This window comes from Erinaceus europaeus, chromosome 1 (assembly GCF_950295315.1).
Source record: "Erinaceus europaeus chromosome 1, mEriEur2.1, whole genome shotgun sequence".
Lineage (NCBI taxonomy): Eukaryota > Metazoa > Chordata > Mammalia > Eulipotyphla > Erinaceidae > Erinaceus > Erinaceus europaeus.
The window spans coordinates 172814126-172886214 of NC_080162.1; the positions used below are offsets into that span (position 1 = coordinate 172814126).

Below are 72089 nucleotides of genomic sequence, written 5' to 3' on the forward strand. Positions count from 1 at the left end.
ATTTTAAAAATAGTAACCTTCAGAAAGGTGTGAGGTGATATAACATTGTGGTTATGATTTGCATGTTTCTGATGGTTAGAGAAGAACATATTTTAACAAACTTATTCTGGTGATCGTTTCCTATCATATGCAAATATCAAATCATTAGTTTATACATCTAAAGTTAACATAATGTCATACATTAATTATATCTCAAATTTTTATTAGTGATTTAATAATGATTAACAAGATTGAAAGATAACAAGGGTACAATTCCACACAGTACCTACCACCAGAGTCCCATCCTCTTCATTGGAAACTGCCCTATTCTTTATCCCTCTTGGTGTATAGACCAAAATTCTTTATGGGGTGTAGAAGGTGGAAGGTCTGACTTCTGTAATTGCTTCTCTGCTGGACATTTGCATGAGAGGTTGATCTATATCCCCTCCAGCCTGTTTCTATCTTTGCCTTATTGAGGCAGAGATCTGGAGAGGTGAGACTTTGGGACACATTGTTGAGGTCATCTGCTGAGAGAAATCAGGATGGAATCATAGTAGCGTCTGCAACTTAGTGGTTTCAGCAGTAAGATATAAAGCAGGAGAAATTGTTTAGAAACCCAAATGTAGGAAAAGAGCAGATGAAATCAGGGGTCTTCGGGCGGAAAGAAGTTATGAAGTCTATTTTAGGTATGTTCCAAGGGGCCCATGAATTTAGTCACTTTTGCCTGAGCGCAATAACTAACATGCAGGTGGACTAAAAATATTGTCTGGGAAGTTGGTGTCAGAGTTTAGAATGGGACTAGAAAGCTGGATTACGGCAGAGGGTTTGCTCCCAAAATCTGAGCAAAGTATATAAATACCATTAACTGTTGAGCAGCAATGGTAGGAATTGCCCCACTCTCCAAAGTGAGGCTGGGTTAGCCTACTCTGTCACTGGAGGAAGACTGACCCTGAAATGAGTACAGCCTAGAATGTTCTTAGTTGTGACCATGGACTGAGAGCTTGGACTGAGAGCTCAGACTGTCAGGGACTCAAAGACTACCCAGGCTTCTGCGCTAAATGCGAATAAATTGGGCCCTAGGTCTGATCGATGGGGCTATTATAATTCAGTTTACAAAAAAGAAAGAAGGGTGAGAAGCAGCTTGATGATAGAATACATACATTGTGGGAGTCGGCAGAAGCACAGAGGGTTAAGCGCACGTAGTGCAAAGCGCAAGGACAGGCATAAGAATCCCATTTCGAGCCCCTGGCTACCCGCCTGCAGGGGAGTTGCTTCACAAGCTGTGAAGCAGGTCTACAGGTGTCTATCTTTCTCTCCCCCTCTCTGTCTTCCCCTCCTCTCTCCATTTCTTTCTATCCTATCCAACAACAACCACGACAACAAGAATAACTACAACAATAAAACAACAAGGGCAACAAAAGGGAATAAATAAATAAATATTAAAAATATTTAAAAAAGAATAGAACACACACATTGTATTGCAGCAAAGTAAAAAGACTCTGGGGTGGGTGGGGGAGAGAGTACAGGTTCTAGAAAAGGATGACAGAAGACCTAGTGGGGTTGTATTGTTACGTGGAAAACTGAGAAATGTTATGCATGTATAAACTATTATATTTACTGTTGACTATAAAACATTAATTCCCCAATAAAGAAAATTTTTAAAAAACAATACATACATTATGTACATGAGGCCCTAAGTTTTAGTGCTAGCACTGTATAAAATAGTAAATCCCTGTGGTCTTTCCTCTCTCTCTCAATTATTTATTTATTTATTTATCTTCAGATAGAAAGAATGAGACACAAGGGAGAGGGAATGAGAAAGGAAGATAGACCACAGAGCCAAAGCTTTCTTCATTGTGGTGGAAGCTGGGGTTGAAGGTGGATCAGGTATGAGGCAAAGCAGTACACTATGCTGTTGACCCCACCCCATCAATTTAAAACTAACCAGAAAGAGTAAAAGCGAAAAAAAGAATCACAAATCAAAAAGGAAAAAGACCTTCTTACATGTCCAGCTGCTACCACAATCCCTTTTTCATTTTCACCATAGACCTTCCCTTCTAGGGTCACCAACTGCTCAGTCTGCCTTAACTGCTCAGTGAGCACATGCTGGAACTGAGCTCCTGATCATGAGACCTCTTCCTGGAATTACACTTTGCCTCCTCCCCTCCCTCCCCCTCACCCCAAGTTTCCACTCAGTAAACTCTCCTTTGATCTTGCAGAAAATTACTTCTACCTCTCATTGGGCTTCCGCTATACTTTGAACGTTTGTCTATTATAACGAGTAAATAGTGCACTACAATTATATTCATTACAAGCTTCTTTCCCCCACTGGGCTTTATGAGTTTGGGCCATATTCCTCTTTGTGTTTATACTTATAGTTAAAAGAGAGTCTCAAGTACATTTAGGGGAAAGAAATGGCATGCAATTAAGATTTTTTTTTCTTTTAAAAACTTCAGTTGTACTTTTAAGTGCAGGGCTTCTTACTGCTTGAGTAATGAGATGTATAAATGTCCTTTCTCTCTTACAATTTTCTCGCTGAATGTGGTTCCCCAAAATATGTCCACACATTAATACTTGGAACTTGTAAATGTATTACAATTCGGGAGAAGGTTTCTTCTTCCTCTTCTTCTCCTTCTTCTTCTCCTCCTCCTCCTCCTCCTCATCTTCCTCCTCCTCCTCCTCCTTCTCCTTCTTCTTTCTTCTTCTTCTTCTTCTTCTTCTCCTTCTTTTTCTTCTTCTTCTTCTCCTCCTCCTCCTCCTCCTCCTGCTCCTCCTCCTTCTTCTTCTTCTTCTTCTTCTCCTCCTCCTCCTCCTCCTCCTGCTCCTCCTTCTTCTTCTTCTTCTTCTTCTTCTTCTTCTTCTTCTTCTTCTTCTTCTTCTTCTTCTTCTTCTTCTCCTTCTTCTCCTTCTTCTCCTTCTTCTTCTTCTTCTTCTTCTTCTTCTTCTTCTTCTTCTTCTTCTTCTTCTTCTTCTTCTTCTTCTTCTTCTTCTTCTTCTTCTTCTTCTTCTTCTTCTTCTTCTTCTTCTTCTTCCAGAAACAGTTAAGGATCTTGAGATGAGATCATCCTACATTTTTTTTCTCATGTAGGTCTTTATTTCCTTTGATTCAGATCTGTATAATCTACTTTCTATGCATGTTTAAAACTGCTTCTCCTACAGACACTGATTATTTAAATTGAATTAGCAGCCAATTTCCCACCTACAAAACTGGGGAAATCCCCTTCCTGTGTGTCCTATTTCTTTCTTCATGGTGCCAGTAGCAGAGAGTACTTGAGACCAATTTCTGGATTAACATATAATACTTTGTCAGTTTCATAAATTCTTTTTTTTTAAAAGAAACTTAAAAAAATTTTTTCTCTTTTGTTGCCCTTGTTGTTTATAGTCGTTGTTGTCATTATTGTTTATGTTATTGCTGTCGTTGTTGGATAGGACAGAGAGAAATCGAGAGAGGAGGGGAAGACAGAGAGGGGAGAGAAAGACACCTGCCTCACCACCTGTGAAGCGAACCCCCTGCAGGTGGGGAGCCTGAGGCTGGAGCCAGGATCCTCAAGCTGGTCCTTGCACTTGGCGCCATGTGTGCTTAACCCTCTGTGCCACCGCCGGGCTCCCTCAGTTTCATAAATGCTTATTGAGCATAATTGATTTTTGAAAATCTTAACTGGCATTAAAATATCTCAAAATATAAAAATGCCACCATAGCTATTTCTATGCACAAACAATATTCACACTATTGGGCAATAGATATTTAGAACTTAGTTATAACAGTGAGACCTTGTATTCCTCTCCTCCAGCACTGATATGTCCACCATCCTCTCCAGCCCTTGGTGTTTACCTTTCTACCTTCTGCCTTTTGTTTCCAAGATTTTTGACTGCTTTAGACACTTTATATCAGTGAGGTCACACTGCACTTGTTCTTTTATTTTAAAATAGAATTTATTCATTTAATTAAAGAAAAGTTTAGACATATTGAAATTATCGAGGAGGAAGAAAGAAAACATTAAATTTCCTATAGTCCTGTTACCTAAGATACTCATCGCTAACTTAATGCATTTAATTCTAGTTACTTTATTTCATATTTTTTGTATTTTCAATCAGTGTATATAATTCTGTGACCATAGATGAATGAGCAGTAGTTGTTGTTTTAAAAATGATTAAATTTGGGAGTTGGGCAGTAGCGCAGCAGATTAAGCCCAGCTGGCTCAAAATGCAAGGACCGGCGTAAGGATCCTGGTTCGAGCACCCAACTCCCCACCTGCAGGGGAGTCGCTTCACAAGCGGTGAAGCAGTTCTGCAGGTGTCTATCTTTCTCTCCCCCTCTCTGTCTTCCCCTCCTCTCTCCATTTCTCTCTGTCCTATCCAACAACGACAACAATAATAATAACTACAACAATACAAAACAACAAGGGTAACAAAAGGGAATAAATAAGTATTTAAAAAGTGATTAAACTTTGTTTTTATTTACTGGGTAGACCAAAGGGAAATTGAAATGGAGAGGGGAGCTAGAGAGGGAGAGAGACACCTGTAACACAACTTCACTGCTAATGAAGCCTCTGCCTATAGGTAGTGATTGAGGGCTTGACACTGGATCCTTGTGCATGGTAATGTGTTTGCCCAACGGGACATGCTACTTCCAGGCCTTAAAAGAATTAATAAAAGATATATTTATTTATTTTTTACTAACGAGAGAAAGCAAGAGAGTGAAAGAAGCAGAGCAACAGTCTAGCATACACGATGTCCTGGACTGAAGTAGAGCTCTCATATGCACTCAAAGCCTGGTGCTCAACTCACTATGTCATCACCTGGGTTGCCTTATTGCTTTTTCAAGTAGTTGGTACTTACTTAAAAAAATTTTTTTTTCTAAAATAATTCTTCATCTGTTTGGAGCAATCTCTTCTACAGGTTTTCCCCACTGCCAACAACCAAAATGCTCTCATTTGCTAAGATTTAGTAGGTGGTTATTACCATTGTTGTTATTATTATTCTGGTCTAGAAACACTAAATTTTTTTCCATATAGATTCACGGTAGTAGCACTTTAGGATCCTCTAAAGTAACCTACCAAATTATACTAAATAATGACTTTCTACTTTTTTGGATGGTGAAAAGTACCTGTATTAGCTTCAAACTAGTACTTGCTTTTCATCTTTGCTTTTCCTGAAAGAAGGCCCAAACACTAATGTTTTTAGGTTCCTTCCAGTAGAACCATCATCATTAAAATAGTGTGAGATGATGTATCCTCTTCAGACAGCTACTCCGCATTGCCCGAACCTGCTGAAGAATTATCATACGCAACTGTGTCTGGAATGTCATCATTCACTTTAGATTTTATGACTGATATTAAGATAAGATGAATACATTACTCACAAAGTGCCTAACTGAAGCTAATTTCATAATGAATATTTGTAAGTTCAAAGCCAAGTATATATGTTCTTTGCCATCGGTGACAGTTATTATTATTATTATTAGGTGCTTCATTGCAACTTTTAGACTCTTAAGATGTCAACATCTTGAACTAAATATCTTAGTTGGAGATGAAATTAGATGATGTCACAAGCTTTTTGATAAAATGGTGGGCTTTCACCCTCCAGTTGACAACCGAAGTCAGTCCTGTCCACCTTAAGATTCAGTGTGCCTGGCTGGGAGTATGGATCAAACAGTCAACGCCCATGTTCAGCGGGGAAGCAATTACAGAAGCCAGACCTTGCACCTTCTGCATCCCACAATGACCTTGGTCCAAACTCCCAGAGGGTTAAAGAATAGGAAAGCTATCAGGGGAGGGGGTTGGATATGGAGATCTGGTGGTGGAAATTGTGTGGAGCTGTACTCCTCTTATCCTATGGTTTTGTTAATGTCTCCTTTTTATAAAAAAAAAAAGATTCAGTGTCCCTTTTCCACCACAGTAAGGAGTCACTGTCCTCAGGTAACCCTGGCTCCCTTCCCCCCCCAGCTCTCCTGCTTCCTTGTTGCAAATTGTGCAAAGGTGTTAGTCACTAATGTTGTGAAAGATGATCTCTTGTCTGCTCTGATTAACATGTGGGAAAACTCTCTGTACACCATTCATCAGCATTAAGATTGCAGTTTCTTTTTTCAAAAGTGGAGCTTAGAAAAAATGACACATATACTTTAGGAACCTGTGTCCTTATAGAGTATGTTGACTAGAATGCAAATATTCATTTCCCTGTGACTTGAGCAAGTTCAACACACTCAGAGAGAATTTTATTTGTCTTTCCTCGACTGGCCAAACACCTATAGCCTTTGGTGGGAGGCTCCAGTCCTATCTGGAGCTCTTTCATGCCTCAGAGAGATGTAGAGTCCTGTGGACTTCTCTCCACTTCCCACCATCCAGGTTGCTTTGGGCTTACTACATGGTTACCTTGGCTGCTCCTAAATCATTTGAATGTCCCTAGTCCCTGAAAAACCCATGTCTGTGGTCCAATTTACACAATGCTTCCTGAAGATGATAGTTGGCCAACATGCAGTGAGGTGAGTGCCTAGTATTTCCCCATCAACAGGACCTTTACAGCAAGCAGTAAGACTCATTTTTCCAGGCATAATTTCTCCTGACTTCTAATCATCAGTAGTTACTTCATTCCATTCCCATCTCCTAAATAAAATCAGTGCTAACAGACCTGGGGAAAAATTCATGCTCACCTTTCTACCTGAGGTTTATAATACTTCACCAGAAAACTGCCTATAGAATCAGCACATTCTTCTCTCTTTGTTTTTATTATTATCTTTATTTATTGGATAGAGACAGCCAGAAATTGAGAGGGGAGGAGACAGAGAGGGAGATAGACAGAGAGACACCTGCAGCCCTGCTTCACCACTCGCAAAGCTTCCCACCTGTAGGAGGGGACTGGGGGCTCAAACCTGGGTCCTTGTGCAGTGTTAACATGTGCGCTCAACCAGGTACGCAGCCACTGGCCACCTTAGCACATTCTTATTTCTAAAATTTCATTACACAAGTGTTAAACAAACAAACAAACAAAAGTCTAGGCACAAGAAATTGCTGACTTTTCTAGTTTTATTCTCAGCCTTCCATTGGCTCTAAGCCATGATCTCTGATCGCAGTTCCCGTTGAATCATTGCTTTTTCTTTTTTCTCACTCTCTCTTTTGCAAATATCAGGATCTCTGAAAGTCCTTCCCTTTGTGTTGACATAAGCATTCTTTATACCACTCTATCTCTTGATATTTCCAGGCAGGGTTGAATCTGGAAAATAAATGACAACATCTGGGGCTCTAGTGACAATAGGTGGAAATCCCTGCAGTAATGAGCACAGGTGGTGCTTGGGACATGTGACAGAGGGCTTCCGGAAGGCAGCACTTAAAATATCAGACAAATTAGAATTAGAGATCATATGCAAGTGGTCAGTTTATTACTGTTATTATCATTATTAGCTTTTTGATTGCCACCAGGGTTAGTGCTGAAATTTGGTGCATGCATAAGGAATTTACCACTCTTGGTGACCTCTTATTTTCCTTTTGACAGAAGGAGACATTGGGGGAATGGGCAAGGGGTGTACCTGGTTAAGAGCACATGTTACTGAGCTCTAGGATTCAAGGTTCGAGCTCCTGAACTCCTGCTCCCCGCCTGCAGGGGGTCTACATCATGAGCAGTGAAGCAGGGTCTGCAGGTGTGTATCTTTCTCTCTCTCTACTTTCCTGTCCTCTCACAATTTCTCTCTGTCCTAAAAAAAAATTAAAAAGAAAAACAAAAGGAAAGGGGTGGGCACCAAAAAAAAAAAAAAAAAAGGAAAAAATGAATGCCAGGAGTGATAGATTTGTCATTCTGGCACCAAGCCCCCAGTTGTAACTCAGGTGGCAACAAAAAAAAAAAAGAGAGAGAGAGAGACAGACATTTAAAGGGAAGAGTTCCAAATGTAGCAGCCCTCCATTACTTGTGAAACTTACTCCCTGTAGGTGGGGCCTGGAGACTTGAACTTCATTCCTTGAACATAGTAATAAGTGTACTCTATAGGTTGTGCCACAGCCAGCCCTATTCAGTATTCAGTATTCAGTTTTTAGGGAGCAAAATGTGTTGTGACTACATAATAGAGTCTGGGCCCCATTGGAGTTGTTAACTCCTCTCACTGAAGTTAAGAAACTGAATTAGGTTGAAAACTGAGATGCTCAGTGTCAGAACTGGTATTGTGTTTCAGGATTGAGCTAAGTTCCATGGGTGCTAAATCCCAAGCTTATAGTAAAGAGCAAAGGTTCTCCAATTTTACTGCATATTCAATTATCACTTACAGAACTTTTCTAAAAAAAAATGTAGGGACTGATTCTAGCATGTGTGGTCTGAGTTTTAACAATCTGTATCAACACATTTTCAGGTACTGTAGCTGCTGCTTGTCTGTGAATGACATGGGTATACCTTTTGGTATTTGTTGACTTGTTTTCAATTTTTTAAATTTGCAATAAATTTATATTTACAGAGAAGTTTCAGATATAATACAGAGGTTTTCCAAATACTGTTCATGCCATTTTCTCTTTTTTTAAAAAAATTATATTTATTTATTTATTTTCCATTTTGTTGCCCTTTTTTAAATTGTTGTAGTAATTATTATTGTTGTTGTTATTGATGTTGTCTTTGTTAGATAGGACAGAGAGAAATGGAGAGAGGGGGGAAGACAGAGAGGAGTAGAGAAAGATAGACACCTGCAGACCTGCTTCACCGCTTGTGAAGCTATTCCCCTGTAGGTGGGGAGCCAGGGGCTCAAATTGGGATCCTTCCACAGGTCCTTGCTCTTTGTATCACCTTCGCTTAACCCACTGCATTACTGCCCGACTCCCCATACCATTTATTCATATGGTGCATTTTTTACATTATGGTGTACATTTGTCAAAACTAAGAATGAACTTTGCACAATACTGAACGTTAAACCATCAGTTTGATTCAGATTTCCCCACTTTTTCCATCCATGTCCTTTCTGTTCCAGAACCCTAATTAAGATCTTACATTGCATTATTCTGTCTCTTTAGTTTACTCTAGTCTCTGTAATAGTGCCTATTTTTCATGGACCAGAGATATTTGAATAATGTTTTGTAGAATGTCCTTCAATTTTGCCTTCTTATGGATAATGCCTTCTTTTGATTAGAGTTGAGTTTTGACTATTTCGAGAGAAGATTACGAAAGTGGAGTGCTTTTTCACTGTCATATCAGGGGACACATTGCATCTGTATGGCTTAACATGGAGAATGCTAGATAGGTTAGGGTGATGCCCATTGTGTGTCTACATATCCTGTTCCCCATTTTCCACCCTATTTGGTTGTTAGAAAAGTTGTGGTTTTTTTCTTTCTGTTTTCTATGCAAAAATGTGTTACTTTTTAAACAACCCACCATAGTCTTTGGAAGTAAATGGAGGTGTGAACAGTGAGTCTCAAACTTGAGCACGCATAAGAATCACCTGGAAGACTTGTTCTACTACAGATTACTAGAACATTTCAGGGGTTTGTGTTCCAGAAAGCCTGGGGTAGAGCTTAAGAATCTGTGGATGGTGTCCATCCTCTGAAGCGAAGATGGACAACATACTCTATGCTACGCCTGAGGAAGATGGGTTGATATTGGGGCAGCATGGAATGTTCCTACTCATGACCACAGAGTGTGAGCTCAGATCTAGAGGGATGCAGAGATCACATAGGCTCCTAAGTTGAATATGGGCCCCAGATCATATCAAATCGATGGGATTTACAGTCAACAATATTTATTCACCTTTCCCATATTAAGTAGCTACTCTCTTCCCTGATCCAGCTTTCTGGTCCTTTTTCCAGCCATGACATTATCTCCCCAGACAATAACTTGGATCCCCTGGCATATCAGATTTCAGGTTTGGGGGCAAAAAGAAAAAGAAAAAAAAATTAGAATAGCTACAGGCCCTTTGGAATTTAACTAAAATATGCCTACTAGCTATCTACAAAATGGAGGACCCTCCCAACTCTTCGTCTGCACTATTCCAGCCTTTAAGTCCATGACTGGTCAACAATTTGTTTGGCTTTGTATGTTAACTCTCTTTTCAACCACCAGGTTCCAGATGCTAGCATTATGCCAACCAGACTTCCCTGGACAGACAACCCCATCAATATGTCCTGGAGCTCCGCTTCCCCAGAGCCCTTCCCCACTAGGGAAAGAGAGAGACAGGATGGGAGTATCGATTGACCTGTCAACGCCCATGTTCAGTGGGGAAGCAATTACAGAAGCCAGACCTTCTACCTTCTGAATCCCACAATGACCTTGGGTCCACACTCCCAGAGGGCTAGAGAATGGGAAAGCTATCAGGGGAGGGGATGAAATACAAAGTTCTGGTGGTGGGAATTGTGCGAAGTTGTACACTTCTTAGCCTATGGTTTTGTCAATGTTTCCTTTTTCCTTTTTATAAATTAAAAATTACAAAAAAAAAAAAAAGAAGAATGCGGTTTCTCTATGGTGGCGATGATGATGAAGTTGCTTGGCCAGTGATCCCACTTTGAGAGCACACTAGTGTAGAACATTTGACCTTTATTATTATTGCTGAATCTTAGACATGAGCAGAATCAACTGGGGAAAATTTTAAAAAACCATGCTACTAGAGATAGCCTCTAGCAACTCCGACTAAGAAAATCTAGGGTGGTATAGACAATCAGCATTTTCACAAATGCAGGTCAAGCTTGCGAATCTCTGGCATTCATACTACTTTACAATGACCTGATGAGTGTGTAACTGGAGCCTCAGGACAATGCAAAGACTGCTAGCAGGTGGGGTTCAAACAGCTTCAGCTGTGGGAAGAGAAGGGCAGGAGAGCCTGGGAACCCAGCAGGGTCTGAATCACAGTCCTTTCTGCTGCCAGACTCCAGCCCTGCGGTCTTTATTCATCCTTCCAGGATGTCTCCCCTTTTGTTTTCGAATTATTGGAATTATGGGATTGTTCAGGAGCAGTTGGCATTCAGCCCATAGACAAATGTGATGTTAGCAGTCTGCTGAAATTCTGAAATGGAACAAAGCAGAATGTGATACTGCTTACCAGTATTGAACCTTTTATGTTATATTCTAAATGGTAAGTTCTTCAATATTCATTCCTTGAGTAAGCACCTCATAATGCCATTAAAAAACAAAACAAAATTGAAAACTGTGTTACTCCCCCCATTCCACCCTAAATAAAAAAGACACACATGGGAACTTACTTTAGAAAATACATACTAAGAGAAAGGACTATCTAGATATTTTGAGGGTTTGGGTTTTGAAATTTAGATTCAAGAGTTTCAAAGAACAGTGTTAGAGGCATACAAGGACTTGATAATAAAAAGAATCTTGGTCAGAGTCTGACTCTTCATGAGTCCAGTAAATCTGTGGACCCATTCAATGATCTCTCTCTTGCACTCTCAAATATACAATTGAGATTAATACACTTGGCTGTTGGGGGAGTGTAATTCCTACCTTAAATTGTTCTCACTTTATCAAATGAAAACTATCACAGTGGGCATGGTTAAGGGGAAACTTCTGCAACTTTGCTTCCATCCCCTCACTCAACATCACCATGTATTCTAAGATGATGAATCAAAAAAAATATTGCAATTGATGAGAGTGATGTGGAAGAATGACCAAAATTAAAGCTACTCTAAGATACATTAATGCAGAAGATGGTCCACATCATAGGTCCATTTACTTTAGTAGTCTTGTCATTGCAGAAAACCAGATGAATATTTGTAGAATGACTGGATTACTGATAATTCAATCACTAACTCTGGTTGCAGTATTGTACTAGGTATGTTATCTTTGCTAGTGCAGACTAATATAGGCTCAAGTATACAGTGTGCAGACATGTGATTTGAACTGCCCCTGTGGCTACAGACAATGACCCACATAGTCAACGACTGCCACCTCTCCAGATTCAAAGGAGGTCTTGAAACTTTACATCAGGCTCAACCTGACGCTGTTGACTGGCTACGGAAGAAGGGCAAATGCTAGAAGAAAGTATATATATATATATATATATATATATATATACACACATATGTATATACTTTGATTTTATTTGTGATTTAATATTGATTTACAAAATTGGGAGATAATGGGGGTATAATTTCACACTGTTCCCACTACTAGAGTTCTGTGTCCCCATACCCTTCATTGGAAACTACAGTAGTTCTCCCATGGTCACATGTGTGGGTTGGCTATTATATATATATTCCAGTTTCTTCTAGGTACTAATGGAGTTGGATACAGAGTCCTCTAGTCATCTTATCCTAACATTTCTCCCCCTCTGGTAGTATGGATCAAAATTCTTTATTGGGATGCTTAAGGTGGGAGTTCTGCCTTCTGTAATTGCTTCTCTATTGGACATGGGCATTGGCAGATCAATCCATACACCCAGCCTGTTTCTTTTTTTCCCTAGTGGGATAGAACTCTGGAGAGGTGAGATTTTAGCACCCATTAGTGAGTTCATCTGTCCAGGGAAGTCAGGATGGAATCATGATAGCATCTGCAACTTGGAGGCTAAAAGATAGTGAGATATAAAGCAGGAAAAATGATTAATAAACAGGATCCAAAAAGTAGGATTAGAGTAGATGATACTAGGGATCCTAGGGTGGAAAGAAACTAAAACGACTATTTTAGGTATGGTCCTAGGGGTCAATGACTTTAGTAAATTTTGCTTGAGCTTGGTAGCTAACATGCAGGTGAGCTAAAATGTTGTCTGGGATGATGGTGATTTAACATTCTTTTCAATCTCAATCAGGAAAGAGCAGAACCCATTCACATTTACATAGATAACAATATATGTTTACAGGTTCTGTGCTCTGTTATAGTGTAATCAGGTGAGATCTATGCTGAGTATCTGTATAACAACATGCATCACAGCACAGTGAACAAGAAGTGGTTAGCATGGTGGGAGCACTGGTAAGACACATGCAATATATAACAAGGTAGTCAAAGATGCTGATCACTGAGGAAACATCCGCTATTTATAAATTACTTAGGGATTCAGTTGGGTCATCTTTTCTAAAAGATAAATTGTTGTATCTTGCCTCTTCTACAAGATGTAAATAAATTTCCCGATAGGAACCTTTGACATAAGGTAATATTTTCCACATCTTGAAATATGCTCTAGATTGTCTACTGAGTGATATGTTCTCTATTTTGAATGGGACTTGGAATAAGAAGTCTTGGCTATAGAACATGTATTCTTGTTTTCTGGGTCATGTCATCTGGCCTAGTCTTAGTCATCAAAGGTGTTGCCATAGGGAAAGATGCAGTGTAATGTAAATCTGAAGTTTCAATGGGAGCATCACAAGACAGACCTCTGGGGTTGTAGAGTAAATATGTGCAATAGAGACTTATATATCTTTTGAAGAAGGCTTCCCAGTATGTTGTGGGTGTCTGGTAGAGAGGGAATTCTTGATAATAGAATACCAAGTAACCAGTCTTCTGGAATTCGCTGTTATGAGCTGGGTTCTGTTAGATCCATAGTGATAAACCCTGGAAAATCCAGCAGTAGTAAAAGATAAGAACATAACTGGAGAATATATGTATCCTTGTGAGTAGAGGGAAGAGTCTGGTATGTTGATCAGAGGAGTGTGGAAGGAAAAGAACTGAAAAACTGAAGATAAGGCAGGTTGGCATATAAGAATGGGCAAGATATATGATAAGTTGGGGCCTACATGTAAAGTGACACCAGAATGTATTATAGAAAAGACACTTAGCACCAAGCAGACATAAGTAGGCCAGTTGACTTGAACCAGTTTTGAGTTAACAGAATGGGAACATTAATGAAGAGGCCTTGGGAACAGTGGTAGAGGCAATGCATGACTTATATTTCACTGATATCTCTAAAAGTCTAACTTGCTAGTCTTAGAGACCAACACTGAACACCCAATATCATAGGGTCTACCTATATATCTATATCTGCACATATATACTTTTCTCATTTTTTTAGCAGTCCTGTCTTCACTTCTTTTCTAAGTCACCCCTACACATATTACTAGTTCCAGGTGCCTTTCTTTTTTTCCTCTTCTCTCTCAGATAAGCACAACTGTGTGTGAGTTCCTCTGGTGCTTTCCAGATTCACTTCTCTTTCACTGATAGTATAAAACAAAGATTCCTGGTGACAAACACTTCGGATCCTGGTGGAATGGTGTTGCAGAGCATTCCATTTTCTTTCCCCTATCACTTAACTCTCTGGGAGTATGGATCAAAATTCTTTATAGGGTGCAAAAGGTGGGACTTCTGTCTTCTGTAATTGGCTCTTTACTTGACATGGGCATTGGCAGGTATATTCATACCCCTAGCCTGTTTCTATCTTTCCCTAGTGGGGTAGGGTTCTGGAAAGGTGAGGTTTCAGGAAGCATTGGTGGGGTCATTTGCTCAGGGAAGCCTCACTAAACTTTTTAGTTCAAATAACAACATCAATGAACTATTTTATAGTTAATATTATCAAGTATGAGGGTATATAATAAGACCTCCAAACAGTCAATGAGTTGGTATTTTTTACACTGTCTTGGGTCAGAGAGACCTAGAGTACAGGGGCTGTATATCATAAACATAACTAGCTGCCTAGCTCCACTGCTTATATTTTGGGTTGTTGGAAAAGTCATGACACATTTTTTTCCTTTGAAAAAAGTAAAAAAAAAAAAGCATCATGACTTTTCTGAAAACCCAATAGATGAATGTGTCACTATGTTCCTAGGGAAGGAACTAACTTTTTTAATATCTAACTTTGGTCCTAAATTAGATATGAGAAAATTGTATTTACTTCTGCTAAAAGCTTTCCATATTTCTACTTTTATCCCAATTTATTTACATATGAGAGAGCTTTTCTTCTTTACATGGCACTAAGGGAGAACAACCAAGTTCCCCATTTCCTACCTCCACTATCTTTTATGCATCTGCTCCCAGAATTGTATAAAAAATAAGTCACAATTCTATTTTAGGGAACATGAGCATACTCATTAATATGACACTGTTTTTCTTAAGATCAACTCAAAATGATTGATCAGTTCCAGGGTACATGGAAATCCATTTCCTGTGAAAATTTTGAAGACTACATGAAAGAACTGGGTGAGTCATATTTACTTGCACATCAGTCAGTAAAGGGTAGAGCGTTGCTAATGTAGAACCAGCTCAGCATGAAATCAGATTCCTTTGGAAACCCTCAGTTTTTCATATAGAAACAACAAGTATTGATTCGGCACCTAGATTCAGTTCAGTGCAAAACTTGAATGGGATTTACATAACTCCAGCTCTCATGTAATTTGACCTGGGTTTACATTATAAAAGATGAGTTTACCATATGTTAAACAATGATTGATTTTAATAAATGATAGAAAATAAATGCCTACAATTATTTTCCAACACGGTCAGTTTTCAAACATTTGCTACCAATCTTAGAGCATGGTTAGGCTGTAGGTTTTGTTTCCTAGGCTTGAACTTAAGTCACTTGCGTAGCAAAATAGGTGCTCTCAGGTGAGCTATTTTGCCATTCCTCAATCATATATGTAAAAATATATTAAATTCTATGTATTTAAGCATGATGAAATGACATAGTAGAGAAAAAATACATATTGTATAAAATATGGATATGTATGGCTATAAGTGAATAAAGATCTGGAAAAATCCATGGCAACTATGTTATTCATATGTAAGTGAGAATGACTTTTAAAAATAGTGATGGTTATAGTACTAGTCAACAATTAAGTCTAAACCAACGAGATTAATAAGCACTGGACTAGAGAGACATGATCATCACTGTAAAAAAACTAAAGAATGGGGGCCAGGTGGTGGCACACTTGGTTGAGCGCATGTAATACAGTGCACAAGTATCCAGGTTCAAGCTCCCTGGAACCCACCTGCAGGGGGAAAGCTTTGTGAGTGGTGAAGCAGGACTGCAGGTGTCTCTCTGTCTCTCTCCCTATCACCCCCTTCCCTCTTGATTTCTGTCTGTCTCCATCCATTAAATAAAGATAGTAAAAAAATTAAAAAAAAAACTAAAGAACAATTCTTCACAACAAGTGGAATCTACTTTCACATGAAATGATAATTCTACCAGCCTCAAATCTTTGAATTCATGCAGCATTAAGTCTGTTTAATGCACAAACCTCCGAAATAGCAAACAATTATAGAGTTAATGTGAACTCTTAGAGCCAAAAACAGATTTAACCATTGTGTTCTTTTATCTGGTTTCCAGGAATAGGAAGAGCCAGCAGGAAACTTGGTTGTCTGGCCAAACCCTTTGTGACTATCAGTACTGTGGAAGATATAATGACAATAAAAACCAAAAGCATCTTTAAAAATAATGAGATCTCCTTTAAACTGGGAGAAGAGTTTGAGGAAATCACGTCAAGTGGCCATAAAACCAAAGTGAGGCCTTCAGCACACTCAGATGCATTTCATTAGAACATTAATTTGAAATCATCTTAAGTACAGAAAACATGTCTAAAATCAGTATTAGATAGACCTTTGGCTTAAATAAAAATCTGAGGCTTTCAAATTTGAATATCATACATTTCCTGGGATGCTTTTGAAAAATACCTGCTTCTATTACTCATTCCTGGAGGCTCTGATGTCTGAAAATTATCTTTGTAACTATGATTCTTTTAAAACGAGATTTACTTCAATGAGGGAGAGAGAGAGAGAGAAGGAAGGAAGGAAGGAAGGAAGGAAGGAAGGAAGGAAGGAAGGAAGGAAGGAAAGGGGGAGGGAGGGAGACACACACAAACACACATATACACACACACACACACACACAGAGAGAGAAATAGAAACTTCTCAACTCTAGCTTATGGTGGTGCTAAGCATCGAACCTGGGACCTATGCGGCCACCAACATAAAAATCTAGTTTGCTACCACCCTACTGTGTTACAGGCCTCTAGGCCCTGTAACAACACTTCTTTTGTTTCAGTCATTTCTGGGGATTCACTGCTCTGAACTGATTTTTTCTTTGGGGGAGGGCTGGTGGTGGCAGGGTTAAAGAAACCACAGTATTGAAACTCCTTTCATTGCGGTGGGGGTCAGACATGAACTTGGGCAGCACCCATGATAAAGCAGCATACACCAAAGAAGATTTTTTGCTGGGCCTGTAATAATTCTTACAGCCTACCAGCTCAAGAATAATTTTTCTATATTGGTCTCTCAAAAACAACAATTCTATCTTTTCCATTTATAAGAAGTTTCCACATGTAAAATTATAATTAAAGTTGTACTAACTGGTATAGGTTATACTACAGTAACAAATTAACTATAAACACAATGGGAATTTACATTAGTGATTTACCATTCCTGAATCAATGCTTCCATTCAGATAACAAAATATGGAGAGAGAGAAAGAAAGAAGGAGAAACATGATACTCCTGAAGCTTTCTCTGATACAATAGCGTCTCCCATGTGGTGTCAGGGTTCAAACTTAGACTATGTATTCCCTAACATGTCAACTTATCTCTTTGACCCAATACAACAGGGATGCATTTCCAACTCACAGTTAGTATTAGGATTGAGGTGAGAAAGTTTCTGTGAGTGTGGTTATGAAATGGGTATAGGTTGTCTCCTCCCCCTCCTTTTTCTTCTGTCATTACTGGGGCTTTGCTACTATGGATTGAATTTTTCAATGGAAAGAGAGGGAGAAGAAAGGACAGGCATGGCAGCACCAATATTTCCTTCAGTGCTATAGTTCTTCCTTGTGACACACGGACGGCTTAAACCTGGGTCAAGTACATGGTAAAACAGGCAAGCCACTCCCCACACCAGGTGAGTTGACTTGATGCTATACCTACCCATTTATGTTTCTCAGAATTATGTGATCAAAAGAGGCTTAAGGTAGTACCTTATAGTACTGAGTTACTTAGACTCTGTGGTGTCCTCAGTGAACAGGATAGGAAAAGAAACACTGAATAGTCTTCACATGTATTTTTAATGTTAACATTTACTTGTTACCTGTTTTGTAAAGAGAATAATTTGCCTATACAGTAAAATATAAAAATGCTTTGCTTACTCTTCACAATTAGACCGTTTTTAGTCTTCTATTCCTTTCCTCTCCTCAATGAATGAACCAACAATTTACTGTTGACAAAGTCATAAATGGAATTATGCCATTCTAAAACTACCTTAGTTTTTATAACATTTGAAAAGAATTTGACACAGATATAATTTTAAGGTTCAAACAATCTGAATTGCATTTTCTATTTTTCAGAGTATGATTACTTTAGATAATGACTGCTTGACTCAGATTCAAGACTGGAATGGCAAAGAGACCATCATAAAGAGAAAGTTGGTAGATGGGAAAATGGTGGTGGTAAGTGATCAGCTTCATTTTTTTTTTTTTCACCTACTGTCAATACACATTTTTAATCACTTAAATAATGTATTTTAGGAACCAAGCAGTGGCACATCTGGTTAAGTGCTCATATTACAGTGTACAAGGACCTGGGTTCAAGCCCCAGGCCTTCACCTGTAGGGGGAAAGCTTCACAAGTGGTGAAACAAGGTTGAAGGTGTCTTCTGTCTCTCTCCCTCTCTACTCCCACTCAATTTCTTGATCGTTATAAAATAATAAATACATAAAAGTATTTAAAAGAGGGTGTCGGGCGGTAGCACAGCGGGTTAATTGCAGGTGGTGCAAAGCGAAAGGACCAGTAAGGATCCTGGTTCAAGCCCCCAGATAGCTCCCCATCTGCAGGGGAGTCGCTTCACAAGCGGTGAAACAGGTCTGCAGGTGTTTATCTTTCTCCCCCTCTGTCTTTCCCTCCTCTCTCGATTTCTCTCTGTCCTATCCAACAATGACGTATCTAACAACAATGATATCAATAATAACTACAACAATAAAACAAGGGCAACAAAAGGGAATAAATATTAAAAAAATTAAAAGAAATATTTGTTCTAAAACAATGGATTTGAGCATAGTGTTTATTTTTTTCTTGCTCTACAAGAATGGGGTAAACATTGGTATGTGAACATATGATCAGAAATATTATAAAACTAAAACACCTATGAGAACTTAAAGGTTGTGCTACTTAATTATTTGACTTGTTCAGAGGAGGATGGTGACGCACCTGGTTATCTGCACATATCACCATGGCAGGGAATAGAGTTAGAGCCCGCCTCCCTACCTGCAGGGGGGACACTTCATGAATGGTGAAGCAGGTCTGCAAATATCTCTCTTGCTCTCTCCCTATCTCCCTTCTGTTCTCAATTTCTTTTTTCTTTCTGTCCTGTCAAATAAAATAGAAAGAAGGAAAAAAAAATGGAGAAATAGCTACTGGAAGCATTGGATTTGTAGTGCCAGTACCAAGCACAAAATTTGTATATATATTTGACTTATTTTTGTGCCTCCAGGATTATCTCTAGGGCTCGGTGCCAGCACTTCTTCTTCTAGAGTTTGCTGGTGCCAGCACTATGAATCCACAGCTCCTGGCCACCATTCTTTCCATTTTATTGGATAGAATAGAGAGAAATTGAGAGAGGAGGGAAAGACTGAGCCAGAGAGACATCTGCAGACCTTCAGGTCGTCCCTGCAGGTGGGGAGGAGAGTTGGGGTGGAGCTTGAACCCCCATCCTTGGTGCGGTGCTCTTAGCACTATGTGCACTTAACTGGGTGGGCTACCGCTTGGCCCCCTCCTTGTTCTTTAGACCAAGCACACGTGTTTTTGTAATAAAAATTTCAGTGTGGGGGGTGAGAGGGAAGTGCAAGAGATAGCTCATCCAGTAGACTGCACACTTCACCATGTGCAAAAAATCAGAGTTCGTCCCCTGATGGCTGTAAGAAAGTACCTCCAGGGGAGAATTCACAAATGGTGGAACAGCGCTATAGTGTCTCTTCATTTCTCTATGTCTCTCTCTTCCTATCTCTCTTCTTGTCTGTTTCTTAACTTCTAATGATAAACAAGCAAAAAAAGTCTTTACCACCATAATACTGGTGGCAAAGATGAAAAAAAAATAATCAAGAAAAATTCAGCAGGGATTGAGTATTGTGAATGATCCTCTGCTCTGTAGCAGGATTAATTTCTCCTAGCTTTCCATTTCAAGAGTAAACAAAAGTGCAGAATGGAAATTAAAACTAGAAATTCAAAGTTTCAATGGTATCTGTTTGGTGTGTGGATGAGTTTACACAGGAAAAAAAGACCCCTAAACTTACATGGCTACCATATAATAGTGATATTTTCATGTATGATATACCCAATACTCACAGTCACCCTGGGATGCGGGATTTGTTAGTCTACTCAACATATAGAAGGTGAGATTCAGTCATGGGTAGTCGACAGGAAGTAGGAGGTGCACTGGGATGAGAACCAGGGGAGGGGAAGGAATATGAAGCTCTGGTGGTGGGAATTGTACCCCTCTTATCCTATGGTCTTGTTAGTGTTTCCATTTTATAAATAAATTAATTAAAAAATTAAAATCTTAACTGACCCCATTGTGCTCTCTCTCCCAGGGTGTCTTTCCAAGTTATCTTTCTCATTTCTGCAGAGTGGAGGGAAATTTACCAGTGATTCTCTTGGTCTTCAATCCATACTTTCACCAAAAGTTAATAAAAATATATTTCTGACTACATTTCAAAATAAGCATAAAAAATGTTCAATAGCACCAGAGATAGAAAAAATTCTATCATTTTTAATATAAGGATTTAAAAATATCATTTAAAATTATTTATTTATTTATTAGAGAAATAAGAAGAGAGAGAGAGAGAGAGAGAGAGAGAGAGAGAGAGAGAGAGGAAGAGAATCAGCCATCATTCTGATAAATGCTTTGCACAGGATTGAACTCAGGACCTCATGCTTGAGAGCACCACCTCCAAGACCACACTTTAAAAAAATATTAGCGATTTAATAATGATAAACAAGATTGTAAAATAACAGGTACAGTTTCATACAGTTCTCATCACCAGAGTTCCCTATGTTATCCGTTCCATTGGAAGCTTTCCTATTCTTTATCCCTTTGGGAGTATGGACCAAAATTCTTTGTAGAGTGAAAATTCTTTGTAGAGTGAAGGTCTGGCTTCTGTAATTGCTTCTCTGCTGGACATGGACATTGGCAGGTTGATCTATACCTGTATATCTATACAGGAGAGGTGAGACTTCTGGACACATTGTGAAGATTGTCTGCTGGAGAGGTCAGGATGTCATCATGATAGTGTCTGCAACATGGTGACCAAAAGATAGTAAGATATAAATCAGGACAAATTGTTTAATAAACTGGAACCCAAAAGTAGGAAGAGAGCAGATGAAATTAGGGGTCTTAGGGTGGGAATAAGCTAGGAAATATACATATATATATTATAGCACGGGAGCCTGTGTGACCTCTGAGTACCTGTCAGTTTGAGCTGGCAGTCCATGATCACAGCTAGGAACATTCTAGGATGCACTCATTTCAGACCAGTTTTCCTCAAGTGGCAGAATAGTATGACCCAGTCTCCCTTCTTACTGTTGGGGCTCTACAGTGAGGGCAAGGTCCTGAAGAGTCCCACAAGAGGGTTTGTGATGATGTTCCTGATGGAAATGACCAGTGATGGTGGAGAGAGGGATCTATTAGATCTCTTAGAGATTGAGGCCCATCATTTCTATGTAGGAATCCAAGGATTCCCTGACTAGAGCCTCAAATGATGGGCCAAACCATTCTTTCACTATTATCATGTATTTGTTATCTATACAACTGTAAGATAATAGGATATAGCTCCACACCAATCCCATCATGAATATTCTGTGTAATATAGGATTTTTTTCCCATTCAGCAATATATAGTACACTTCTTTATAAATTAAGATACAGGGTGCTAGGGACAATTTAATTTATGCTCTTCATGACAATCACTAAACAGATGCATTTTATAGTTCATTATGAAGAACATGAGATTCAGAATCCAAAAATGTAGATTTCATTTCTTCAATCTAGTACTTATGTGTTTGTAAATAAGTTGAAGATTTACCCTCTTTGAGATGCTGTTTTCTTTAAAAAAAAAAAAAATGCAAGGGACCAAGTGGTGGCACACCTGGCTAAGCACTCGCACTACAGCGCACAAAGATGCAGGTTCAAACCCCTGGTCCCACTTGTAGGGGGAAAGCTTTGCAAGTGTGAAGCAGGGCTGCAGGTGTCTCTCTGTCTCTCTCCAACTCCATCTTCCCCACTCCTCTCAATTTCTCTCTGTCTCTATCCAATAATAAATAAATAAAAATATTAAAAAAGAAAACACAGTGTTGTCTCCTCCCTCCCTCCCTCCCTTCCTTCCTTCCTTCCTTCCTTCCTTCCTTCCTTCCTTCCTTCCTTCCTTCTTTCTTTCCTTCCTTTCTGCCTTGTTTTCATCTTATTCAAAAAGGTTTTACACATCTAGTGTTGTCTCAGGGGTACAATTTCACATGTAAGTTATATTAGCACACCCTAACCATGACCAAAATGCTATTCTCTCTCTACCACAGGACACAGGCACCCTGCTCCCTTGTAGTGTTTCCCCCTCTCCTTTCGGCAATTTCAGATCTGCAGACATAAAGCTGAGTTAATTTTTTACTCTGTTACCATGTTTTGCTTTTTAAATTCAAGTATGAATGAAATCGTCCAGTATTTCTTTCTCCTTCTGATTCACTCCACATGATGTCTTCCTATTTAATCTGATTCACTCCACATGATGTCTTCCTATTTCATCCATGTTGTAGCAAATAAAAGCAAGATTTTTTTTACCCCAAATTCCTGCATTTTATTATCCACAATCCCCAAAGAAAGTTTTTATAGGGATGGCAAGAGTTTTTTCGAAACTATGTAGTATTTTGAATATATATCAACTTCCTTAGACATTTGTCTGCCATTGGGCATTTAACTTGTTTTCAAATATTTGCTATTGGAAATACTATGCAACTACTTTTCAGATCAGTACTTTTGAGTTCTTTATATAGATACCTAGGGGATGACTTGGTGGGCCATATATGTGTCAGAAGTTGTTTCCTTACCTCTAAAATGTAGAAAATATTTGTAAATCATATGCTCTGAAAACCATGAAGACCACATCAGCATGAGTCACGTGAAAAACTGCGGTACATAAAATAATGAGAAATTTTTCAGCGTAGGCACTTATAGTATTTTTAATAAAAACAATACATCTTTTGTGTGTATGAATACAGTATACATATTATTTACAACATTTAATATACGATTTGCTATATATGTTCATGTATAGTATAGTCAACTCACAAATACTTGATATCTACAGGTATATAATAGATATATTTCAATTTTTTCCCTAAAGATGTATTTACTTTTATGAAAGAGAGAGGGGGAGAGAGAGTGATACTACAGTACTATTCATCCCTGGTGCTCGCTTCGGCAGCACATATACTAAAATTGGAACGATACTATTCATCCCTGACAAATGGTAAAGTCAGAGATTGAACCTGGGTCCTCAGGCATGTGAGTTCTGTTGTTTAATACATTCAATGTTAAACCATCTCTTAAGGCTTTGAGAGAACTATAGTGATTATCACTGGGAGGGTGGGGACACAGAACTTTGGCGGTGGGTATGGGATGAAACTATACCCTTTAAACTTATAATCTTATAAACCACTGTTAATTTGCTAATTATTAAAAAAATAGTTTAAGTGGTGTATACGCCAAATACATATCTCTAGTTCTACAGTGATACTCATTTGAAGAGTGCTTATATAGATAGTACTTAGTTTGCACTTTTATAAGTTTTGCCAACAATTCTGAGATATTTCATTCTTCATTTTTCCTCTAGGAAAGTACTGTGAACGATGTTACCTGTATCCGGACATATGAAAAAGTAGAAACTAATTCAGTCTCAAAATCTTAACTACTCCCAAATCAGTTTGTGATCCAAACTGCCCAAGCTGTTTATATAGATGGCCAAAGTAAAACATTTGGGTTGTTAATATGAGATAGTTTTTGCATAAGCACCATAACATATGTCAGAGCTTTCTCAGTCTGAACTTTCTCAGTCTCAATCGTACACAACACAAACAAATGTATTCTTAAAATTATCTAAATAACCTGAAATGCTCAAGGATTTAATGACTATGCATAAAAGAGATAAATAAACAATAAGAACTTCTGAAAATAAAAGCACAATAGCTGAAATTAACTTTTTTTTTTTTTGCTTCCAGGGTTATTGCTGGGGCTCGGTGCCTACACCACTGCTCCTAGAGGCTATTTTTTGCTATTTTGTTGCCCTTGTTGTCATTATCATTAGTGTTGCCATGGATGTTGTTGTTGTTGGACAGGAGAGAGAGAAATCGAGAGAGGAGGGGGGACTGAGAGAGGGAGAGAAAGATAGACATCTGCAGCCTTACTTCACCACTTGTGAGGCAACCCTTCCTCCTGCAGGTGGGGAGCCGGGGGCTCAAACCGGGATCCTTATGCCGGTCCTGTGTTTTGAGCCACTTGAGCTTAACTTCTCATGCTACTGTCCAACCCTCATGACATAGACTTTTGATGGATAGAATTAGGAACAGGTTAATATTAGTTAATTTGAAGACTTGGTAGTAGACTGTATCCAGGAAGAATTATATAGAGAAAACTAGGAACTTGTTTTAGCTAAGAACTTCCTCATTTAAGTTTTAAGCCTTGTGCAGAAAGGAGGTGCAACCATGACTCAGTAACTGACAAAAAGGGTGTAATGAAAAAAAAAAGGGTGTAATGATTCCAGCATTGTAGCAATAAGACTAATTTTCCTATATCTGGGTGGAATAGAGTTTGGGGGAGCATTCCTCGGTTTTGAGAGGACAGAAGGGACAGTGCCCATCAGCACCCACTATACTATTTAAAAAAAAGAAATCCCGTTCAGTGGGGAAGCAATTACAGATGCCAGACCTTCCACCTTCTGCATCCCATAATGATCCTGGGTCCATACTCCCAGAGGGATAAAGAATAGAAAAGCTATCAGGGAAGGGGATGAGATGCAGAGTTCTGATGGTGGGAATTGTGTGGAGTTGTACCCCTTTTATCCTATAGTTTTGTCAATGTTTCCTTTTTATAAATAAAAAATAAATAAATAAATAAAAATGGGGAGTCAGGTGGTAGCACAGCAGGTTAAGCGCACATGGCTTCAAGCACAAGAATCGGCATAAGGATCCCAGTTCGAGCCCCCGGCTCCCCACCTGCAGGGGAGTCGCTTCACAAGTGGTGAAGCAGGTCTGCAGATGTCTATCTTTCTCTCCCCCTCTTTATCTTCCCCTCCTCTCTCCATTTCTCTCTGTCCTATCTTAACAATGACGACATCAATAACAACAGCAATAATAACTACAACAATAAAATAAGGGCAACAAAAGGGAATAAATAAATAAATATTTAAAAAAATAAAATAGAAATGAACGGAATAAGTAATCATGCTCCTTATCATGATCTCTAGGTTTGCATGTCAAATGTTTATAAATACATACATACATACATACATTTCTTTTTGGAGAACAACATCAAAAATAATAAATCTTAGCATTGATTATGCAGCGTTATAGAAAGACATTGGCTTATGCAAATGGCTTATTTGTAAACCCACTTAAAGAGTAAAAATTGTAATGACCCTTTATATGAATATTAGATAGAAAGACTGCATCTACTACTATACACCATATTTTCAAGGTTTATAAAAAATTTACATATGGGCATACATTATTAAAATATGCTTTTCTTGATAAATAATCTCTAAGGGGGGGAAGTGTTTTGTAGGTGATTTTATTTTTATTTTGTATTACAAATACCTAGAAGAGTGCTCAGTGTATTTGTAAGTGCTAAGTAAAAGCTGAATAAATGCATCAGTGAATGAATTTATCAGCTGAAGGAATGCATCAGTGAACTCTTCTTACACATGGAAGAGAATTAATTTCCTATTGTTTTCCTCAAGGTGGTGCTGTGTACAGCACAAAGGGTCACTTATGCAATATCTTTTTTTTTTTTTCTAATATAGTCTTGGTATCTGATCATTTTCCTTTTATGGTGTCTCTCTCACTCTCTTTTGCTTTGTTTATTAGTGATGTAGTAATTGCTTACAAGATTTAAAAACTCACTGGGAATAGTCCACATACCACAGCTAAATTTTGGTGTTATGTTTTTTTTTTTTTTTTTTTTTTTGCTAAACATCCCTATTTTTCTGACTTCTCCACCTTTCAGATTTATGCTATTGAAAGAATTCAAAAGATTGACTGGGTGTTTGACCTTCTTACCTCTATTTCACACAGTTCATCTCCTCAGAGTAATCCTTAAACATTATTACATAAGTAATCCTTGAACACTTTTATGAGATATTACATACTCTGCTCCACTTTTGCATATTGTTATTTAATTATTTATTAATTATTATTTTTTAACCTTATGACATTTAATCACATTTACCCATTTGGGACAGAGCCCTGGTGAGGCCAAGATGTCCTGGGTCTATGGGGCAGGCTGGGAAGATGCCCTGAGAGCAGGGGTGCATAGTGACCCCATACTGATCCCGGGTTCCTGGTGCCCCTGGTCCTTGGGCTGCAGGGAGCATTGGAGGTACCAATCCAGCTCTTGCTGTGCCACCAGGGTGCACATGTTGTCTATGTGGGCCTGCATCTGATCCATGACCTCCTCCTGCCTTTTCCAAAGGTTGCTGTGGAAAAGTACCAGGAAGGGCCCTGAGGACACCGAAACAGAAGGTGCAGGGTCTTGTTCCTCTGAAGACCTTGGTCTGAGCAGAGCTGGGTGACTCGTATTTTTATTTATTATGAAAGAATTTCTCTGGCTTACTCTGGCCCATTTAATGGTTAGTTTTCTACTTCTGTTTCTTTTTTTTTTTCATATATTTATTTTGTCCAATCTTTTCCCTGTTTCAGAATTTAATTTTTTATATTTATTTTCCCTTTTGTTGCCCTTGTTTTTTATTGTTGTAGTTATTATTGTTGTTGTTACTGATGTCGTTGTTGTTGGATAGAACAGAGAGAAATGGAGAGCGGAGGGGAAGACAGAGACGGGGAGAGAAAGATAAGACACCTACAGACCTGTTTCACCTTGTGAAGCGACTCCCCTGCAGGTGGGGAGCCGGGGGCTCGAACCGGGATCCTTACGCCTGTCCTTGCGCTTCAGGCCACATGCGCTTAACCTGCTTTGCTATCGCCAGACTCCTCCGGGTTTCAGAATTTAAGCAAACTACTGTTTCCCTTTAATAATAATTTTATTGAGATATGATAGACATAGAATAAACTTTATACATTTGAATTACTCAGTTTGATCAATTTTGCCTTAAGCATCTGTAAAACTATCTCCAAAATTAAGATAAAGAACATATGCATCTCTCTCCGTAGTTTCTTCAGTCCTTATGGAAATTTCTCTCCACTCCATCTTTGTCTCCATCTTCTTCCTCCTAGGCAACTTTCACTCATCTTTTTCCTATCACTATAGATTAATGAAGATTACTCTTCTAGAGTTGGGCGGTAGCGTAGCAGGTTAAGCACATGCCACACGAAGCACAAGGACTGGTGTAAGGGTCCTGATTTGGGCCCTGGCTCCCCACCTGCAGGGGAGTTGCTTCACAGGCGGTAAAACAGGTCTGCAGTTGTCTTTCTCTCCCCCTCTCTGTTTTCCCCTCCCCTCTCCATTTCTCTCTGTCCTATTCAACAATGACAACATCAATAACAACAACAATAGTATCTACAACAAAAACAAGGGCAACAAACGGGAAAATAAATATTAAAAGAATTTTTAAAAAGATTACTTTTCTAGAGTTTTGGAAACTGTGACATTATACTGTTTGCTCCTTTTGTTATACATATATATGTAAATATATAATTTATTCCCTTTTTGCTACTGCATAGTCTTTATTATGTGGAAACACTGCTATTTGCTTATCTGCTCACTTCTTGTAATACTCAAGGCTTCTTTTAAAAATATTTATTTATTTATTTATTTATTTATTTGATAGGACAGAGAGAAATTGAAAGCAGAAGGGAAAATAGGGTGGGAGAGAGAAAGAGAAAAACTTGCAGCACTGTTTCACCACTAATGAAGATTCCTCCCTGCAGATGTGGATCAGAGGCTTGAACCGGACTCCTTGTTCATGGCAGGTAATGTGTCTACTCAACCAAGTGAACCCATCTCCTGGACCTAATTTGGAATTTTTTGGTTATTACAAATAAAATTACTTGTAAGTACTTGTGCACAAACTTTTACATGAATGCTAACTTAAAAAAAATTTTTTTTTTTTTTTATGAGAAAGGTCGTGTCTGGGCCTTTTTTTTTTAAAAAAAATTATTTATTCCCTTTTGTTGCCCTTGTAGTTATTGTTGATGTCGTCATTGTTGGATAGGACAGAGAGAAATGGAGAGAGGAGGGGAAGATAGAGACGGGAAAGAAAGACACCTGCAGACCTGCTTCACTGCTTGTGAATACCTTGCAGGTGAGAAGCTGGGGCTCCAACCAGCATCCTTCCCGTCAGTCCTTGCTTAGCACCACGTGCGCTTAACCCGCTGTGCTACCACCTGACTCCCATGAATGCTAACTTTTATCATGGGTAGATATTTAGGAGTGAATTGACTGATTCATATGGTAAATGTACATTTAGTTTTAAGAAAGCACTTAAGCTATTCTTGAAAGTGGATATACTTCTGCTAGCAGTGTGTGAGAGTTTTAGTTTCTTCGATCTTGTTAAAAATTGATATGGCCAGTCTTTTTCATTTCAGTCATCTAACTGTAATGTGTGTTTGGTTGCCTCCTTTGCCCTCAATTGCGTTTATTTGGTTATGCTTTCAGGCATGAATTTCACAAAATTATCTATGTACTGTTATCAATCATTATTATTTTCACTGCTCCTGGCGTGTGTGTGTGTGTGTGTGGTGTGTGTGTGTGTGTGTGTGTGTGTGTGTGTGTGTGTGTGTGTGTGTTTGGGAGTCAGAGAAGCAGAAAGGCAGAGAGAAAGAGTGCAAGATATCACAGCATTGAAGTTTCCTTCAATGTGGTGGGAGCAGGGATCAAACCTGGGCCGCTCACATGGCAAAGAAGCACATTATCCAAATGAGTTACTTTCCTGACCCTCCCAGCAAATTATTTTCCAGAAAGAAGGTGAAAGACTAAGAAGAGGAGAGAGAGGGAGAGGGAGAGAGAACCAGAAACTTCCCACTTACACATTACATAGGTGGTGGCTGGGGCCTTGGACGTGGGTCATTGTTCAGGCTAAAGTGTGTGCTCAACTGAATTAACTTTCTCCCAACCCTAAGTGACCTTAATTTTTATAAAGGAGCAAAATTTACTACTAAATAAAACTATGCTTTTAATAAATGAAGAAGCATGCTTGTTATTAAAAATGATTTTTACTGAAATAACTTAGTTTTTATATTGTATATATAACAGCACTATGGAGGTTCAAGTGTACACCACTATAAATGTGTTATTATTTTCTTCTTTGTCATTTATAAATTGAAGATTTTCTTAATTGATCACATTTACAAAATAATTAGCAACACTGGTTCACATACAGATTCTGAAAAGTATTAATTTTTTTTTGCCACCAAGATTATCCCTGGTGCAAAACTTTAGTGATCCCAGTGACTATTTATATTCTGTCTTATTAATGCTTGGTTTGTGATGTTAGAGGTAGGGTTACATCAAAAGCACATCACCTTAAATGAACTTTATCACAGTTTGAAGTTAGAAAGATGTGAATCAGGAATTTGACAATTTACCAAGGAGTTTCATGCCACAGAGATCCATTTGATTATGTTACCAAGCATTTCTGTGCCTTAATTTAAAAAAAATGGGTAAGTGTAAGGTACATGCTGTAGAACTCTGTGTCACTTTCATAGAATTTCATCATAGAAAGAGGACTGGAGAATTCTCCAGCTCCTCTCACTTTCTTTAATCCAAAGGAAGTACCTCAATTTCTTAGATTCTTACAGTGGTGTCAAGGGCAGAATGAAGACTGTGAAATGTCTTGATTTCCAATGATATTTATATTATATCTTATTCTTGCCATTTTGATTTAATTTTATTATCAGTTTTATTATTGTTAAGTAATGTATTTTGGAGAAATCATATTTTATTTTTTATTAAGTTTTGCTTTTGGGGAGTAGCTGTAGCATAGTCAATAATAGTATTGCTGTAATAAGCAGAGGCAATTAGGTATGTTGGCCTTGGGAAACAAATTGAACTAGAATTCACATATTACTTGAATCAACAGACTTTGTAAAATAGCTTTAGTCCTGTGTGAGCAATGGAATTTCTCAGTCTACACCATTACATACAATTCAGCAAACCGGAGAATTTCTGCTAACTGCAAGGATCAACCTTATACTAAGAGAAGATGGTATGCAGATAAAATAATACTGCAGATTTCTATTATTTGGACCTGTACTTCTGGGGGTTACTAAGGTGGCCTTGAAGGGGATTTCAGTGCCAGGTAAACATCTGAAAAGTGAGGCATCAGAATGGAATTTCAGCTCAATAATACTAATTCTTAATTTACTCATTAAGGGTCAGCTTATTAGTTGTCTCAGTAGGACAGAGCACCTAAATCCAGAATTATTATTTTACTTTATTACCATGTTTGTTACTGGGGATCAGTGCTTGTTCAGACTCTTACCACTCTCAATGGCCATATTCCCCTACACCTTTTTTTTTTTTTTTTTTGCCCTACTATGATAGAGACGAGAAGAGAGGAGAGAGGAGAAAAAGGGAGAGAAAGAGAGCCATGCTTGTGAAATTTCCCCTCTGTAGGTGGGGTAAACAAGAACTTGAACCCAGTCCTGGCAAGTTGTATACTCTGCTGGTACACCAACAATTCCCCTGACCCATCACACTTTAAAAACAAACAAACATGGAAATGTTTAAGTTTCTTTTATTTTTAAGAATTAAAAAAATTATATTATCTTTATTTATTTACTGGATAGAGACAGCCAGAAATTGAGAGGGAAGGAGGTGACAGGGAGGGAGAGAGACAGAGAAAAATACTTGCAACACTGCTTCACCACTCATGAAGCTTTTCCCCTGCAGGTGGGAAACAGGGGCTCAAACCCAGGTCCTTATGCACAGTAACATGTGCACTCAACCAGATGCCACCACCTGGACCCTATTTAAAAAAATTTCTTTTCTTAATAAAAAAAATGTGATTGTAATTTCAAACCTGAACACTGCTATGTACCTGGCTGAGTATACTTATTACCCATGTTCAGGATCCCTGATCCTTACCTGCAGAGGGAAAGCTTCACAAGTAAAGTAGTGCTATAGGTAGCTCTCTTACTCTCTCCCTATCTCTTCTTTTCCTCTTGATTTCTTGGTCTCTATCGAATAAAATAAAAATAAAATATTTTAAAAGTTTATTAAATTTGCCTAAACTAAAAAGCGTTTGCTTTAACGTATGTAAAATAATTTTTAAATACTGATGTTACTCAGATGGCAGAGAGAGACCAGTGAAGACTAAAAAGCAGAAGGGCCCACTCTGCATAAATCTGCTCACTTTCAAAATATGTGCTGCTTATTAATGGACTCATTACCACTAAACTTTAGGTTCCAGTGTTTTTTTTTTTTTTTGTTTTAGGACAGTAAATTCTATTAAGCTCTGTAGAAGAACAATGTTGCCGGATGTAGGCTTTTGATTGTCTTCTAGTTATTTGCTAAATTGTGGCCAATGAAATATTGTCTAATGTCATTTTCTTTCTTGACTGTTTATTCCCTGGTCCCCCACCCTTTCCTGCTTTCTTTTCCTACAAAGCAAACTGTAGAACACACAAGACAGTATCAGATAAATGGTGAAGAAAGTTTGCTATGGGATTGAACAATAATTTGCAGTTGTAGCATCAAATAATTATAGAAAGTTCATAGAAAGCAATGACTTCTGAGGCAGGTCTATGAGATACCTAACTCCTCACCATAGTTTTTGACAAGGAATGTGGGCTAGAGTAACGCAAGGAGAATTGCTGGAGAGCCACCGGCGTTACTATGAAAATGCAGCCCCTCAAATCTGGGCTCCCAGTGGATATTTTACGGATCTTCTCCGTGAAATTTCTTAGTCAGGAAGCTGGCTCTCTTTTTCTTTTATTTTTCCTTTCTTTTCCTTTCCTTTCCTTTCCTTTCCTTTCCTTTCCTTTCCTTTCCTTTCCTTTCCTCTTCTTTTCTTCTCTTTTCTTTACTCTTCTTTTCTTATTTTTTTACCAGAGCACTGCTCAGCTCTGTCTGGAGTAGTGCAGGGGATTGAACCTGGGGCTTTGAAACCTCAAGCATGAGAATTTCTTCGCATAACCATTCTGCTATCTACCCTCCACCCTGGCTCTCTTTTTCTAATTTCAAACCTGAAAAATGCAAAATTTTCAAGTTTGAGTTTGGAAAATAACAGATAAACTAATAAAAATTTGGGCTTAAATTAGATACAAACTTTAAGACTAGATGCTATGGTGGGGGGTGTGGTGTGGAACTGTATTCTGTCATCTTACAAACTTATATACCACTATTAACCACAAATAAAGTAAAGCTTGGGAAAAAATAAGGGATGCTAATTGGTCATTATAACTGGGCAGACTCTATTACACGTAAACATAGCAGGTAAACCTCCAAAAACACTTGTGTTGCTGCCTAGGAGGTGGTGCAGTAGAATTGCACTTCCAAGCATGAGGTCCAAAGACTGATCCCTGCACTGCATGTGTCAAAGTGTTCTGGTTCTCTTCCCTTCACTGATCAATAGTTTAACTAAAATCTTACTTTTTTTTAAGGAAATAGTTTTTTTTTTCAGTTGTCACTAGGATTATCACTGGGGCTCAGTGCCAGCACTATAAATTCACAGCTCCTGGTGACTATCCCCCCTTTTTTTCTTTCTACATTTTTAAAAATATTATTTTGATAGGAAAGAGAGAAATTGAGAAAGGAGGAGGAGATAGAGGGGAAGAGATAAAGAGAGATACCTGCAGACCTGCTTCATGGCTTGTGAAGCGTGCACCTTGCAGGTGGGGAGCAGAGGTTCGAACCTGGGTCCTTGCTCATGGTAACGTGTGTGTTCAATTAGTTTGTACTATTGTATGGCCCAATAAACGGTTTCTTCTCTCTCTTTTTTTTTTTTTTTTTCCGAACTGAAGAGTCTGGAGATTTAATGTCTAGTAGTTGTATTTAGATTATTAAAGTCAAAGTCCTATGAGTTCAAGTAAGAATTATAAAAGAGTGGGTCTAAGTTACAATGACACTTGCAATGCCAACTAGAGATTGATTTGCTGTCTGCCAGGGAAACACTTCAGAGGATCTATTTCATAAAGACAGACTATGCATACTAAAATATTTATAAAAATGTGTTGAGGTGATAGTTTACATAATGTTAACATCTTTATTGTTAACAAGGTGGGAGTTGGTAACTAAGAATACGTGTCAATAGAAAGAGATAATTTCCTTAAGCCCTATCAGTGCTGGAATCTCAAATGCTTCAAGAATTCAGAGAAGAGAGGACAAATGTAAACTCAGAGTGGGAGCATTCGGGAAGCTTTATAGAGATGGATGATGTATGTGTGTATGTTTGTAAGGAGTATGGTGATGAGAAACCCTTTTCTCATCAAAGAGGACATTTGGGGAAAAATGTTGGTGTCACCACAGGGAAGCAGAAACAAGTTATTAATAATGGTTAATGAAAAAAAGAAATAATAGAATGATAAATTTTATAAGTATAAACAGAAAGAACTAAGAAGAAAGTAATCAGATCTAACCTTGTGCCTTTAGGGACTGTAAGGACTTAACTATCTCATTTTACAGATAATAGTAACTGAAGACAAAATATCTAGAGAGCATAAATGAAATGGCTAAGTATTGACTTTTAAAAAATTTTTTGGGAGTTGGGCGATAGCACAGTGGGTTAAGTACAGGTGGCACAAAGCACAGCTACAGGTACAAGGATCCCTGTTCTAGCTCCCTGCTTCCCACCTGTAGGGTGGTCGCTTCACAGGCAGCGAAGCAGGTCTGCAGGTTTCTGTCTTTCTCTCCCCATCTCTGTCTTCCCCTCCTCTCTCCATTTTTCTCTGTCCTAGCCAACAATGACAACAACAATAATAACTATAACAATAAAAAACAGCAAGGGCAACAAAAGGGAATAAATATTTTAAAAAAATTATTATCTTTATTTTTTATTTATTGAATAGAGGCAGCCAGAAATAAAGAGGGTAGGAGAGATAGTGAGAGAGAGATAGAGAGACAACTGAAACACTGCTTCACCACTTGCAAAGTCTTCCCCCTGCAGGTGGGGACTGAGGGCTTGAACCTGGGTCCTTGTGCACTGTAACTAGTGTGCTCAACCAGGTGAGCCACTGCATCAGCTCCAACTTTTACTAACTTACTTATTTTTTTACTTTAGAAAGATGTTTTTAGAAATTTCCATTTTTGGGTTCAAATTCTAGGGAGTTTGGTTCCATAGGTGGAGATAGGACCCAGTAGTTTTTTTGTTTTTTTTTTTCCCAGAATATAAAGTGTTCTTCAAATGTTGGAACCTCATTCAGGAGATGGTGCTTTGATGTAATAAGTACTCAGGGCACACTATACACTGTGTTTTTATTTTAAGATCAATTCTGGTATGTTTGCATGGGTAAATACTTGGTGTTTCCTCTCACTGGTGTTCTTTATCCATTTTTCAAGTTTTCAAAACTTACTTTACTTCCAGTTCACAAAGACCAGCTTCCACTGTCCAAGAACAGATTTATGCTTATTTAGGCCCAGCTACTTAATTCAGCTATCATCATAATGATCCCATGGAAGATGCAAGAATGTTGTTGAGAGCAAAACATTGATTCAAAAACCTTGTGTTTGAATACTGACTGACCACTTAACTCCTTGTTGGCGCTATACTAAGTATTTGAACCCACATTTTTAGATGATAATTTATACAGTGGGGTCAATTAGACATCAATGAACTATGTTACAAAAACAAGGAACATATGGAAGGAAATAGTATGGGAATTATTTTAAACTATGAGGATCAACACATGTCTAAAAGATTACAATAAGGACTAAATTCAGCACAACATGTTGAGTTAACTACTCTCTATGATTATAAGTAAGCCATTGCAGCAGTCACAAGGAAGTAGTTTCTTCCATTTCTGAGAAGGCAAAAATTACATATCCTTCCTATTTTCCTCATTCTTTTTAAATTTAATTTAATTAGTGATTTAATCTTGATTTATAAAATAACAAGATAACAGGGGTAAAACTCCACACTGTTCCTACCACCAGAGTTCAGGGTTTTCAGTCCCTCCATTGAGTTCTCCTAAGGTTGCAGATACAGGTTAACTATTATTTCTACAACTGTTATCTGTTATTTTCCTCATTTTTTTTAAAGAACATTTTTAAAATTATCTATTTATTGGATAGAGACAGCCAGAAATCAAGAGGGAAGGGGAGGATAGAGAAGAAGAAAGACAGAGAGACACCTGCAGCACTGCTTCACCCCTCCTGAAGCTTTCCCCTTGCAGGTGGGGAATGGGGAATTTTCCTCATTCATAACATCTTTTCACTCTTACATAGAGTCAGATAATGGGACTACCAACAAACAGTGACCTGGCTATCCTCTTAGACAAGATTACAACATGGTGCAATTAATGAGAAAGTTGAAAGGAGTTAAAAAATGTTTCTTTTTTTTCCTGCATTGTTTTTCTTTCTCTCAGGCCAAAGAGATTTGGGATTTGTGTGTTTTCTTGAGAAGTGCTACACTTGAATGTTTCACAAAGGTCATATTGGGCACTTAGGAGAGAAAATTAAAGTTATTGATTTACTTCTTTTGGGGCTAGGTACTTTTGGGAGAGGAAGCCAAGGACCTTTTTGAAGTTTTCCTGTTTGCAGTATATTTATCAGGGTGGTGGTAGATGTAGTGGATACAGGTGGCTCCACTAAATACCGATTTTGGGCTCCTGAGTAGAGAATAGGTAGCTACATTCAAAACCTGATTCAGAGCATGAGAGAAATCCTGTTTTTAAAACAAATTTCCAAAAGATTCAAGTAAGGACACAATTAATATAATGGTCTTTCAGGGAAGATAGGATTACTCTCAGATATGTAAAGACAAAGATAAAATGACCCGTAGATTTGAAGAAAAAAAAAAAAAAAGCAAAGGAGAAGGGCCAGATGGTGGTGCACCTGGTAGAGCACATATATTACAGTGCACAAAGACTAGGTTCAAGCCCTTAGCCCTCACCTGCAGGAGGGAAAGCTTCACAAACAATGAAACAGTGCTACAGGTGTCTATCTTTTTCCCTCCCTCCCTTCCCCTTCCTACTCAATTTTTGACTGGCTCTATCCAATAAGCACATAAATATATTTTAAAAAATAAAGGGGAGCAAATACAACAATAAAGCTTCTGATGTACGGGAAACAACACACAGTAAGTCAAGAAAGCCCCTTTATGTGATCCTAGTCAAATCTTTCTAACATTTGGTATCCTTTAATCTATACTCCAACTCATACACTCTTCAGTTTTTCCTTTTGGACAACTGCATGAACCTTTTAATTGGTCTTATAGTAACATTGCTAGTCACTCCTTAAAGTCAACCTGTGACTGGAATTATGTACTTAAAACTTGAATCTGATTTCACAATTAATTCCCATAATGAAAAGATAATGACTTTCTTGTTGCTGACAAATGATTTTGCCTGATTCTAAGTACTTTATGCACTCATTGCTAGCCTCCCACACACTTAGTGTGTTAAGAAATGTGATTGGAAAAAAGCCAAGAATATATATATATATATATATATATATTAAAATAATAGTCAACTCGAATTTGTAACCTTGGGAGAACTACTGCAGTTCCCACCAGAGGGAATGAGGACACAGAACTATGGTGGTGGGAAAGGTGCAGAATTATTCTCCTGTTATCTCATGATTTTATAAATCAATATTAAATCACTAATAAGAAAAAAGAAAAAAAGCTCAGGACTTCTTTCTGCCTATTCAAGTCACCTGAAATGCCTTTCTCTTCTCGTTATGTGTTGTTAATTAAATATTTTTCACCTACTAAGTGGGTTTTTTAAATATTTATTTTCCCTTTTGTTGCCCTTGTTTTTTTATTGTTGTTGTAGTTATTATTGTTCTTATTTAAGTCGTTGTTAGATAGGACAGAGAGAAATGGAGAGAGAAGGGGAAGACCGAGGGGGAGAGAAAGATAGACACCTGCAGACCTGCTTCACCGCCTGGAAAGCTACTCCCCTGCAGGTGTGTGTGTGTGGGGGTTCGACTGGGATCCTTGAGCCCGTCCTTGTGCTTTGCGTCACGTGCACTTATCCCACTGCTCTACCGCCCGACTCCCTACTAAGTGGAGTTTTACTCTTCTCTATTACAGATTAGAATTCATAGTATCGTGTGTTTTTCTCTTTTGAAAATTTCAGTTTCCAAAACGAGTGAGCAATGCGATTACAGACAAACATGCTTAAAATAAATTCTTCTCTAGGAGATCTTCCTGGAAGTAGGAAAGATAGTTTTGTGCATTCTTGGACTATTTCCAATATATGAATGTTTAAATCCAAGGGATTACAACAAGATTCACATTTTTTACTACAGGCAAAAATTCACCCTCTTCTGTATTTGTAGCTTCATCAAAGGTCTCTCTTGGAAGCCTGCCTACTTGTTCAACCTTGGTAAATTAGAGCAAACATTATGAGTTATTACAATTACTTCCTTGAAAAGTTTTCCAAGAGCCTTTTTTCATCCTTTGGAAACTAGTTATTGACCTTCCAACATAGTCCACATAGTTTCTTATGGAGCAAAGATCATTAGTAGGTAATTCTAGAGGGAGTTCACAAAATCAGAAAAATGTGGCGTCAGATCCACTTTAAGTAATAATTAAAGGCATAATATTTTCAAGTAGAACTCTCTTCCCACCATTAACACCTCAATCTCACTTAAAGTCATAGAAACACTGCAAAATAAAATGTGCAAACTGCAAAAAAAAATATATGATTTTCAATGTGTTGAATAAGAAGTCTAGGGCTTTTTCCCCCTTCTTTTCACAAATTTACTGATTTATTTTTGCAGAGCCCAGACCTTCCCTTACTCAACTACTGTTCTAACACATTGCTTATCTTAGCTCTAACTTAATGGTGGTTGTAGGGATTAAACCTGTGGTGTGCAGATACCAAGCACAGCTGCTGTACTATCTCTCCCATCCCTGGAATGACCTTTCCATTCAGATAGAGAAATCCACAGAGAAAGACTCTTCACCCAAGCTCCCCCCAGGGGCACCCCCACAGGTGTGAGGGTTAAAGCCTGAGGGATGCATACATGGGATGCATACATGGTAATGTGTACCCTTACCTGGTGAGCTATCTCTCAGCCTGCCAACTCACAATTGTTTAATTATTTATTAGTTCATCCATTGTTTTTGCTTGCCTTCAATTCCTAGTTCTTTTCCCACTGTAAGCAGGTCACATTGGTTTAAATCCTTTTCAGGTTTAATAAACCTCACACACCCTGACAGATGAGCAAGCATGAAAAGTGATGATGCTTGCTTTCTGAACTGGAAACACAGGCATTACCTGGTTAAAGGGAGTTCCCCTAGATTTCTGAGACAAATGAGAGAGGAGCTGGAAAAGGACTCTGATGCAAATGATATTAGATCAAAGGTAGTTCTGTGACCTGTGCCAGGCAGTTTTCTGTATAATGTGCACCTTGCAGTGCATAAAGTTAAGCACCATTGCCCTTCATTGCTACTCCTTCTTAAGGCAATCTCTTAATAGTACTAAGTTGTCATCTTAGCCTCTTTGTTTTTCAAAACCTTTCTGCAATAGTTCAATTCAATAAAATGGCACCTTAGCCTTCCCTTTGTAGTTACAAAGGATTGTGAAGTAATTATTTCATCTACTTAACTAGCAAAAGGGGAACTTTACAGGAAGGTCATGTTAAGCAATGGTTCTCAAATCTGACTAAGCATCCAAACTCTGGAAGATTCTTGCTATGTCAGACCTTTTTTTTTTTTTTTTTTTAGATTTTTTAAAAAATTTATTTAAGAAAGTATTAATTAACAAAACCATAGGGTAGGAGGGGGTACAATTACACACAATTCCCACCACCCAATCTCCATTTCCCACCCCCTCCCCTGATAGTTTTCCCATTCTCTATCCCTCTGGGAGCATGGACCCAGGGTCATTGTGGGTTACAGAAGGTAGAAGGTCTGGCTTCTGTAATTGCTTCCCCGCTGAACATGGGTGTTGACTGGTCGGTCCATACTCCCAGTCTGCCTCTCTCTTTCCCTAGTATTGTGGGTCTCTGGGGAAGCGGAGCTCCAGGACACATTGGTGGGGTCCTTAGTCCAGGGAAGTCTGGTCGGTGTCATGTTAGCATCTGGAACCTGGTGACTGAAAAGAGAGTTAACATACAAAGCCAAACAAATTGTTGAGCAATCATGTACCCAAAGCTTGGAATAGTGGAGAGGAAGTGTTAGGGGGATACTCACTGCAAACTCTAGTGTACTTCTGCTTTCAGGTATATATCTTGCAGTAGTTTATGGATACATGTGAACATATGCTCTCTCTCACAGAAACTGGTGTATATCTAGGTTTTGGGACTTTGTTAGAAAGTGAACCACCTGAGATGGAATTAGAGTATACTATGAAAGGTAAGGGTCAGACCTTTTTTAACATAGACCTTCAGCTCATTGAAAGAATGGGGCCTCAATGGTTATATTTGAAAATCTTCTCAAGTCAGTAAGATGGCTAGTTATATCTTGGAACTATTTGTCTGGTGGTCTCTTATAGGGATTTCTCAAAGTCTGTTTCTCCTGGGAGACTGTATAACTGCATATTTGATGTCTAGCTCCAAGAAATTCTGACTGTTGGATGGAGAATCTATAAGTAGACATTTTAAAATAAGCTCTTAAGTTACTTCTGAAATAGGTGGTCATTATTCCTCACTTCAAATAGTACTTAAAGCATTGGAAGGTGGTGTACCTGGCAGGGCATGTGCTATGCCACACACAGAGCTAAGTTTGAACCACAGGATTTAATGGGAGTGACATGGACCCAGAAAAAAATCTTTGGTCTTCTGGTGTATATCTCTATCGCTCTCTTTCTATATCTTTATCTGTGTTTGTATATTTGAAATAAAAATGAAATTGATAGCTTAGTAGCAGTGAAATCAGCATGTGCAGAAGATGAAAAAATTAATATCAAAGGCACTTAGAGTTTAGCAAAGGGAGTCAAAGGAACAAATAATCTGGCAAATTGAGAGCTTCAAAGTTTCTAGTCCAGAATCAGTTTTCAAAGACTCTCCTCTCCCGCCCTCCTCCTCCCCTGCTCCCTTCCCCTCTTTCTCTTTTTCTGTTTCTTTTTCTTTTCCTTTTTTCTAGAGCACTGCTCAACTCTGACTTAAAGTGGTGCTAGGGATTGATTCTGTGACTTTGGAGCCTCAGGCATGAGAGTCTGTTTGCATAACCATTATGCTACCTACCCCACCCTAGTTCTTAAGTGTTGGAAACTCTACATTAACACCAACGCCAGAGGGAAGGTAGAGAAAGATTTTCAGGGATAAAATTGGGATTACTGGTATGCCTGGTTTGGGGTTAGGTTGAGAGAATTCTGGTAAAAAAACAAAACAGTCAAATGAATACTCACCTCCTTGCAATAGAACATTTTATTTTTTTCCCATTTTTTAATAGTAGGATCAATGATTTACATTACATATATTTACATACAGTTGTTGATTTCTCAATTTTCTGCAAAATATCCTCACCCAGCCTATGTCATCTTATTTTATTATTATTACTTTTTAATGTTATTTTTAATTTTTTAAAAAATCTTCTTTTTAAAAAATATTTATTTATTCCCTTTTGTTGCCCTTGTTGTTTTATTGTTGTAGTTATTGTTGTTGTTATTGATGTCGCTGGTGCTGGATAGGACAGAGAGAAATGGAGAGAGGTGGGGAAAACAAAGGGGGAGAGAAAGATAGACACCTGCTGTTGGTATGCTTCTAAAAACCCCTTCTGTTTCATTAGTTTAATACCCCCTGCTTAACACTGTATTCTATTTACATAACTACTGTATTCTATTTACATAACCACTGCTGTGGTCTATTTACATAAATCACTTTTACATTTATGTAAAGCACCACCCTCCCTCCAGGGCATTGGTGGTTCAGTGGTAGAATTCCTGCCTGCTCCGCCCCCTCTCCTTGTCACACCCTGATTTTCACCAGTCACTTTTCTCTCCACCCTCTGTATGTCACATCTTGTTTACACCCTACTTGGAAAGTATGTAAGGACAACATTGTTCGTTTTAGTTAGTTGGTAATTGTGTTAGTTTTAGTTTAGCTTGGTATAGATTGCGCTGCATCCTGTATGAATAAAGAGATACTGCGTACAGCTCAACCATGAGTCCCTGGTTGTCTGTTACCCGCCCGTGAAGCCAGCCAATCGAAAACAACATATGGCACCCAACATGGGGCCTAACCCGCCCATCCCCCAGATAAATAAAATTGGCTACCCATCCGCCATGGGTTGTCTTTCTACTTGACAACCTGCAAACCTGCATCACTGCTTGTGAAGTGACTCCCCTGCAGGTGGGGATCTGGGGGCTTGAACCAAGGTCCTTATGCTGGTCCTTGTGCTTTGTGCCACCTGCGCTTAACCTGCTGCGTTACCGTCCAAATCTCTCTTCTTAATTTTTTATTATTATCTTTATTTATTTGACAGAGATGTCAGAAATTGAGAGGGTAGTGGAGATAGAGAGGGAGAGAGACAGAGACACTTGTAGTACTGCTTAACCACTTGCAAAGCTTTCCCCCTGCAGGTGGGGACCGGAGGTTCAAACCTGGGTTCTTGCGCACTAATTTTTTTTTTACAGGAGTACTTAAACAACTCATTTTATTTTATTTATTCTTTTTTTATTATCTTTATTTATTTATTGGATAGAGTCAGCAAGAAGTTGAGAGGAAGGGGGATACAGAGAGGGAGAGAGACAGAGAGACACCTGCAGCCCTGCTTCACCATTTGCAATGCTTTCCCCTTGTAGGTGGGTACTGGGGGCTCGAACCTGGGTCCTTGCACACTGTAACATGTGCACTCAGCCAGGTGCACCACCACCTGGGACCTTTAAACAACTCTTTACTGGCCTTCTTGCCTTAGAAATCTCCTGGTTTATCTGCCTTGCTTTACCTTGTTTGCTTCTAGCTCCAATTTTTTTTCTTTTTTTATTTAAGAAAGGATTAATTAACAAAACCATAGGGTTGGAGGGGTACAATTCCACACAATTCCCACCACCCAATATCCATATCCCATCCCCTCCCCTGATAGCTTTCCCATTCTCTGTCCCTCTGGGAGCATGGACCCAGGGTCATTGTGGGTTGCAGAAGAAGGTCTGGCTTCTGTAATTACTTCCCCACTGAACATGGGCGTTGACTGGTCGGTCCATACTCCCAGTCTGCCTTTCTCTTTCCCTAGTAGGGTGGGTCTCTGGGGAAGTGGAGCTCCAGGACACATTGGTGGGGTCTTCAGTCTAGGGAAGCCTGGCCGGCATCCTGATGACATCTGGAACCTGGTGACTGAAAAGAGAGTTAACATACGAAGCCAAACAAATTGTTGAGCAATCATGGACCCAAAGCTTGGAATAGTGGAGAGGAAGTGTTAGGGGGATACTCACTGCAAACTCAAGTGTACTTCTGCTTTCAGGTATATATTTTGCAGTAGTTTATGGATATGTGTGAACATATGCTCTCTCTCACAGAAACTGGTGTATATCTAGGTTTTGGGACTTTGTTAGAAAATGAACCACCTGAGATGGAATTAGAGTATACTATGAAAGGAAAGGTCTCACCCGAGTAATGAAGCTGAAGGGTTGTCATTCCACACGTGACGTCTTTGGACACAGTCTGAGGTGAAGCATGTTGAGGTGGCAATCGTTGCGTTGGTTAGGTTGTGATTGGCAGATGCAATATTATTTGATATGGATTGGGAGAGGCATATGGGAAAGTGGGCCCTATCCAAGGGTTCCAGGACTGGGGGAAGTAGGGGCTCTATAGTAGAGATGTGAGGTTCCTGCTGTCTTAGGCTTCCAAAAGACAATTGATAGTTAATGTTATCATCACATTATTTGGGAATTGGGTTAACTTTGAAAAGTCCTTTTGTTAGGGTTTGCTGTACAGTACCCAGTATCTTGTATATAGCTGTGCTATTGGTTGCTTCTGATCTACTTGGTCTAGGCTTTTGAGAGAGTCTGCGTATCAGTTACACAGCCTATATATTAAAAAAATTCAGTTTGTGTTTTGAAAAACTTCGAGACATACAATTAATTTTCCCCCTCTCGTAGTAATTAACTAGTGATTTATATGACTACATTTTACTAGGAGTGTACATAAACACCATTCCCACCACCAAAAGACTGTGACCCATCCCTCCCACCCACTCCCACCCCCCACTGGCCCAGGAAGCTGCATGTCTACCCCTCACCACAGGGTTTTTACTTTGGTGCCCTACTTACAATTTGGTCAGGTCCTGCTTTTAGTTTCCCTTTCAGATCTTCTTCCTCAACTTCTGTTGATGAGTGGGATCATCCCATACTCATCTTTATCTTTCTGACTTAGCTCACTTAACATAATTCCTTTTAGCTCTGTCCAAGATGGGTCAGAAAGGGTGGGTTCATTGTTCTTGATAGGTGCATAGTATTCCATTGTGTATATATACCACAGCTTTCTCAGCCACTCATCTGTTGTTGGGCACCTGGGTAGCTTCCAGGTTTTAGCTATTATGAATTGTGCTGCTATGAACATAGGAGTACACACCTCTTTTTGGTTGGGTGTTATAGAGTCCTTGGGGTATAAGCCCAGGAGAGGAATTACTGGATCATATGGAAGGTCCATGTCTAGCCTTCTGAGAGTTTCCCAGACTGCTCTCCACAGAGGCTGAACCAATTTACATTCCCACCAGCAATGTAAAAGGGTTCCTCTGTCCCCACATCCTCTCCAGCATTTGTTGCTGCTGTCCTTTTTGATGTATGCCATTCTTATAGGAGTGAGGTGGTATCTTAGTGTTGTCTTAATTTGCATTTCTCTGACAATCAGTGACCTAGAGCAGTTTTTCATATGTTTGTTAGCCTTTTGGATCTCCTCTGAGGTGAATATTTTGTTCATATCCTCTGCTCATTTTTCAGCTCCAATTTCTATAGTGCTGCTGGAATGATTTAAAAAAAATTAAATATATTATTTATTTAGTATAGAAATAGACAGAAATGGAGAGGGAAGGAGGAAATGGAGACCTAGATGGAGAGAGAGAAAGACACCTGCAGAACTGCTTCATTACTCATGAAACTTCTTTCCTTGCACATGGGCATCTTAAAGATGGGGGCTTGAACCCCAGTCTTTGCACATTATCATGTGTGCGCTCAGCTGGGTGCATCAATCAGGTTTCTCCCTGGTTCAAAAATCCTCACATTTATGTATTTAGACATCTCAACAGTTTGCACATACTGTCTGCAGGCTCCTCTGAGAAGTGTCTAATGCCCTTCTGCCATGGAGCACTATTGTGGAATTCCAGCTCCACTTTACGTCCTGACTTCGCGAGTCTGGAGAAATCCCTTTGCCTGCAACTGCATCTCCAGAACTGTTTAATGTACTCTTCACTTTTAATCCTTAAACTAAAGCATGATTCATTCTGGCAAGGATTTTTGCAAGCAAGTAAAATTACTAGTCTCCCTTAATTGTGTACATTACACATATCTATACCATAGCACCTATGTGTATCAGATTGATTTATTTTTAAATCTAATTTCCCCCAATAGAATTTTCCCCCAATAGCAATCATGCTGTAATGTTTTGGCATCAATACTAATAAAATTAAGGAAACAGAAGTGACTACTGTATATTATCTGATTACTATAAGATTCTTACATGCTTTATAGGAGTGGTTTCACATAATCCTTTTTAACAAGGTAGGACAGAAGTATTACCTACAGTAAACAGAAAACTAGTGCTATATTTACAGGTCTGACTTCAAGGAGGCATTCTGCATTCATCAGGTACTAAGTAAATATGTGTAAGATGGTAAATCACTAAAAGAAATGATTGAATGTGTCAAATTTTCAGAAAGGTTGCTAACTGCAAAGTTGTGATTTTTGCTAATTACGAAGTTTCTTGGACAATCTTTCTATGTGAAGAGGGAAGAAATGAGGTGTTAGGAATGGTTTCTTGTCCTCAGAAAATTGTCTCTTAAGTAGTAATCTTCAAAAGAAATTATAAGTTGGGCATTAATATAAAATATGTATACAGGGAGTCGGTCTGTAGCACAGCGGGTTAAGCGCAGGTGGCACAAAGCGCAAGGACCCGCGTAAAGATCTCGGTTCGAGCCCAGGCTCCCCACCTGCAAGGGAGTCGCTTCACAAGCAGTGAAGCAGGTCTGCAGGTGTCTATCTTTCTCTCCCCCTCTCTGTCTTCCTCCTCCTCTCTCCATTTCTCTCTGTCCTATCCAACAATGATGACAACAATAATAACTACAACAATAAAACAAGGGCAACAAAAGGGAATAAATAAATAAAATATTCTTTAAAAATATGTATATAAAGACATAAACAGGCAAATAATCTTAAAAGCTCAGCTAGGGCAGGGGTAGGAGGTTGGGGGTGGTGCGAGTTGTACTGTGGTGCACATGGCTGAGCGCACACTTATTTCCATGCTCCAGGAACCGGGTTCAAGCCTCTGGTTCTCAACTGCAGGTGGTAAAACTTCTCCAGTGGTGAAGCAGTGCTGCAATTGCCTCTCGTTCTCTTTCCCTCTTTATCTGCACCACCCACTTCCCACTCTCAATTTCTCTCTGTCCTCTCAAATTAAAAAAAAGAAGAAAATAATGACTACCAGGAGTGGTGGATTTGTAGTGGAGGCACTGAGTCCCAGCAATAACCCTGGTGGCAATGAAAAACAAAAAGTTCAATTGGGTGGGAACCAGACATGATCTGTGAGGTCCTCCTTACTCGTTCTACTGATTTTGGTGGTTGGGGCTCTTTTCCTGGAGTCTCAGTTTTGTCTTCACCTGTAGAACAGCTCTGCAGAAGCATAGCCCTGTCTGGGTTCTGACTTGAAGACACCACCAGCATGGTCTGTGATCTGCTAATTGGGCTTTCTCCTTGTTTCTGGAAAAGGACCTATTTTTTCAGACTAATTCCAGGGATGAAATCTCACCTTTCCTCATTATTGTTAATCAGCCTCTTGATTGAACCCAAAGCAGTGGCCTGTTATTAAGATCCTGCTACCTGCTTGGGAGTTCCACCTGATATTGCTTACTTGCCTAGATCTCAGAATGAGCTGGTCTGCTTCAAAAACTCCATATTTAGCCTATCAACGTTCTTTAGAGAGACTCACCTGGTGAAGTTGATGGTAGCTGACTGTCATCTGCCACTAGCCAACTAATTTCTGCGGGGCTAAGATAGAGTGAAGGATTGTTACAAGGACTCTAGTCCCTTCATTCTTAGTCTCTGATAGTGACACTGTTATCCACAGTCCTTCTAGGACTACAATATTATTTCTGATTTTCTGTTTGTTGTAGAGTATGAGACAGAGGACAGAGACAATAAAGCTAAAATATTCCAAGAAGGTTTTGAAGTAGATACAGAAGGTGAATATTACAACTATAAAGACAGTATACATTAGGTTTAATTCAGAGAAAGTAATGGGACCTCTGTTTTCATGCTTGTTGAGTTGGCATCTATGTCTACTATGGACCAGCCTTATAACACACTGGGAAACTCTCCTCATCTGCAACATAAAGGTGACCAGTTCGAGGTCAGTGACACCAGCATAATTCTATACATTTTCTAACTTTTGTGTCATCCTAAACTTTCAGTAACTACAGAAAGAAACCTGGGAGGCTTATAATAGAAACTAATATATACTATTAGAGTAACTCTTAGAACTATTAGAAACTATTAGAGTAGCTCTCATAGTTCATGAAGGACAAAAAGAAACTTTTAGAAAAATTAGAGATATCAAAAAGTAGAGCTTATAGTACTACCATACAATCGTCAGATGCCTTCTTGTATATACATATTTTTTTCAGTTGCATTTCCAAAACATGTTACTAGGAAAGTATCTCACAGTTAAAGAGTTACTGCATTCTGGGGTCAGGTGGTGGTACACCTGTTTGAGCACACGTCACAATACATAAGGACCCACGTTCAAACCCCTGGTCCCCTCCTAGGGGAAAAGTTTTACAAATGGTGAAGCAGTACTGCAGGTGTCGTTGCTGTCTTTCTTCCTCTTTCCCCCTTCCCTCTTGATTTCTGTCTCTATCCAATAAATAAATCAAGATTTAAAATGAGTTAATGCATTTGAAAGAAGATCTCTTCATTAGGGCTTTATGTTCCAGATACTTTTATGGCCATAAAAATAGTTAAGTTACACTGTGATTTCTGAATAGTGTGCTGTTTTGAGTAAAGACAATGCATGTACATGGGTATGAGAGCTGAGAGTGCGTCACAAAATAGTCCATATTCAGTAGTCTTGAGGAACTCAAAAGTATGTCAGAGGACAAGGGTAAAAAAGCCATCTAAATTTAAGGACAATGAGCCTGGGTGTGATCTGGGAAACAAGAATGGCATTAGGAGTTTGGCAAGATAACTAGGGGAAAGAGCAGGAACTGCATAGCTGCTCCCAAGTCGTAAGGCAATCGGGAATCAAAACCCTGGAGATGTTAGGAAAATTCCATTTTGGCATCACTGGAAATGTCTAAGCTCATAGACTGCTACTATTATTCAGAGAATTATGATTGTTTCCTTTGGTTAAATTGGAAAAGGAAAAGACACATACCTTTTAACAAAAACACAAAAGACAAAAAAAAAAACAACAAAAACCACACACACACACACACACATAACTTTTATATTTTTATGACAAAACGGAAATTTAAAATGACTTCACATTAGATGTTTTCACTAATTCAAAACTCCTTTCTTGGAAGATTTAAGAAATACACAGAAGTATTCTAAGGACTAGAAGTATATTTTAGTGAGTATCTTGGAGCAACATTAGACATTAAAGACTGTTAGGATGAATAATATTTTTAGTGTGAAATACCTCTCATAGCCTTGAAAACTTCTTGGTATGGTGCCATCATTTTCTTTTCTTTTCTTTTTTTTTGATATTTATTTATTCATTCCCTTTTGTTACCCTTGTTGTAGTTATTATTGTTGTTGTTGTTGATGTTGTGGTCGTTAGATAGGACAGAGAGAAACAGAGAGAGGAGGGGAAGACAGAGAGGGGGAGAGAAAGACAGACACCTGCAGACCTGCTTCACTGCTTGTGAAGCCACTCACCTGTAGGTGGGGACCCGGGGTTTGGAACCGAGATCCTTACGCTGGTCTTGTTGCCACCTGTACTTAACCTGCCGTGCTACTGCCCGACTCCCCATCATTTTCACATGAAATGGTGAGCCATATTTAAAAACTATATGTAAATTTAACCTAGAATTGACTTGTTGAGATTTTGAAGGGAGCTCTGGATGCTAAAGCTCTGGAGTGAAAAGAATCTGCTTGGAAGCATTTGTAGGGACCAGGAAGGTACTAAGAACTAGTTTAAAGGAAGAGAGGCAGGGAAAATAGAAAGCAAAAATAACACAGGAAACTCTGAGAAGAATTACATGGTAGAATTCATTGAAAGGAAAGGAAAATACGAGGGTGACAGCACATGGTTTGTCTAATTTACAAGACTCGTGCAATTATTGACACATATGGTATAGAGGATTATTTCTCAGAAACTGAGATGTTGTAGTCTTTTTAAAAATAAGTATTTATTAATGAGAGAAAGAGAAAAAATTATCAATCTAGCAGATACAGTTTCAGAAATTGAATTTGGGACCCCATGAATGCAAATCTAGCACTAGTCACTAAATGCCATGTGAGATTATAGTTTTAATATGAATGTTAATAATAATTTGAGTGTATGCTGGCCTAAGTTGCAGATGCTACCGTGACACCAACCTGACTACCCTGGGCAGACGACCTCACTAATGGGTCCTGGAACCTCAACTCCCCAGAGCCTATCCCATGAGGGAAATAGAAACAGGCTGGGAGTATGGCTCAACCTGCCAACACCCATAATCAGCATAGAAGCAATTACAGAAGCCAGATCTCCCACCTTCTGCACCTGATAATTATCCTTTGTCTATGCTCCCAAAAAGATAAATAATAGGAAAGCTTCCAAGGGAGGGGATGAGACATGGAACCCTGGTAGTGGGAATTGTGTGGAATGTACCCCTCTTATCCTATGGTCTTGTCCATATTTTTTATTTTATAAATAAATTTAAAAAATACTTTGTAATAAAAAATTTATGGTTTTGGAAAAACCACACAAACTTTTTTTCTATATGTGATTAAATAACTCTTAGCAATTAGTAGAATAAAAACCTAAAATGCAAAGCTAAGCTGTAATAATAAGTTGAAAAAATATGAACTTCAATGAGCAAACAGGTTCACAACCGTCACCAATTTTTACTAAACTACTAAATGATTTCTCCAGGAAATGGGAAAAAAATAAGGAAACCCTTGTAAGAAATTAACTCAAAGTGATATATGAGTCTCCAAATGCACACATAATTATTACTCAGGGATATTAAATATTAAATAGCGTAGGAGCCAGAACAGAGCCCTGGGGGAGGCCACTTGAGACAAGTCTCCATCTGCTAGACTTGTCACCCAGATGTACCCGGAATCTTCTGTTTTGGAGAAGAAACGATATAGTGTTGGCCACCCATGGAGGCAGGCATCTTGAGATCTTGACTAGGAGACCACGGTGCCAGACCGTGTCATAGGCTGCTGTGAGATCAACAAAGACAGCACCCTTCTTTAAATTCTTCTGGAATCCATTTTCAATGTAAGTTGAGAGGGCCAGGGCTTGTTTGCAGGTAGATCTTCCTGGGCGGAAACCAGCTTGGGCGGGTGATAGGAATTTCTCTGTAAGATGAGAAATACGTGACAGAAGCAGCCTCTCAAGGAGTTTGTAACACACGAGAGAGGAGAGAAATTGGTCTATAGCTGGTGGCCAGTGTTGGGTCTTTCTTTGGTTTCAAAACCGCTATTATCTTCGCACGACGCCAAACTTTGGGCATAGACTCAGATTCCAAGATGTAGGACAGGAATGAAGCAAGCCACTTCTTTGCCGCGGGACCCAGGTTAAGAATGAGTTCTGGGGTGATGTTATCATAGCCAGCAGCCGTTCCCGGTTTAACCCTCTTCAAAGCGTCTTCCAGTTCAGACAGTGTAAAGGGAGAGAGTTTTGGAGATGGACAAGATAATCGGAAGTGGGATGACCACTCATGGGAAATTTCTCTTTTCCAGACTGGGTCGATCTTAGCACGTCCAACTTGAGTTAGGTGACTGGCCACTGAGTTTGGAGATATGGGAGGATGGGAGATGGGAGGGGGTTGGCTACCGGCACCCAGTCTGTGAAGAAGCTTCCAGGCCTTCCTACCTGAGTGGGTGAAGTTCAGACTTTCCGTGAGTTGTTGCCAGCGGGCTTGGCGTGCTGCATCCAGGGAGGCAATGAGATGGTCAGCCACATCTGGGTCGCCCGACTCATCATACTGCTTTAGTAGTTGCTCGCATTCAGCATCAAGACAAGGCGTATAGTTAGCACGTCTCCCACGAGGAATGGCTTGGGAAGCTGCTTTGAAGATGGCTTGGCGGAAGCGCTTGTAGTAATCTTCAGAAGGGATAGAGTTAATTGGAATTGCAGGAATAGATTTGTTGGTAAGATCACTGAACAGACGCCAGTTTGCTTTCTGAAAGTTCCATCTTAGTTTCTTCGAGCACAGAATCAGTGGCCTCCCCCAGGGCTCTGTTCTGGCTCCTACGCTATTTAATATTTACATCAATGACCTCCCAGAAACTTCTTCAAGGAAGTTCATCTACGCCGATGACATCTGCTGTGCAACTCAGGCATCCAAGTTCGACATCCTCGAGGAAACATTCACGAAAGACATGTCTCTGATATCTGATTACTGTAAAAAATGGCGACTAATCCCTAGCACTGCAAAAACGTTATTATCTGTTTTCCATCTACACCATGCCTCGGCCTCACGTGAGCTTAATGATACGAGAATCCGGCATGAAGCCCAGCCAATCTATCTTGGCGTTACTCTCGATCGCACCCTGTCATTTCACGAACATCTCATAAAAACTGCAGCAAAGGTGGGCGCGAGGAGTAACATCATTGCAAGACTGGCCGGCCAGCTCCTCATGGGGCGCGAGCGCTTCCACACTGTGATCATCCTCTCTGGCATTATGCTATTCCACTGCAGAATACTGTGCCCCAGTATGGTTCCGTAGCCCCCATGTCCACTTGGTCAATTCCAAATTATATTCCTCCATGAGGATAATTTCTGGAACCATCCTTTCCTCCCCGGTTCCATGGCTGCCAGTTCTTAAGAAACATCGCCCCACCAGATATTCGTCAGGATACGGCATCATCTAAGTTCATTTCCCACGTCTACACTCGACCGGACCTGCCAATATATGCGGATATCTTCGCCCACCCTGTTCAACGCTTGATGTCTCGTCATCCAATCTGGTCCCCTATGCCTACACTAACTTCTTTGTTCCAGACTCTTGGAAACAGAGTTGGCAGTCAGCTGAGGTAAAGAACAAACACCTCATCACAGACCCCTGCAAGCGTCAACCCGGCTTTGACCTAGCACGTTATGACTGGGCCCTCCTCAATTGCTATCGAACAGGCCATGGCCGGTGCGCCGCTATGTTCCATCGCTGGGGAGCCAGAGACGACCCAAACTGCCCCTGCGGCTACAGACAGACTATGACCCACATAGTCAACGACTGCCACCTCTCCAGATTCAAAGGAGGTCTCGAAACTTTACATCAGGCTCAACCTGACGCTGTTGACTGGCTACGGAAGAAGGGCAAACGCTAGAAGAAGAAGAAGAAGAAGAGGAAGGGTGGCGGAGAATTGAACCTGGGAGCTTTGGTGTATCAGCAATGAAAGTCTGTTTGCATAACCATTATGTTATCTTCCTAGGCTCAGTGATATCTTTATGTAGGCAAAATAATTGTTCTTGGCAGATTCTTGCTCAGTGTAACCTTAATGATCATGAGACAACTTCACACTGCATGCAACCCTGGGAAGGTTATGAAAAGGGCAAGTGGTCCCAGTGGTGTCTTCTTATGCATTGAAAACACAATGTTGGGAAACAATCTATAATTTTTTGAACTTTAAATCCAATTTTATCTTATATTTTTTTTCTCCAAGTCTATTTCTACAGTGCAGGAACTCTTAGTATTTAAATGTACTATTGAGTATTAGTATTGTTTATTTTGATAATTTGCTCTTAATTTGATTAGGTTACATAGTTCTGTGACTGATAAACCTATTCATATATAGTCTTTAATACACATAATGCTCCCTATTTGTAAATAAGAGAATATACATTTTAGGAGAATCAGAATCACAGTCTTTTCATCCCAGAAAACCACACTACTTTAAACCCATTTTCTATTTTTACTGATAAAGAAAATCATTTCCACTGGGAACTATAAGTACAATTTCTCAGTCACCCAGAAGGCACAAAGGGGAAATACAATTCATTGTAAGGTCTTGATTGGTCTTGAGAGAACAGTAATGGCAAAAACATAACCACTGTAACTTTTTTGACCTCATTTGTTAAGAGTGAAAATGCATGATTGAAGTATATATACTTCTCTCTGGCTAGAATTTCAGGGGTCCAATTAGCTCCCCTAGGCTATATAATGTACATAATTATTATTCAGTTCATTTAATCCATTAGTCTTTCCTAGGCCTTGATGATTTTCTTTTGCTTTTTTTTTTTAATTTACCTTTATTTTTATTTGGTAAGACAGAGAAAAGTTGAGAAGGGAGGGGAGACAGACAGACAGACACTTGCAGCACTGCTTCACCTCTGAAACTTCCAAACTGTAGCTGGGAAGAGTTGATAAGGTGTGCTTAATAAGGTGTGTACCACTACTCACTCCCTCGTCCTTGAAGATTTCATCTAGACAATTTCTATATCTATATTGATCAGACTTGCACAGGATTTTGACTTTTGGTTGTAGTACTCAGACTCGTGTTCTATTATCTATTCAATTATTATCTACTGTGCTGGTTGATTATTTCAATTAACCAGCCCCATTTTAAGTCAATTCCACTAAGAGAAAATGAGTGATCTCATTCACTATTGGTAAGAGTTTAAAGAACAAAGTGTCTCTGGGGAGAAATATGTAATCTCTATCAACATTTAAGTTGTAATATCCATGGACCCTTCAATACCACTTCCAGGCATTCATTGTATACAAATGTGAACATAAATAGACAATGTGTATGTATTTTAATACTTTCTAGAGTAGTCTCCACAGTGAAAAAGGGGGACATTTATTAATCTATGACACATGTAAGTGGAATACTTGGCAGCAATTTAGAAGAAAACGAGATGTATAATCATTTACATCATTAGTACAGAATGTCCCACCCGAAGGCTGTACAAGGTCAGTGAAATCATTTGGCCTGGCCCTGCCAAGGTGATCACAGGTGAGATTCAAAATTCAATAAATCTAGAAGCTTTTTTTCATAGCAATATTAGGTGATAATTTTTAAGTTGATAACTTTGTATACCCTGTTAATTATAAATATTCAAATGATCCTTGGCAAAAATAATGTTTCCCACCTCTAATTTACATGAAGGCTGACCAAGTCATATTATTAAGTAGAGATGAAAGTTATGTAAATTAAATATGCATAAACTTTAACATTTTATTCAACATCTTTAATAAAATTCATATTCATATGCATGTGACTTTGCATATGCATAGAAAAAACATGAAATAATTTTCATCAAAGTTTTAAGAGTGATGATCTGGAAAGAGGGATAGTTATTTGTATATTGCTTGAATTTTTTGCATCATGAATATACTAATTTTTCAAAAACAAACATGTTCTCACTTGGGAGGAACATTTTCCACAGTGGGAGGAAAGTCATTAAAATAGTAATGCCTGAGGGGGGAAAATCTTAATTATGAGTAAGAAGAAAACTCAATTTGAATTTCATGAGTTTTATGTTCTCATGGCAAAAATTTCACTCCAGAAACATTGTTGGGCAAAGTCCCAGTTTTTTAGTTATAAGACAAACATGACTATGAGTGAGCTAATCTATACTAGAGAATATTTTATGATTTGTTTTCCCAGGCCAGAACTCACATTTCCAAAAACGAATGATTAGTCTTTTGGGACATTATTATAACTGTAGCTACTACTACCCTACTTCTCCCATCACTGTTAGCTTCGAATGTAGAGTGAAGGATATGCCAGGCAATTAATAAATGTACAACTAGTCAACATACAAAATATTTAACATTCAAGATCCCCCAATTTAAACAATAGCCTTACATTATAGTTTTTCCAATTTTACCAGTGAAAAAGCTGAGTATCATAAAAATTAATCAGCCCATATTGCACACATGCAAAGGACTCTGGGGAAGTAGGGGGGAGGTAGGGCATGTAGAGAACCTTGGGGTCCTGTTGCATTATGATGGAAAAGGACCTAAGTTGTGGGTGAGAATATTCTGCAGAGAACTTTCATGGGAATATGAGAGCTTGCACATGTATCAACAACTGCACTGTAAACTACTAACATCTCAATAATAATAATAATAAAAGCCACAAAAATTAACAAGCCCAATAAAGAACATTAACTAGGGAATAATGGTGACAGAATTCACAATTCATGCATCTTTCTGTTACACACTGTTGTGTGTGTGTGTGTATTTTAATTATATAGTGTTCTTTCTTTTTAACCTATTGAGAAAAGGATAATGAATTTTAATATACTATATAGTATAGTTGTTGAAACATTGGTACGATTTCTCATCTTCCTGTGATAGGTGTCCACAAAACATTATCAACTGTTAACTTTAGACCTTTTCCACCACTGTTTTTAAGGCAGCTACAAAATTATCACATGTATGATGGTGTTTGTTGAATAAATCTTACAAATGGAAAATAGAGTTATAAGGAAAAGGAGTATCCTTATAACATAAGATCATTACTAAGACTCATAGCAGAAGTAAAAGATTTGAAGAAGTTTGGCAAACCACTGGATAAATGCAGGAATGCACATTTTACCCAGTTGGAGAGGATTTTCGTCAAGAGGGAAGTTAACACCCGAATGGCAAATGGAGTTCACAGATGCCTGACATTTGTGCTTTCTTACTTGACCATAGTTCACTGGGGGGAAGTCCCACAGTAAAAGTGCCTGCTTCCATATAAGGAGATTCAGTGCTTCCTAGCAATCAAGATCAGCTCGTGAAGGAGCCTATGGTGTTCTTTCTCATTATCAGCCACCATTCAGTTAGTGTTATGCTACTTTATCAGCCGCCATTCAGTTATTTGTATATTATTTGTATATTATTGTATATTGTATATTGTATACTTTGTGGTGCTTTCATTCTAGCCCATGGTTCTTATTTTGTTTGTAACTTCAGGATGCCCATGGACTCATCCTAATAATATGTTTTCTCTCTCTTCTTTGTGTCCTCTCTTTTTTTGTTTGCTCTTTCTTCTTTTACAAGTTTTCCTTCTCCCTGATCTCTTCTGCTTTTTTCTCTCCTTTACACATTATTAAATGTTTACTCTTGTCTGCTAGAAATGAGCAGCACATGCACTGCCCCCCACCCCCTTTTCAGGACAATCACAGTCCCCAACTGTTGCTCCTTGCTTGCTTTATTGATTCTTGTGAGAGAGTATAAACATAGTGACTGGCACTTAACAGACATCCCATGACTACCTGAATGAATATCTTTTTTTCCTTTTAACCCAATATCTGTTACATGAATCACACAGTATGTGTATAATTTAAAAAAGAACTTAAGATATAAGTGAGTCTAGACTGGTAAAAGTAAGGATACTAGGAGAAATTTAGTAATGAAGTCCTCCCATGTGGATTAAAGAGTTCTTATAAATACAAGTAGCGGTTTATTTGTTACTAAAACCTTGGGGCTCATGGGAGAAACATAATGATTATGCAAAAAGACTTTCATGACTGAGGCTCCAAGGTCCCAGGTTCAATCTTCAGGACTACTTTAAGTCAGAAGTGAGCAAATGTTTGTGTACAAAGAAACAAACAAAAAACCATAAACGATTCAGATTAGTCCTTTCTTCCACTGTGTATCCCCACACCTGGAATTTTTCCTTTACTCGAGTCACAGTTTCAAGAGCTAAATCAGTAGCTTTTAAATAATTCAAATATGGGGGTCGGGCGGTAGTGCAGCATGTTAAGGTTGGAGCCTCTGGCTCCCCACCAGAAGGGGAGTCGCTTCACAGGCGGAGAAGCAGGTCTACAGGTATTTATTTTTCTCTTCCCCTCTCTGTCTTCCTCTCCTCTCTCCCTTTCTCTCTGTCTTATCCAAGAACAAACTGACATCAACAACAATAACAATAATAACCACAACAAGGCTACAACAACAAGAGCAACAAAAGGGGGAAAAAAATGGCCTCCAGGAGCAGTGGATTCATGGTGCAGGCACTAAGCCCCAGCAATAACCCTGGAGGCAAAAAAGAAAAAAATAATAAATCAAATACTTCTAGTAATGTTAGGATGTTACTTGCCATCTATACTTTAATATGATGTAAATCAAGCTCATTTCCTTCTAACCCAACAGAAACTACAGAAAACTAACATGCCATGGAGAATGTTAAGTCTGTGGTATTCCAGGAAGAATAAGATGCACCTGGAGCTTAGCAAGATCGCTCACCTGGCGGTGTGCCTACTTTGCCATGTACACAACCCATGTTCTAGTCTCGCACCATCTGCACTGGAGGAAGCTTCAGTGCTATGCTGCCTCTTCTCTTCTCCTTCTGCCTCTCTTTCTTTCTTTTTTTTTGTTTTGTTATTTATTTATTTATTTTGCATCCAGGGTTATTGCTAGGGCTCGATGCATTACTATGAATCCACTGCTCCTGGAGGTTATTTTTCACATTTTGTTGCCATTATTATTATTATTATTTATTTTAAAAGCATTTTTAAAAATTATCTTTATTTATTGGATAGAAATAGCCAGAAATTGAGAGGGAAGCAGGAGATAGACAGAGAGACACCTGCAGCCCTGCTTCACCACTCACAAAGCTTTCCCCCTGCAGGTGGGGGCCTTTCGCAATGTAACATGTCGCTCAACCAGGTGTGCCACCACCTGGCCCCTATTGCCGTTATTATTGTTGTTGTTGGATTGGACAGAGAGAAATCCAGAGAGGAGGGGAAGACAGAGAAGAGGAGAGAAAGACAGACACCTGCAGATCTGCTTCACTGTTTGTGAAGCGACCCCCCTACCCCAAGGGGGGGGGAGCCAGGGGCTCGAACCAGAATTCTTGAGCTGGTCCTTGCGCTTTGCGCCACCTGCACTTAACTCACTGCGCTACCGCCTGACCCCCCCTTTGCCTCTCTTTCTATCTGAATATATTATCTCAGGCTAGCACAGCCTTGGTGATGACAAAAGACAAAACAAAGAAACAAAAACGATCTATAAAAAAAATACACTTGGTGTGTGTTTTGGTCTGTTCTCTTGACAGTTATTTGCATATAGATTCTGCTATCACAGCTGGTTTATTTGTACATTTTGTTGCAATCTACCCAGTTCATTTTGTCATATTTGCCTACAGTAGGATTTTCATACTCATACTTGCTTCAATATTCAGAGTACTGTGTTACTATAGTCAGACAGAGTGTTGCTAGCCTTTTAGTTGCTTCCTTGTTGCATGCTCTACCCTGTGGAGGAAGGCTCCCTTTTATGAGTAAGAGGGCAAGAAGTTACACAACATGCTTGAAGCCACAGCACAAGCCTGTAATTAGTACTATATTGGGAACTGGTGCTTACTTAGCCTACTGGCTTACTCACTCTTTCCAAAATCACCAGCATTTTGAAGTAAAAGAGTCACTATGAACACATTTGATAAGCAGTGTATCAAATCAAACATTATTTTACTCTACATCTTAATCTAGGATACAGAGTCTAAAATGACTTTTCCAAATAAATGTGCCCAATAATCTGTGAGGGATGAGAACTAAATAAAATACACCTAAATTTTTCCCCCTTAAGTTACATCTTAAGTCTCTGACAAATGTTCAAACATTGGGAATAGTAATGCATTTACATAGGAGGCTTCCTTCATTAAAAGGAAAGCTTTGCTATATGGTCAAAACAGAAAGTGACAAGTGTTGACAAGGTTATGAAGAAAAAGCACCTCTGCTAAACTGTTGGGAAGAATGCAAACTGGAGCAGCCCCCATAGAAAGCAGCGGGGAGTCAGGCGGTAGCGCAGCGGGTGGTGCAAAGTGCAAGGACTGGCGTAAGGCTCCCGGTTCGAGCCCTGGCTTCCCACCTACAGGGGAGTCACTTCATAGGCGGTGAAGCAGGTCTTCAGGTGTCTATCTTTCTCTTCCCCTCTCTGTCTTCCCCTCCTCTCTCTGTTTCTCTCTGTTCTAACAACAACGGCATCAACAACAACAACAATAATAACTACAACAACAATGAAAAACAACAAGGGCAACGAAAAGGGAAAATAAATAAATATAAAAAAATAAAAAAGAAAGCAGTATGCAGTCCTTACATAAGTAAAAATGGAACTACTTTATGATCCAGAAGAGAATGATGAGGAGGAAACAAATAAGCAAGCAAAAACACTTCTAGACACATATTCAAAGGATGAAAAAACCATTAATTTGAAGGGACATAGACACATTTAGGTTTCTAACTGTCAAAACAGTCAATGAGTGGAAATTGCATAAATACTCACTGACACATGACTAGATAGAGATTATGGGACATATATTCAATGGAATACTACTCTGCCATTTAAAAAGATGATATTGTGCCCTATAGGATAACCAGCTGGAACTGAAGATGATTATGCTTAGTGAAGTAATTATGGGGAATACAGAGAATTGAAACATGTGAATTTACAAGAAAGAAAGAAAGAGAGAAAGAAAGACTAAACCATCGCTAAGATTTTGTGAGAATTAATGGTTATTGTTGGGGTGGGGCACAGAACTTTAGTACTGGGTGGAGTGTGGAACTATCCCCCTATAATTCTATAATCTTGTTAACTTTTATTAAATAATAAAAATTAAAAAAATAAAATATAAAAAAGGAGACTTTGGGCATGAACCCTTAACCTACCACACATAAGCTGTGAGTATACTCCCTCGCATCATGTCTTTGTCTCTCCCTTATTATCCAGAGCTTGGGTATGTTTCCTCTCTGTCTTAAAAATTATCAGAAAAAAATGCCTTCATTTCCTCCAAAAGAAATAAACACAGGCAAAGGTCAAAGGGATGCATTCCATGGACATTGTCCAGAGGAGAGCAAAGTGCAAGGCAGGCAGCCTGAACCAACAGTGTCTGGCCCCAGTCAGCACTGAGGGCCTGTGACTACAGCCTCAGGTCTCCACAGCTCCAAAACAAAGTAAGACTCCAGTTATTGGGACCACTTCCCTACAGTTCTGTCTAGCATGTTATATGCACTTTAATGCTGTATTTGAATATCTTGGGACAAAGGCATAGTTGCCCCTATAGGATTCCTTTCACAATCACAGGGAAATTTACTCCCCTTTAACTTATTTATGGGAATCAGAATCCTCCAGAAGGAATATGCTTCCTATATTCTTATAATATTTCAGTTTCTTCAACTGTCTTCTACTATTCTTCTGTTTTCTAAATACCATTGTCCTCCTCACCACCCTTTATTTTTCTTTACTACTTTAATTTTTATTTATATTTTATTGTTAGTTATTTAATATTGATTTACAAAATTATAAGATAGGGGTGGTATTTCATAATGTTTCCACCACCAGCTTTCTGTGTCTTTACCTCCTCCATTCTCAGCTCCCTTTAACTAGTCATCCTTGAGGCTTCAGTGCTCTGGAATGACTTTATCAGGTAGAGTGAGAGAGGGAGAGGGAGAGAGAGACAGAGACAAAGAGAGAGAAATAGAGAGAGTAAAAGAAACCAGAAAAAAAGAGGGAGAGGAAGAGAAAGAGAGAGAGGGAGAGGGAGAGGGAGAGGGAGAGGGAGAGGGAGAGGGAGAGGGAGAGGGAGAGGGAGAGGGAGAGGGAGAGAGAGAGAGAGAGAGAGAGAACCATAATAAAATTTCCTCCAGTGCAATGGGGCCTGGGTTTGAACTTGGTTCTCACACATAACCAAGTATTTCACTGTACAATAGAGCCTCTCATTATCTCTTAATTCTTGCCTTGTAGACATATCTGCATCCTTTCATCCTTTATATAATCTTCCCTGCTCATATCCACTGTGTTTATCTGTGTAAACCACAAATAGGAGACCAAGATTGCTAGTTTAGACCTCAAACACAGCATTAAGCATGATTAGGTAGCTTATACCCACATCTCATTCCCTTTGTTAATTAGTGCACTGACCTAATAGATATGTGTAGAATGAGTAAGGTGCTAGGAGCATTAGGTTATGGGTGGGATAAATTTCAGATTGGAGAAGGGAGATCAGTGATAAGGGATGGGATGAAGTTATCATTTGTCTTCCCCTGGCTGTTTTCTCTCATTCTTCTCTCAACCTTCTGTCACCAACTCAACCTCCTTTGACTAGCCTTCCTGAGTTCTTTCCCCCTCCTCCCTCCCTTCCCCTCCCCTGCCCTCCCCTCCCCTCCCTTCCCCTCCTCCTCTCTTCTCCTCTCCTCTCCTCTCCTCTCCTCTCCTCTCCTCTCCTCTCCTCTCCTATCTCTCTCTTTCTCTTTTTATTTCTCTCTTTCACTAGGATTATTACTGGGATTAGTGCCTGTATGACAAATCCATAATTCCTACTGATTACTTCTATTCTCTCTTTTCCTTTTTTCTTTTTTGATAGAAACAGAGAGAAGAGGGAGGTGGAGAGGGAGAGGAAGGGAAAGAGAGATACCTGCAGTACTGCTTCTCCACTCATGAAACTTATCCCAACACATTGAAGAAAGCTTTAGTGCTCCCCCCCAAAATTGGTTCATGGTCCCAGAAGAAAAAAATGATAGGGGAAGGTGACCAGTGGGCTCTAAAACCCAGTTGCCCTGGAAAACAGAACTTTTTTTCACAAGGAACCTTTGTTTTTACACCATCACTGAGAGGGATGGAGAATATCTGAGGAAGTCAGGCACTATTTTGCTTATTTGAGAGGAAAAAGGAAAAATAAAAAGTCAATTATGGGATGATTTCACTCATAAGCGGGATATAGAAAATGAAAACACATTAACATAACCTACCCATAATTATGATCTTGGGAGAACCATGGTGGTTACTATGAGAGGTGTGGCAAGAACTTTGTTGGTAGGAGTGGCATGGAATTACACCCCTATTATCTTATAATCATAAATTACTAATAAAATAAAACAAAAAGAAATCTTCAGTACTGTAGTTTCTTTCCCCCCTTCTATTGCTCTGCCTTTATGTCTCTATCTGAAAAAGTTGGTCTGAAGCTTTGAAACCTCAGACACGACAAAACAGTAAGTTAATCATTTAAAAAATTAATCATGTTAAGTTGATTTTAGTAGTTTATTTTATTTAACTCTTAAGTCTAAAATATTTTAAAGTCAACATAAATATTAAAATTAAAAAGCAAGTCTTAGAAACCAAAAGAAAAAACAAACCATTATCAATTTAAGTATTGTCAAAGGTATCACTGTATTAACGATCATATTTATTTACTTGCTCAATGGGAAACAGGTACATTTATTACAGCAAGTGTACCCAGGCTGGCGCACCATCCATGGTCACAGTATCTATGCAATGGCCAGGAATGGATAAGCATTATTACTGTGACATTAGCTAATGCAATAATTAACATTTCAATTATAGGACTGGGAGATAACTCACCCGGTAGGGCCCCATGTCCTGCTATCTGTGTGATGCTCTGGACCTGAGTGCTGGCACCACATAAGAATTTCATGGGCACCAGGGGGAAGATTTAGGGATGGGCGAACAGTGCTGCAATGTCTCTCTTTTATCTCTCCTTCCCTGTCTGGCTACATATGAAACAAAAATTTTTAAAAATTATCTTGGGATAAGTAGATTTGTGTATGCATGAGGTTCTAGTGGTGAGGGGAAAGAAAAGGGCTATAACATGACTTGATTAAGCTTTTATTGCAACTTGCTTGTCTGCAGAAACTCAAATCTTTTACACAATCCTCTGCCTTGAACATTTCTACATTTCTAGGAAGCCCCAGGGATATCATTTGTGTGCTGAGAAAATACTGCTCAGTGGGCTAGAGAGTAGCCATTCATTGCTCCATATTTCATATTTCTTGTTTTACATTTCTAAAATCTAGGTATGTTCACAGGTCTTTGTCACACACATGAATTTATTATTCTGCAAAGAAATGGGAGGGCTGATAACCATGATTACTTTCATAAGGTAATCATGGATTATTTATTACATAGAAGAGGATATTTATTTATTTTTATTTATTATTTTTAATTTTTTAATATTCATTATTTATTCCCTTTTGTTGCCCTTGTTTTATTCTTTTTATTATTATTATTATTATTTATTTAAGAAAGGATAAATTAACAAAACCATAGGGTAGGAGGGCTACAACTCCACACAATTTCCACCACCCAATATCCATATCCCACCCCCTCCCATGATAGTCTTCCCACTCTCTATCCCTCTGGGAGCATGGACCCAGGGTCATTGAGGGTTGCAGAAGGTAGAAGGTCTGGCTTCTGTAATTGCTTCCCCGCTGAACATGGGCGTTGACTGGTCGGTCCATACTCCCAGTCTGCCTTTCTCTTTCCCTAGTAGGGTGGGTCTCTGGGGAAGCTGAGCTCCAGGACACATTGGTGGGGTCTTCAGTCTAGGGAAGCCTGGCCGGCATCCTGATGACATCTGGAACCTGGTGACTGAAAAGAGAGTTAACATACAAAGCCAAACAAATTGTTGAGCAATCATGGACCCAAAGCTTGGAATAGTGGAGAGGAAGTGTTAGGGGGATAACTCACTGCAAACTCTAGTGTACTTCTGCTTTCAGGTATATATTTTGCAGTAGTTTATGGATACGTGTGAACATATGCTCTCTCTCACAGAAACTGGTGTATATCTAGGTTTTGGGACTTTGTTAGAAAATGAACCACCTGAGATGGAATTAGAGTATACTATGAAAGGAAAGGTCTCACCCAGGTAATTAAGCTGAAGAGTTGTAATTCCACACATGAAGTCTCTGGACACAGTCTGAAGTGAAGCATGTTGAGGTGGCGATCGTTGTGTTGATTAGTTGTGATTGGCAGATGCAATATTATTTGATATGAATTGTGAGAGGCATACGGGAAAGTGGGCCCTATCCAAGGATTCCAGGACTGGGGGAAGTAGAGGCTCTATAGTGGAGATGTGAGGTTCCTGCTGTCTTAGGCTTCCAAAAGACAATTGATAGTTAATGTTATCATCACATTATTTGGTAATTGGGTTAACTTTGAAAAGTCCTTTTGTGTGAAGCATAGCAACAATTCCCCCTCTCATTCCTGCACTTTTGTTAGGGTTTGCTGTACAGTACCCAGTATCTTGTATATAGCTGTGCTATTGGTTGCTTCTGATCTACTTGGTCTAGGCTTTTGAGAGAGTCCACATATCAAATACACAGCCTATATATTAAAAAGATTCAGTCTGTGTTTTAAAAAACTTCGAGACATACAATTAATTTTCCCCCTCTCATATTAACTAGTGATTTATATGACTACATTTTACTAGAAGTGTACATAAACACCATTCCCACCACCAAAAGACTGTGACCCATCCCTCCCACCCACTCCCACCCCCACTGGCCCAGGAAGCTGCATGTCTACCCCTCACCACAGGGTTTTTACTTTGGTGCCCTACTTACAATTTGGTCAGGTCCTGCTTTTGTTGTTTTATTCTTGTAGTTATTATTGATGTCGTTGTTATTGGATAGCACAGAGAGAAATTAAGAAAGGAGGGGAAGACAGAGAGGGGGAGAGAAAGATAGACACCTGCAGACCTGCTTCACTGTCTGTGAAGCAACCCCCCTGCAGGTGGGAAGCCGAGGGCTCGAACTGGGATTCTTATGCCAGTGCTTGTGCTTTGCGCCACCTGCATTTAACCCGCTGCGCTACTGCCTGACTCCCAAGAATATTTATTTTTGTAAACTGTGATCATTACTTCTGATATTTTAAAAGTAAAGTAGTATATTTTTTTGACCTCAATAAATCTGTCACATATAGATCAGAAACTGAATACATTTCTCAACATGGAAAGTATGCTGTATACTGTTTATAAGAGGTCTCTAGAAATCATAACTTTTCTCTCATGTAAAGAAGTTTGGGGTTCAATTATTATTTATTTACTAAAACTAAAGTCTTGATTTATGGTGAATTAATTAAATTTGACATTTCCTTTATATTCACACAAATCATTAAAATGGTGGATTGACTGATTGCAAAGCACCACTGCATGATTTACAGTGCTTGGAATTACATTCAAAGCTTCATATGTGGGTTTTTACCTGCTGAGTCACCTCCAGGGTGGCGCAGAGCATTTGAAATGAGACATGAGGATACTTTAAAAATTTGTTACTTTGCACCAAAGCATAGGACTCTGGGGAGGAAGGGAGAAGGAGGAGAGGAAGAAAGTGCTGGGGGCCTATCATGTAGTGAAATCGTATGCATATGTCAGTGATTGCACTGTAAAGCATGCACCCCATTAATAAATAAATAAGTTAAAAAAATTATTACTTATTTTATTTTAATTATCAGGTCCTTCCCAAGACAGTAACCCAAGGATTCTTTGCAATTAATTATGAATATGAATGGTACTTCTTATGTTCCTCAATTCAAAAGAGCCACATCACTGTAATTTTAATAGAAACTCCTGTAAAGGAGGTCAAAGTTCACCCTAAGACAATTACTTTATACTGAAATGAATATATTTGAAAATAATAGGGGGAAATTCAATGTGTTTAGCATTAAGCTATCAAAACAGGAACATTTAAAATATTCTGGTCATGGTTAAAAATAATTTATACTCTAAGCCCAATGACCATTTGCCAGGGAGAAGCAAAGTTGAGAAATTTCTATTAAAAACATTACACAGAAGAAAAACTGCAGAGGTCGGTATTAGGGGAAATGATCTTACATCAATCCCAATTGGTTATTTCTCAGATCACATGTTCTGAGCATCTTTTAAAAGAAGCTATCTGGGATCTGTAAGGTCATAGAACCTTCAAGCTGTGTCTTGTTTCTCATCTTGAAGAACAACCTTAGAAAGCTCATAAAATGTGTGATGCACTTGTAGGTACCTGGAAACTTGTCTCCAGCGAAAACTTTGATGATTACATGAAAGAAGTGGGTAAGGAAATATTGTTTTATATATATATATATTTTTTCTGGAGAAGAGGATTTTATGGCTGTTTTTCATTAGAGGAATTAATCTGATATAAAATATTGCTTTCTATACAGAGATTATAATCCCATTTGCCTCTAGAAACATCTTAAAGGAAAGTTTAAACTAATGCTTTCTAAGTGTGAACAGTTACAGAAATAGGGTCAAAATGAAATTGTTCATGCTTTACAGAAACGATAAGATTTCATTCACTTGTTAACCTTGGATATCTTTGGTTTATTTGGCTATTTGCCTTTTTGTCCTTCCCTTGTGCATATAAAATGTATTGGAAATAAAAACATTTATTTCCACATATAAATTGATTTCCATTTGTAACTGTAAAAACTTTTAAAATATGTTGGACAAATACTTTATTGCTTCCATGTCAATTCATTAAATGTTTGGTAGATTTATGGGGGACAGCATTTTTATTTTTATTTATTTTTATTTTTTATTTTTTGGGGGGACAGCATTTTTAATTTCAAAAAATCTAATCTTCAAGGGGTTTTAATAAGTACCTGATTGGTGGTCTAGGAGGTGGCGCAGTGATAAAGCTTTGGACTCTCAAGCATGAAGTCCCGAGTTTGATCCCTGGCAGCACATGTGCCAGAGTGATATCTGGTTCTTGCTCTTTCCTCCTATCTTTTTCATAAATAAATTTTTTTAAAAAAAGTACCTGACTGAAAATTACATGGAGTGCCACAGAGTTACTGGCTAGTTCAAATAGAAAATATCACAAAAATAACATAGTTCTTTTTTTTATAATGGAGGTTTGGGAGTTTATGTTGTCAGGTTACCTTGTAAATGTTCTTTAAAAAAATTACAGATAAAAAAAAAGACAGATACAAAGCAAGCAAACAAGAAGGTGGGTTCTTATGCAGGCAGCTTTTACTCTAAACACCCTTTATTCACATTTCTGTATATGGCAAAGTTTTATCCAGTGACTGCAAATTGGAGAGGAGTTTTGGTATTTTTTTTTTTAAGGCTTATGATTTAGTCCTTAAATGTGAAACTTTAGCCTTTTCCTAAGTCACATAGTATATCTATTTTTGCTTGCCTATAGCTCCTGTTTTTCTTGTTTATTAACAAGAAAGAAACTAGAGACTTCAGAATGAGTGAAGTCCAACTTTTAGAGTAGCAATTTGCTGTAATTTAATCAGCTAATAAGTGTGGAAATGCCAGGGCTTGAGAATGGTTTGTTATTAATTTTTGAAACATTTCAAACTCCTAATATTTACATTTCTATATATATATATATATATATATATTTAAACTTCTATATATGTATATATATTTAAACTTCTATATATGTATATATATTTAAATTTCTATACCAGTGGTTTTAAGTTATAAACTTCTGATGATTGTGAAAGACTGTAAGGCATTTCTTAAAAACTAGGTGCTGGGCACGCTTAATCAAGTAAGAAGTATTAGTTTAACCAAAGGCTATTTGGGGGGAGATTCCTCTAGATATTGTGGTCATTTGCTATGCTCACTCCACGTTTTTGATGTTACGGCAGCCAAGATTTGATGAGGTAGCAAATGCCTTGCTACCTGTGACCTTTATTCAGGTTATTCAGTTAAAGCAGAGTCCTAGCTAGCTAGCATAACTTCTTTATGTATTTTTTCCTAATTTTATTAAAATTTTCTTATTCTCCCCTTGTAATCTTTGATATCAACAAGTAGTTTTTCATTAAATAAATAAATTATATTTATAGACATAGGCTAAAAATTGATACTTTCATGATAGTCATACGTTGTTAAAAACTTATAAATGATAACAAGTTGCTATAGCAGGCTGTGAATTGTTTGTTCCATGCTTTACAGAAACAAACTATATTCCTTTTTGAAACAAAAGAGTTTGCAACATTAAATTCTAAATGTGCTAAAATAGTGGTGTTAAAAATATTTTAAAGTTTTCAAAACTTGTAGATACTCTAATATTTGGAAAGAATATTAGCACTTTAAAATGATATAAATGTGGAAACATTTTGCCTTGTAGAGAAATTAATTAAAATCTTGTTTTCGTGGTGAAATCATTTTGGATTCAAGCCATAAAAAATAGGCTTAGGAGCAAAGGCTAATAAAGTGAATTGGTATTCACAAAAGTTTGTCCTTAAATGAATAACTCTACATTGACCCTCAAATCATAGTAGGACTTTTTGGACTGTGGATTAGATCATCATTATTATCTAAGAAGAAAAGATGAAGGTATTGTGACTGCTTAGAGATGAGCAAAATACTAGTAGCTACTCTAACAGCTGAGATAGACAATGAATTTGAAAGTGCAGTGATTTGTCTATCCATATTTATACCTGATATATATATAAGATTTATAAGATATATAAATATAATATATATATATATTATATATATAAGATATATAATATAAGATTTAATCTTTCCTGAAGAGTTGTATCTGAGAAGGGGGAATTTAAAAAACATTTACACTCAATTGTGTCTCATGTTTTTTAAGGCACTAGTCTGCTTCATTTGTCTACACAAATTGTCTAAATAAGATCTCTAAGAAACTAACAGCAGGGGTACAAGTTACCATATGCAAGGACCTGGGTTTGATCCCCCACTTCCCACCCATGGGAAAAGCTTCTGGAGTGGTAAAATAAGTACTGCAGGTGTCTCTCCCTTTCTATCTCCCCCAACCCTCTCAATTTATCTCTGTCCTATCAAATAAGGGGTGACACTTCATGAGTGGTAAGGCAGTGCTGCAGGTGTTACTCTAGCTCTATCATCTCTATCCCTTCACTCTCAGTTTCTCTTTGTCCCATCAAATAAAAAGAAAGAAAAATAAAGGGGGGATGACCACTGGGAGCAATTTATTCATCCTGTTGGCACCCAGATATAGCCCTGGTGGCAATGAATAAGTAAATAAGAGAAGAAAGAAATTAACTAATATATATATATATATATATATATATTTACTTTTATATACACACGCTCACCCACCTATACATGCATGCACACACAACCCTACAGATATGACTAAGATGATAATGTGAGTGAAAATTGTAACCTTAACAGTGATTCCTTATTCTAACTGTAGGTGTGGGTTTTGCAACCAGGAAAGTGGCTGGCATGGCCAAACCCAATATGATTATCAGTGTGAATGGAGATGTGATCACCATTAAATCAGAAAGTACCTTTAAAAACACTGAGGTTTCCTTCAGACTGGGCCAGGAATTTGATGAAGTTACTGCAGATGACAGGAAAGTCAAGGTGAGTAGTAAGGAACTGGAGAACACATAAAGTCTGATTGCTAACTGCTACCTCTAAGAGGCCCCTTAATTTTTTTTTTAATAAGAGGTATAGATAGACAGGCAGATGGAAAATAGCACCACTTAGCTCTAGCATATGCAGTACTGGGAGATAGAACCTGGGACCTCAGTCTTGGAAGACTCACCATCTGCCAGAGTTGTCTACTGGGATCCCCAAGAATCAGTCTAGAAGAGGTGAACAACTATCCTGCCATGGAAGAGTGGTTCCTAACCTCGTAGATCTAAATGATGCTACCTTTGATTTTCAGGTTTTTCAAATGAATGCTTATATAGTATTCTGACCACAATGTGCATGATAATTTTTTAATTAGTGAATTAATATTGATTTATAACATCACAAGGTATCAGGGGTACATCTCTGCACCATTCCCATCATCAGAGTTATAGATCCCCAGTCTCTCCATTGTAAGCTACTTCAATTGTCCCAAAGTTAAAGATATGGGTCAAATAACATTTCTACATCCATCTGCCTGTATTTGTATATATTTGCAACGCCCCCCCTTTTGGTTCCATTTTCTTTTCCTTTTCATGTCACACATACACTATTATTACATCAAGACGTCCTTTCCTTTTTCTTACTTTCTCTCTGGATCCTGATAGAGTAGCAGTTCAGAGAACTCTGGTCATCTTTTCCCTATCATTTCTCCCCCACTGGGAGTTCTGGCTTCTGTAGTGCATATTATATTGCAGTCTGTTGCTGACACTCAACTTTTTTTTTGTAGTGCAATGTATTCTTGTGAGTTAGAATTATTAGTGAACTAAACATATTCCTTCACGGGCAGGGTTAGACAACATAATAGTTATACAAAAAGACTCTCATGCCTGGGTCTCCAGAGTCCCAGGTTCAATTCCCTGTACCACCATAAGCCAGAGCTGACCAGTGCTCTGATAAAAACAAAACAAACAACTCCTCCAACTATAATGTACTGCGGAAGGATAAATTTATTGATGACTATGGGATGATCTCACTTATAGACAGAAGCTGAAAAATAAGAACAGAAGGGAAAACACAAAGCAGAACTTGGACTGGAGTTTGGTGTATTGCACCAAAGTAAGACGGTGGGAAAGGGGAGTGTTCAGGTCCTGGAACAAGATGGCAGAAGAGGACTTGGGGGATGGGGTTCAGTTGTTATGTGGAAAACTGAGAAATGTTGCACATGTACAAACTATTGTATTTTACTGTTGACTGTTAACCATTAATCCTCCAATAAAGAAAAAATGAAAAAAAATCCTTCAAGCTATATTTTGATTTTTATATTGTGCCACTATATGCAAATTGCAGTGATTTTGTATTATATTTGCAGAGCATCTTTACCTTAGATGGGGGTGTCCTGGTACAGGTGCAGAAGTGGGATGGAAAATCTACCACCATAAAGAGAAAACGGGTGGATGATAAACTGGTGGTGGTGAGTATCATCTAGCAACTGAACTCTGAAGCCTGCTGCAAGGCTATCTCACAATCATTATCTTACCTAAATCAATGCCCTTATTCCACGGGGAAGCAATTACAGAATCTAGACCTTTCCCCTTCTACACCTATAATGGCCCTAGGTCCATACTCCCAGAGGGATAAAGAACAGGAAAGCTATTAAGGGAGGGGAGGGGATATGGAGTTCTGGTGGTGGGAATTGTGTGGAGTTGTTTTTGTGTTTCCTTTTTATAAATAAAAATAAAAAAATAGATCTTTAAACAAAATAAATCCTAAAAAAAAGAAAAAAGAAACAGATATTCACACTTGCCTACATAGGAAAAAGAAAGGCAATTCTACTGGGAGTATTGCTTCCCTCTAAAAATTGTGAAACTTTGCCATGGTATACTGTCCCCCCCAGAAGCATCCCCTAACTCCTACCAAGAGTCACCATAACAAGGTTGGGTGGTGGTATGCCAGGTAGAGTGCACATGTCCCTATGTGCAAGGACCCAGGTTCAAGTTTCCCCACCTTCAGGGGGAAAGCTCAGGTGTCTCCTTTCTCACTCCTTAATCTCCCCCTCCTCTCTCTTTTTCTCTGTCTCTATGCAAAATAAATAAAACAAAATAAAATAGTAGTTAAAAAACAAAACAAGAGGCACTATATGTATGATATAGTTTTGTTTATGATAACCACTCACCACACAGAATAGCAAGCTTCCTTGATAGGAAGACTTTCATCTTCTTGGTCTTTCTCTTTCTTTATTTTATTACAATATTGGATACATAGGACCCCAAGCCAAGTGTCTTTCAAATAAATATTATTTATTTTCCAATAGTGAAAAAGACAAAACGTCCATGGTGTAGTATCAGTGGTTGACTAAGAATTTTCTGTGTCTAGGAATGTATCATGAAAGGTGTCACTTCTACCAGAGTTTATGAGAAAGCGTAAATCGAGACATTGAAATGGACTGAAGTTTGCATGGAATGCTACAACATCCTGTTGGATAAAGCACCCAAACACATGTTGCATTTTTCCACTGATTAGCTATCTTCTTCCAAACTGACTGTATTCTGTGTTGGTTAAATAAAAACTTTTTAGATTAAGAAGGTAATTTAATGAGTTACTCATTGTGCTAGAAATTTCTAACTCATAATGCAGTAAATGAAACCAGAATATAACATAATTTTGTTTCTAATATAAGTAATAATTTTTAAAATAAAAAGTCAAAGCAGTGGCCTGGGAGGTAGTACAGTAGATAAAGAGTGAACCCCCCTCAAGTATGAGGTTCTAAATTTGATGCCCAGTATCATATGTGCTGGAGTGATGCTCTGGTTCTCTCTCTCTCTCTCTTCTCATAAATAAACAAATCTTGGGGCCAGGTGGTGGTGCACCTAGTTGAGTGCATGTGTTACAGTGCACAAGGACCCAGATTTGAGCCCCCACCCCCCACTTGCAGGGGGAAAGCTTCACGAGTGAAGAAAGAATAAAGAAAGATAACAGGGGGTCGGGTAGTAGTGCAGCGGGTTAAGGGCACATTGTGTAAAGGACAAGGACTGGTTTAAGGATCCTGTTTGAGCTCCCAGCTCCCCACCTGCAATGGGGGTGGGGGGTCGCTTCACAAGTGGTGAAGCAGGTCTGCAGGTGTCTATCTTTCTCTCTCCCTCTCTGTTTCCCCTCCTCCTTCAATTTCTCTCTGTCCTATCCAATGACAACTTCAATGGCAATGATAACAACAACAAGGGCAACAAAAAATGGCCTCCAGGAGCAGTGGATTCATAGTGCAGGCACTGAGCCCCAGCAATAACCCTGGAGGCAAAAAGTAAAAAAGATAATGAATAAAATTTTAAAAGTTTATAAAAATAAAAAAAGAATCTTTAAAATACATGAAACTAACCAACTAAATAGATAAATATAAAAATCTAAAGTAAAGAATAATATTCATTGTTCTTTCATACCTTAAACAGAATATAGAAACATGCTTTGTTCTTGAGTTGAAGTCTTTAGCATGTCTACAATTAGGTAGCCACCTCTTAAAACCCAAGATTAAAAAAAAATTATTAGTAATTTTGTAGAGGTTTACAAGATTTTGATATTAGAGTTCCTTACCATACCCACCACCAAAGTTCTTTGTCTCCATCATCCCAATGATAACCTCTAAGGTACTCACAAAGTCTTAGAGACAGTTTGT

At 38.6% G+C, this 72089-nt stretch overlaps 2 protein-coding genes across 3 annotated transcripts; both read left to right on the forward strand.

The window, feature by feature from the left end:
* Positions 1-14928: 14928 nt before the first annotated feature.
* FABP12 (fatty acid binding protein 12) lies at positions 14929-28165 on the forward strand. Of its 2 annotated transcripts, none has more exons than XM_060204252.1 (4): positions 14929-15006; positions 16133-16305; positions 18131-18232; positions 27919-28165. In XM_060204252.1, the coding sequence occupies exons 1-4, from the start codon at positions 14934-14936 to the stop codon at positions 28030-28032; spliced, it is 462 nt and encodes a 153-aa protein (XP_060060235.1). In that variant the 5' UTR covers positions 14929-14933; the 3' UTR covers positions 28033-28165. The 2 variants fall into 2 exon arrangements, with proteins under 2 accessions (XP_060060235.1, XP_007520227.1); XM_007520165.2 differs by lacking the exon at positions 27919-28165 and adding an exon at positions 23655-23859.
* Positions 28166-65006: 36841 nt separating this feature from the next.
* Positions 65007-71012, forward strand: FABP4 (fatty acid binding protein 4). The gene is made up of 4 exons (XM_007520144.3): positions 65007-65164; positions 68259-68431; positions 69795-69896; positions 70799-71012. Exons 1-4 carry the CDS (start codon positions 65092-65094, stop codon positions 70847-70849), a joined length of 399 nt encoding a protein of 132 aa, XP_007520206.1. The 5' UTR covers positions 65007-65091; the 3' UTR covers positions 70850-71012.
* Positions 71013-72089: the final 1077 nt, after the last annotated feature.

Bases quoted from the DNA above. Each gene is read 5' to 3' on its own strand.
- FABP12 (XM_060204252.1), top strand. From the start codon at position 14,934: ATGATTGATCAGTTCCAGGGTACATGGAAATCCATTTCCTGTGAAAAT. The intron at 15,007-16,132 runs GTGAGTCATATT...TCTGGTTTCCAG, and splicing joins AGACTACATGAAAGAACTGG to GAATAGGAAGAGCCAGCAGG. The intron at 18,233-27,918 runs GTAAGTGATCAG...TCCTCCCTGCAG, and splicing joins TAGATGGGAAAATGGTGGTG to ATGTGGATCAGAGGCTTGAA.
- FABP4 (XM_007520144.3), top strand. From the start codon at position 65,092: ATGTGTGATGCACTTGTAGGTACCTGGAAACTTGTCTCCAGCGAAAAC. The intron at 68,432-69,794 runs GTGAGTAGTAAG...TTATATTTGCAG, and splicing joins CAGATGACAGGAAAGTCAAG to AGCATCTTTACCTTAGATGG. The intron at 69,897-70,798 runs GTGAGTATCATC...TTCTGTGTCTAG, and splicing joins TGGATGATAAACTGGTGGTG to GAATGTATCATGAAAGGTGT.